The sequence below is a fragment of the Haliotis rubra genome, unplaced genomic scaffold, assembly GCF_003918875.1.
Source record: "Haliotis rubra isolate DU_JTF1 unplaced genomic scaffold, ASM391887v1 Scf725, whole genome shotgun sequence".
In the NCBI taxonomy this organism is placed as follows: Eukaryota; Metazoa; Mollusca; class Gastropoda; order Lepetellida; family Haliotidae; genus Haliotis; species Haliotis rubra.
In genome coordinates, this window is record NW_025767441.1 from 455,779 (window position 1) to 527,867 (window position 72,089).

A 72,089-nucleotide genomic window follows, 5' to 3' on the forward strand; every position below is an offset into this window, starting at 1 on the left:
GTACACACCATTCCTCATCAGCAGGGGTCGAGTCTCAGCGTCAGTGTATCGATCGGTGATGGGGAAGGTATCGTTGGCCTTGACCAGACTGTCGAGTGACGACAGGAGGAACTGAATCGAGTCGATGAACCTCAGGCCGTTTAAGCTGAAGGAGATGTATCTCTCCATGTTGTTGGGGATGCACGTCAGGTTGCCGTCGACTTTCGCGATGGCCTGCATGATCAAGTGAGAGTAAGTTGCCCTCTCAAGTTGTGGAAGACCACGGGGATGTTTATTGTCTTGGGGGTGATTCTAAGCTTGAGGTTACACGCGCTGTGAGCGGCGCCTCTATACTTACCGGTGACGTGGGAGTGATCTCTCACCGAATCACCATTCAGTGGTGAGCCACACACGTGGCAGTGAGTGCTGCAGGCGTGAGCTAGCCGGTCGGCTTGGGTCATACGCATGGGAGCGACTGTATACAGTGCATTCCTGATAGTTTTTTCTTCCTCCTGCAAACACTTTAGAAACTTTTCAGCCGCGTCGGAACCCCTATACACTACCGGAGCTTTCGTTTCCCCATCACATCGGACGACCACGTATCCAAACCCACAGGCCTCATGCTCCTGTGTTTTGTGTGTGAAGCTCTCGCCTGTGGGTAGAGCGTTGGGGGTACCCCCAACAGCCTCAACGGGTTTGACCAAGGCTTCGAAGTCGGCGTAGATGACATAAGGCACGGACATTTGGTTCTTGTGGTTGTCGAATTTTAGGATATTGTCACCTTCCTTAGGCATGTCAACTCGTATGGCCGTCTGCCCCACACCTTGGCAATCCTCCCGGTGGGATTCTAATAAATCAGCTCGGCTAAACCCGTGCAGGCATCATGCACAAAAGTGTTTTTTCCCAACGTCTTTCAACTGGTCGTGCAATAGACTGCTGAGATGTTTTATCCAAGTGTAGTGATATTTTTCACCTTGCTGGATCATGAATATATTGATAGCGCGGCGGTTCAACAGTTGGGGTCCCCCCAACACTGGGCTGACCCTGTGCACTATTGTTGTGTTGCCTTCGTGCCCTAAGACGTTTATGCCTATATCGTTCTGTTTTTCTACTTTGGTGATCTGGGATATAGGCATAACGATATAGGCATAAGCGTCTTAGGGCACGAAGGCAACACAACAATAGTGCACAGGGTCAGCCCAGTGTTGGGGGGACCCCAACTGTTGAACCACCGCGTTATGGGATATCCCATATCCCAGATCACCAAAGTAGAAAAACAGAACGATATAGGCATAAACGTCTTAGGGCACGAAGGCAACACAACAATAGTGCACAGGGTCAGCCCAGTGTTGGGGGGACCCCAACTGTTGAACCGCCGCGTTATCAATATATTCATGATCCAGCAAGGTGAAAAATATCACTACACGTGGATAAAACATCTCAGCAGGCTATTGCACGACCAGTCGAGACACGTTGGGAAAAAACACTTTTGTGTACGATGCCTGCACGGGTTTAGCCGAGCTGATTTATTAGAATCCCACCGGGAGGATTGCCAAGGTGTGGGGCAGACGGCCATACGAGTTGACATGCCTAAGGAAGGTGACAATATCCTAAAATTCGACAACCACAAGAACCAAATGTCCGTGCCTTATGTCATTTACGCCGACTTCGAAGCCTTGGTCAAACCCGTTGAGGCTGTTGGGGTACTTTAGCGCTCTACCCATTGGCGAGAGCTTCACACACAAAACACAGGAGCATGAGGCCTGTGGGTTTGGATACATGGTCGTCCGATGTGATGGGGAAACGAAAGCTCCGGTAGTGTATAGTGGTCCCGGACGCTTGGCTGAAAAAGTTTCTAAAGTGTTTGCGGGAGGAAGAAAAACTATCAGGAATGCACTGTATACAGTCGCTCCCATGCGTATGACCCAAGCCGACCGGCTGAAGCTTCACGCCTGTAGCACTCACTGCCACGTGTGTGGCTCACCACTGAATGGTGATTCGATGAGAGATCACCCCACGTCACCGTATAGAGGCTACCATTAGCGGCGGTAACCTCAAGCTTAGAATCACCCCAAGACAATAAACATCCCGTGGTCTTCCACAACTTGAGAGGGTGCGACTCTCACTTGATCATGCAGGCCATCGCGAAAGTCGACGGCAACCTGACGTGCATCCCCAACAACATGGAGATACATCTCCTTCAGCTTAAATCGGCCTGAGGTTCATCGACTGATTCAGTTCCTCCTGTCGTCACTCGACAGTCTGGTCAAGGCCAACGATACCTTCCCCATCACCGATCGATACACCACGCTGAAGACTCCTAATCTCTGCTGATGAGGAATGGTGTGTACCCTTTAATTATTAATACATGGATGGCTGGCCCAAGTTCGCCCGAGACCCGACTACCCCCATCAGAGAATTTTTACAGCAACCTGACCGACGACGACAATATCCCAAGACGATTACTTTCGGGACGTGATTAACGTATGGAATAAACTGGGCTAAAAGAATCTGGGTGACTATCACGACCTGTACTTGAGGACAGATGTACTACTGCTAGCCGACGTGTTTGAGACGTTTAGGCGGACGTGTTTCAAAGCGGTATCAACTCGACCCCTCATGGTACCACACCGGGTCAGGGTCTGTCGTATGATGCATTGTTGAAAAGCCCGGAGTTAAGTTGGATTTGCTCACCGATACGCGAAGGGCTGCTACCCGAGCAAGCCAACTAATCATATTCTCTACCTCGACGCCAATGGGTTGGGCCAAGAGCCGGTATCTACCCACAGGGGATTCGAATGGGCATCGCATGAGATTGATGTTATGAGAATGGCGGACGTTCGTAAAAAACTATATCCTCAAGGTTGACTTGGAATACCAAAGGCATTACAAACATCGCTGACAATAAGCTACCCTGGCCCCGAACGTATGAGGGGTTAACCCAGACTGGATGTCTGAGTACCAACATAACTTGTTAGATGGGCGGGTGGTGACGTTGAAAAACTCGCGTCCCAACTTAATGAATAAGACCAAGTACATCATTCACTATCGCGAACCTGCTACAGCTGTACCTAATTGGGTATGAGGTTGATCAAAATACACAGGTGCTTGTGTTCTACCAGAGCCCTTGGATGGAGCCATACATCAGAATGAACACAGACTCCAAAGCTTGCCACCAGTGACTTTGAGAAAACCTCTACAAGCTCATGAACAACTTGGTGTTTGGTAAGACTATGGAGAACCTGAGAAACGCGTGACCGCGGAAGCTGGTTCGGCCGAATGAGGAAGACAAGCTCGGGAGACTGATAGCCAGTCAGGCATTCAACCGAGCAATATATTCACCCACGACCTGGTTTGCCCTACATGAAGAAAAGCCACATCAAATTCAACCGGCCTGTTTACGTGGGGATGAGCATCCTCGATTTATCCAAACACCTGATGTCCGACTTTACTACAACGAACTGAAGAAACAGTACGACGACAGGTGTGAAGTGCTGTACACTGACACGGATTCCCTGCTGATGGAGATTCGAACCGAGGACGTGTACGAGGACATGAAAAAACGCCTCGATTTGTATGACACCAGTGACTACCCCAAGGACCATGCCATACACAGCACGGTAAATAGAAAGGTCCTAGGTGAGATGAAGGACGAGTGTGCTGGCACGCCCATAGCTGAGTACATAGGTTTGAGGCCTAAGATGTACTCCATCCTGAAGGCCGACAATGGTGAGATCCGGAAGGCGAAGGGTGTTAAGAAGTACGTGGTGAAACATCACATCAAACACTGGCACAGTAGTGTCACACGTGGCCGGGAAGTTAACTGGGGACTCAAAAGAAGTAGATATACTGGGGCGGGATCTAAGGGTGTGACAAAAGCTTTATTTGTGAAATAAAGCTTTGCAGAAGCTTTTGTTGGACTTGGTCCAGGACTATCATTATATCTACTACTCTGCATAATCCGGCATGGGACGAGAGGCGAATTGAACTCGTCCGTGAAGGGAGTGGTAGGTGCCGTTCGTAGGTGCCGTTTTTTTTAACATTGCAACATAAAGAAATATTCTGTCCAAAGAAAACAAACTTCTGTTTATTCAATGCAATAATGTAACACCTAAGAGTTTGGTTTTTATAATCATAACTCCACACGACCGAGACCAGCCTATTGTTTCTGTGCCGTGTTACTGTAGCCCCTGGCCACACTATAATGGAATCGTCTGACCTACTTATTTTCTTGGAAGTAGATAATTACCCAAAGTTTGAAATGGCAGACGAGCCAGTTTACATTTTGCGAAAGGTTGAAATTTGAAGTGATAGTGGAAAATACTTGACTGACTGTCGAATCTGAACCCTTCAGAATCGAAGAAAAGATCCTTTCTGATCGACCTACGACCTGTAACTCATCAAAGACTGTTGATTTTATGACCCGCGCGAGGTGTGGATCATGATTTCACGTTCGTGCCTCCACCCCGGCATGCGACGAAAGAGTGACAGTGTTGCTTTGTGTACATACGACTAACTTGGGATTCCTTGGGACATTGTTCTCATCATTTGGGACTGGATTGTGGCCAAGCTGTTTTCAACGTGTACGAACATAGCAGTGACAGCCTTGCAGGGAAGGTGGCAGAGAGCAGAAATCTCATGGTTCAATTTTTGACATTTTGAACGTTTTAACAGGACATGATGGAGTATGAGTGGCATAAATGTTGTGTTTCACCTGACCGTTATCTTGCGAATTTCCCATTCTAAACGGAAAAGATTTTGGTGTACAATTAGGGATAGATAGGGATGTATTTTTACAAGGTTTTCTGATTTATATGTTAGATATTGTTTGTTTATGTTTGGGGCTGTGTATTGTAATTTTGAATAGTTTTATAATAGAATGTAATAATTATGATAGTGAGGTTCCCTAATAATTGTGGAGGAGAAATCGTATAATTGTATTTTGCGAGTTTTAATAAATGTTTTATCAGCATTTCCATCACGTCTGTTGTGTTGATATAAGTCATGTTGGTGGCCAAGCTGAAGTAGTGCGGCAGTGATTGTATATCGTGTGCAGTGAAGCGCGTGAAAGCAGACGCATTTTCAATCCAAAATTGATACCGTCTGATTTTATTGATTGACCAATCAAATTCGAGCATTTCACGTAGCCATGGTAGAATTGACATTTTAACTTTCAAACAATGACATATAATGGAGGAAGAAATCTCAACTCTAGAACCTAAAGACATGTCCATTCCCTGACTGTACGGTATTAAAAAAGTCCATAGAAGGAATCCATACCATGGGAGATATATCGTAGTGCCCAAGAAACTCCATATATCAAACAATAACCAAGATTTCTCATCGCTATAAAAAAGGACATTCACAGAAAACAATTTAGCGAGTGGAATCCGTACCACCTGAATTCTTAAAATCTCCAAATATTGCTTGAACATTTGTTTTACTCTGATACGAGACTCAGTTTCAGTCATTTTGAGTACGTTCAGCCTTACTTCCGAGGTAAACATGAGGTTGTGACTCATACTGAGACTATAGACGCATCAATCGATACCAGTTTTCAGCAGATACGAGAATACCTAGAACGCTACACACACATGGGGTCAACGTCAAGAATAGAGGATGCGATTGCCTGAGGGTAGCTATCAGGTCAGGTTCATCTATACTATCCCAGTTGAGCCCATCGTCTTGGGGATAGCTAGAAAGCCTGTCTGAATGAGTGTCAGCTGGAAACAAGGCTGACCTGATAGCTACCCTCAGGCAATCACATCCTCTATTCTTGACGTTGACCATGGCATGTTTTTTTCCTATAGTGCGGGGGTAAGTCTAGGTATGACCTCGCCTCTGAGCGGCGTGGTTGGCTATGTCTGAATGAGACATTATCGATTTTATCAACACCCACCCGGACCCCATGTGTGTGTAGCGTTCTAGGTATTCTCGTATCTGCTGAAAACTGGTATCGATTGATGCGCCTATAGTTTCAGTATGAGTCATGACCTCATGTTTACCTCGGAAGTAAGGCTGAACGTACTCAGTGACCCCAGTGGGGGTTCCCCCCACATGTTTATCGAGTGACATTTGCACTGTGATTTGAAACTTTATACTTCCCAGATTGTTTAGTTCCTGATTGACTTTATCAGCGATTAGAGGCTTGATATTGGCGATGTCTATGTTCCTATCAACATGCATGCGCCAGCCTCTCAAATAGTTACCTACAGTGCGCTCAGGGCATGAACTCTAGGTCAATAGCTCTATTCTGCCGTAAAAGTTCTACAAGCTGTGGCTTCCTCATACAGGAATAACCAGCTAACCCCAAATCGCGTGCCTCAACTTTTAATTGTTTTACAGTGGGGAGCTGAACGCGAACGGGGTCGTTTAATAATGCGACTAACCCGGCTCTCCCCAGGTGGGAATAACCCGTCAACCCAAGCTCTTTTGCTCGGAGTTTTAGTTGTTTAACCGTAGGAGGGGCCTGTAGGCCTAGTAACCTCAACAAGGCTGGTTTCCGCATTTTAGAATAACCAATTAAACCTCTATGCTTGGCGACCTGCTTGAGCTAACGAATAGTAGACATAGTTGTGTACACACCTAAGTATATTAATCTTTAATTGGGCCGCCGACAAGGGAGGTAACTCCTCCAACCTTGATAAAAAAATAGTGAGGCGCCCATAAAATCCTTTAGTAAATATCCAGATAAACCTCATCGATTATACCCTCGACCCACCCGGAACATGCGCAGCATAGTAGGGTGTTTTGTATTACTTGCAACGAGTCGTCAACAAGTATATCTATCTCCCCATGCACATCTACTCGGCCACTATCAAAGTAATTCCAAGTGTGCCCAGCCCACGGCACATCAAACCCTACTTTCACCATGATTGTAGCGAGCACCCCTTATATAGTTAGCTAACAATCATGGCTTTGAGGACACTGATATCTATACTTTCCCCCTCATCCATCTGCCAGCTTCTCAGGCAACTTTCCCTTGGCTCAATTTCCACAAACATAGTTATACCTAGGTGTGTCCACAGCCTCTAATTGGGACCTTACACTGCTATCCTGAGGAGGTGTCTACTTTCTTTTCTGTAGTCTTTTTTCTTCTCATAGATGAGATGATGCCTGACTACGTTTGCTCCGTGAGCTTTGCATAGGCAGTAGTGCCCTTTCACCCCGATACCACACACAGAACACGTGTAGTTAGGGCTTCCCATGTGGAAACAACAGTACCCCTCAGTCCTGCAGTTTCTACCACAGGCTTCTGTCTTCCCCATAAGTATGTATTCGCATCGGTACGGAGGAGGTCTCATCTTTGGTATACCCATATGAGTACTTAGTACAATTGTTTTGCAACCAACGCAGTCGCTGCTAGACCAAGCGCGATAAAGAGTAATTCCCGGTCCATTTGCCCCGGGGATGGTGTGTAGTATTGGCGGTGTGCGGGTTTATGGAGTGGTTCTAGCTGTTTCACTGTTAGTAGGTAGTATTCTCTCGCTGCGTCGTTGACATCGTGGAATGTTTTAACGGCATGGTTCTCATGCCTGAGTTGTTCGTTAATGTAATCGATCCTCTGGACACGTTTTTTTGCGTACTCGGATTGCGCGGCTTGTAATCGTTCCACAGCCAGGTCATGGCGCTTCCGCTCTGCCTGAATCTCAGCCGTGTGTGACTCTCGTAGTTTCGAGAAGAGGAAATTACTCCCGGAAAATGCCAGGGCATTTACTAACGCCCTGCCGACCATCATGGCGATCGTAGCCATCCTATTATATATTAGCACATTTACTTCAAAATATTTTCCGGTAGGATCCCTTGTTTTACTAGGATGTCCTTGGTGGCCATCGCCATACCCAGGTTCATTATGAGCATACCCATATCCTGCAGGTTGAAATCTAGCTTGATAGTCGGTTGTTTAAGCACCATTTTGGTCAACCGAGCGTACCCTACAGCTAGACTGGCGACCACGGTGGCGTTGTATGCGTCGTTGACGAACGTTTTCCCCTCAGACATTATGTATATGATAAAAAATATATATTTTATAACATGATATGTGGGTTGACCTCTAATTGCGGGGGTTCCTCCCTGGGTCGTGTATATAACCATGAGATAGCCACGGCAGCAGTTGCGCCTGCAATCAACAGGAGTGGAGTCGGGCTCCACGTGATACTTTTATGTTGGTTACACCACCTTTTTTTACCGGCAGCTACTCTCTTAGGGTTCTTCTGCCTGGTGACTGTAGGAGGTTGGGACGTGGGGGTTTCCTCACTAGGGGTTTGGGGTTCCCCCATTTGCGTTTGGGGTTGGGGTGGGGTTTCCTCCCTGGGGGTCTCCTCCTGTGCAGTATCCATCTATACTATTATTATTATTTTTCCCCTCCTTAAATTGGCAATGCTTTGCCGTGATAATCGCCGCTGTCACCGGGGCTAAAACCATACCGTATTTGTGGTACAGCATGCAGCTGATAGAACGCAAGGCGTGTTCAATAAAAGGGTCTTTCTCAAGGTCCTCCTTGACCTTGGCGTTCCTGGGGAATGGGAAGGAAGTATGACGCAATACCAGTGTATATCTGGGTCATAGCCGATCCTATAGTCTTTGTCATCTTGGCCCCGAGTCTAGCCTCGTATCTCGCGTACAGCTTGTCGATTTCTTCGGTTGACATTTTGTGAAGTTTATCGGGAGTGTAATCCCCAAAGTAATGTTTGGCTTTGCCACCAACAGCCAACGCCACCAGTCTCTCTCGCTTATCATCGTCCCCTCGCTTATCATCGTCCCCTGGCACCAACAGTTGTTTGAGCAGTTCATCACACTCCATCTTATAATGTGATAAGTAAGTTTTAGTTTTAACAATATGATACCGATGCAGGCAAAACACAGCGAAATGAAGGTTAAGTTGCACACGACGAACACTTCAAAAAAAGTCATAGCTACTAAACGCTAAGTTTACTTAGCATTTGCTTAGCATTTGCTTAGCTTTGCTTAGCATTTACTTAGCATTGCTTAGCATTGCTAAGCTAAAACACGGTCTTTCCGTGTACGTTCTATTCATGTGTAGAGTAGGGCACATGATAACGATGTTGTCGAACACATCCGGGTAGTACCCCTCCAACATATCCAACACGAAAACGGTCTTCCCACAACCAGTCTGCCCGCACACTATGGCCCAGTGTGGGTCGCGGGGCAAATCAATAAATGACCTGCCACAATCAGTAGATGGCTTGCACGAATCTCCCATTGTCTATATTAAGTTGCGCTTCCATAATCACATACAGATATAATTTGCCAGCGGGTTGAGCCTTCTTGGTGATCTGGATTGTTATCCCCTCGCTGCCGTTGTCGATGCGACGACTGCTACCGAGCAGTTTATCGTCATCGGTGGATCGCATGTCCAACCACAGTGCGTACTTGGTGGTCAGGTATTCGCCGATCTGCACGTAGGATAGGTCAAGGTCTTTGGTTATGTATGGGTGTTGTTTGATGGCCGGTAGTTTTTTTATCTCATCCCACTGCTAGTATGCCCTCATACCATGACTGAACAGCTGGTTGGGCACGCCCTCGATGGTCACTTCCACCTTTCCAATCTCGGGGTTGAAAAACTTCTCGTCTGTTCGCCGGACCGCTCGTAAATCCTCCACGGGGATGACCAGGATACCTTTCATCGATCATCGCCCGGCATCGCTCAGGTTGATATTCCACACAGTGTCGCTCTTATTCCACACGACAGATCTATGCCTCAGTATGCGATCGTACAGGTAGCCACCTTCCCCGAGTACTGGCTTCGAACCTGCCTGGCCAGCTTCTGGCTAGTGACCATGTCGAACTCCAGAGAGATGTTGTCGATGCTGTAACTGGCCTCATCACCGTTCGGCGTCGCCGACTACTTTGCTGTAGTTAAGTTAAACGTGAGCTTTCGTCTGATTCGCCTATCACCCAGCCGCGGCCTGGTAAAGCGGCGTGTCCGTGAGGAGCAACTTCGAAGTCGAAGCGACACGCAGAACCTGTTCCGTGCAGCAGGCGATGGCTTTTTCACCGTCCGACATCTTGTCTAGCTGGTCTGCCGTGAAGCCGTATCCCATGCTTAACTGGGTCGATTTTGCTGATGCCCTGGTACACGTCATTGGCGCATTCTGAAAACCACTTTTCCAGAGGTTCCCAGCAGTGAAAGGCGTCGCTGTCATCGATGCTCAGCACCTTGTTACGCTGATCTTGATGGTGGTTTTCTTGATGATGGCCCGAGCTTCACGTTCCGCACTAGCTTCCGGCGTTTAATGCGTTGTCGGAGGTCAGCGATGAGGTTGGCGTCAGTCGAACCATGCCTGGTACGATGAGGTCATTCTCACCAAGGTTTGGGAATCTAACCAGCAGCGTTTGATTCTGGTCTGTCTTGCTGGGATTGTTGGTGATGGTCACCGACTGGCGCACGGCTCTGACGCCTAGAGGCTCTCTTGATCTTCGAAAAGGATCTAGCTTCCTACCATACCATAATATTAAATAATGGCTGAAGGCGGTCATGAGGACATCCCTATGGATGATGATATGTGGGATGATAGTGCCCAGGCATTCGGGGAAGATGAAACCTCGTTCACGCAAGGCAACGAACTCGTAAAGCAGGCCGTCAGCGAGGTTCTGATGGTTTGAAAGGATAAAATTATGTCGAGCCGTTGGGGCAGAGACTATTCAAGTTTTTAATGGCGATGGCAAGGGCAGCAGCAAGACTGAGGATCACCGGAGATCGATCTCATGAATAAAGCGCCGCGAGAACAGCTTGCCTTATCAACACTCGGCAGTCGTCATGGGGGTGACTTTATCCGCTGATGAATTAGGCTTCATAGATTATGGTGGCGCCGCGGCTTAAGCTTCCCCGAGGCGTTCAAGATCTGCAAGACGTCAGGGGCACCACATCGGATCAAGACATGACTGATAGCATTGAAAGCTGTTGGCCACCTACCATAACAAACCCTTACCCAGGTTCGAATTTACCGTTCGGGAACTGCAGGGGGCTGGACAAGGCCATGCAAACCATTTGCGGACATCTCGTGAACAACGGCCAAACTAGACGCGATAGGCGACCACATACCAGCCCATGAAAGGTCAAACTCGATGAAACGGAGGACGAGTCTCTGAAAGCCACCATCGAGGAACGAATCGTAATTTGGAAAGAGGAAAGGAAGACCGACGACGGCATCCTCCTTCCGAGACCAGCTTCGATCCCAGATCAGCCGTGCACGGGAAACCGTTGATCGAGTCCCCTACCAGGACACCATGCTGGCTGACAGGATCCGATCCTCTTTCGAGAGCAAGGGATCACCGTCGCCAGCATTCTGACTGCATTGGGCTTCATCATATCAACCCTGGTCGTGTCACTGAGTGGGGGTACCCCCACGCCTGCCAGCGGCAGTGGCACATCAACACTCACAGGTGGCGTCAAAGACTGGATAAAAAACCACCTGACAACACTCGGTAATCCTTGCTGTTGTCGAAAGCCATGTAACGGTCATCCCACTCGTTTGTTGTGAGGTGATGATACGACTTGTACCCCCATTCTTTCATCTTCTCGCTGGCATCCACGAGGGGCATGTTGTGAACGATGGTGATACCCAACCCGTGGTTTGGCCCCGGCAAACGCCAATCCGTCTTTGGGTTTAGTTCGAATTCGTTGCAAATACGTTCGTAGGCCTGTCTATCGTATTGGTTGTTTACTGCGTTCCATGCTTTGTCCTGTAGGGGCCCGGGGCACTGATCTCGTGAGGATCGCGTCTGATCTGGTAGTACGTGGGCATTGACACGACTGACTCAGCGGTCCCCAGGTGTGGAATTAATGCGTGGTATCACACGCCCATTGTAGCGCACCACATGGCGAAGTTGAGTTGATTCTGCCAGGAACTACGCCGCAGTTCTTGAACCAGCGTGGACTGCCTTGCCGTTAGTCACCAAAAGCTTATACGATTGAACATCATCTATAAACTGGGCCGAATGACAATACCATCAGCGATCACGATCTTGTCGGAAATCTATGTCCAGTTTGAGGGTAAAACACTCCAGGGGAGTAAAACATTTTAAAACTATTATATGACCATATATACTCTAACGTATGCATAACACTTCCAGGAATAACGAAGCGGCCGAGGCCGTTCAGCTGATACGCGTGATGCGATAACCGTCGGGTCCTTTCGAAGTGGCACTCTGCGATATCACCTACCATAGCGATGGACTAGCATCAACACCAGCAACAATAAGCTGTTGCGTCAGTGGGCTGGCAGCCAGATAACTGGCGGCTACTGGCGATGATGTGTAACAAGCTAGCGGCGAGGTCTTCAAGCTCCTGGGAGCGGAACTCAAGATGAGCGACTCAAGCGGCACAGTGGTGTTAATCAACAGCGGGAAGAAACTCCTTGAGGCACCGATTCGACCGTGGCGAGGACACTAGGTATGTAAAGCCTGACCGAGATAAAATAGCGACTACCGTCACAGGCACGAAGTTACCCAGACCTAATTACCGTGCTGAGAGCTGTGCGATCATCTACATTGAGGTGAGCACAATGGACAACATTCAAAGCGGGTCACCCTTCCCGATACTGAGAGCGTTACCGGTGAAAACGGTGAACGACGGTAGATCCGAGTCGTTTCACGCGAGCAGTATAAAGAGAGTTAACCCGGGGCAGCATCCGGAGCTGATAATATCGGTGTTTAGATATAAATCATAACCGGTGAATATGGGATACCACCTCAACGCATAGCAGCACATAAAATGGCCAGCGCACAAAGGCCCTGGGATGAGGTTGAAAAATGCCATCAAATGCGGAGATCCTCCGACCTCGAGGGACACCGCAGCGTTTCGACGACCGGAATAGATGGTAAATTGTCGCCTTGCAGCTGAAAACAACATTTACAAAGCGTGTTGGAGAGTCCCCTCGGTGTGGAGCCCTGGGTGATATGGTAGATACCTCAAAAGCGGGTCATCAACGCCCTAAGTCGCCCTAATCAATACCGTTGATAAATGGATAATATACCCATCGTTCGGGGCGGACTGTTGTTCCGACTTAGAAGATGTTGAGAGCACTACCGTCGCCCAAAACAAGCCATATACGCAGGTCTTCACGGCGATGCCAAGTGGGATGTTGTTGCGCGATAAAAGGCGACTGGTTTCTCAATATTAGGCTCGGCTCCCCCTACGTGTTCACGGATAACAAGAGACAACTACCTAAACAAAGTGCGAAGTGAACCAACGGAACCCTGCTCATGGCGTACGCTCAGGCTCAAGACGTAATAGCGTAGTCATCAGCCGAATCGCCAGTATGGCAGCCACATGCTATCCCGGTAACCGGGGAGTGCAAGGCGTGACATTTACCCGGTTGGTGTCTGAATTGCTGAAGTGGTCCAGCGTCCTAGCGAGCATACCGGGCAGCATCTCTGATCATCAAAGTCTACCTAGGGGAACCGCTCGCAGGATGAAGTCGAAATCGTTGAAGGCGTCAAGCTTCGGATTGGGCTAGCGGCACCAGTATCAGGTTTGCACTGTTTGCGATGCGGGTGGGTGTCGATTCCACACACCAGTCTGCAAGAAGGGGTCATCAGTGGCCATGGAAGACACGATATCACTAGCCAAGATCTTCCTACCCGACAACATACACTTCATGGGGTTGAAGTGCGCCCCGGAACTATTATCAGAAAAACAGTTGGAAACTATATCGTAATAGTATTATAGCAATGACCAATCAGCATCGGCCGAACGCCATGCTTAACGACCTAGGGGACACGAAGGGGTTCGATCAGCCTGGTGTGGAAGGTGGCTCATACGTCCTACACTTCAAAGACAACGTGTAAAGGCGGGTGGCAATGGTCGATTATCTACCCAAACCCACACTCGGGGGTCTAGGAGGTATAGAGGGATTCGATCAGCCTGGTAAGGACGGCACCTTGTACGTCCTACACTTGAAAGGCCGCGTGTATGGTCAGATTGTCCCTATCAGACTATAAAAGAAAACATAGATGGTTGATCAAACACTGACCCTCGCCGCACCTTATATCTCGAATAAAAGCAAAGATAGGTTTATCTCCGAAATTAGGATCAGCGGTATCTTGCTTTCATTGGCATTCTTCGACGAATAATATGGGTTTAGAGCTAATGCCGGGTAACCTTACGGGTAACATGGTAAAGTGGGGCTGGTTTGTTTGAACTTTGGCGATACCGGTTTCCAATGGGGTTTGATGAATGGCGAAACCAGGCTCCACACTCGCCATAGAAGCCTATCTTTCGGGCTACTTAGATACTGCTGGGGTTATGGTACCCTTTTAGAGGGTTCGCGAATAGGTTGGGGGACCCATATACAATAACCAACGTTGCCGTATCGATCATACGGCTGACTTTGCTGCGGGTTCTGTAAACATCTTAGGCAATGAAGTGGGGTAGGTGTGGAAACAGGGCGGTTATTAGCCTCTCACATATTTACATAACCGTTTTCCACAGGCCTTACAAAGCTTGCGATACACTATGCAAAAGAATTAAATAGCACACAATTAGAAAGGTATCTCATAATATATATAGGCACACAGAATGGGGCCATGCCAGTCGTAAGAGGTAAGCAGAAGACACTGGGAAACTGTGAGGCGAGGTTCCGCTTGAAGGCGGTTATCGCGACATAAACCACCAACTAGAACAAGACCCGCTGATAGGCGGGCAGCGTGTACAAGAAGTACTATAGGGCTTTCAATATTCGGACACGGACTGATACTGCCCTTATGGCAACCAGCATGGGGTTAGGAGCGAGTAGGTTGTGGGGTTTGTTGACCACCATAAGTAGCTGCAGTGCTGGGCATCGAAATGGCAGCTGGGGTGGCAGGGTTGGCAGGGGTTGGTGGGTAAAAGTTTGTGTCGCGAGACGCCATGGTGGCGTTGAAGCCGCGATGAGATCAGGGTTCTAGCTGGAAGCAAAGCTGAACACCATGAGACGATCATATTTCCACCACACTCACTGACAACAAGATCTCAGAGGAGGTTTCGTTTAATCCTCTCTGAACTCTCTAAAAATATAACAAAATGAAACAAGAGATTCGGTCAGTCTCGTAAAGAAAAGTACTGTTATCCGGTGAAGACGAGAAGAAAAAGTGCATAGAACAAAGGGAGTGAAAAAAAAGCCCGACGCAACTATTGCCTTCATTATGAACACCAAAAAGATATCGCCCTGCCATATTATGAAAGAGATTCACATTATTAAAGCTGTTGTTCATCGAGGGCCAGCAGCCAACATAGTGTCACATGCTAGTTCACGGTCATGAGCGATACGTGTGCCGGGAGATTAACTGAGGGACTCAAAAAGTAGTAGATATACTGGGGCGGGATCTAAGGGTCTGATAAAAGCTTTATTTGTGAAATAAAGCTTTGCAGAGGCTTTTGTTGGACTTGGTCCAGGACTATCATTATATCTACTACTTGCAGTGTCTTCTGCAGGACGAGGAAGTTCGCTTTTAAATCGGTTATGGTTCGGCTTCAAATGAAATTTAGAGACTATCAATTCGGTCTAACATTCATCTAATTTCCCAACACAGTACGTTTATCTCCTAATTATACCACGTTTAGCGATTCTTAAACAATAAACGAACTGATAATTATCTTCATAACTTTAAAACACGATTCAAACAGGTTGCTTTAACACAGATTTATATATGAATTTCTCATTTGTTTTAAGCAGTAAGATAATATACTGGCCTAGGATTATCAAATCAAAGTCATGAAAGCAGTATTTTGCAGGAGTAATTTGTTAAATATGATACGTTAATTGTTAACAGAAACCACACTTTAAAGAACGTTTTCACTCGTCCTTATTCAAAGGCATTATTTTGTATATTTCGGGATCTGCCTGATCGATAATTTCCCACCCGCGTGTTGTTGTTCTTGATATTGATCTCTGGAAGGTCTAGTGCAGATTCGATTGTTTACAAGCCACCGTCGCATGGCAGAAGTATTGCCGTGTGATATAACCAATACTGGAAAATCTAGTGATCTAGTGAAAATATCGGCGCTATACAAATGTATGTATGTATGTATGTATGTATGTATGTATGTGTGTGTGTGTGTGTGTGTGTGTGTGTGTGTGTGTGTGTGTGTGTGTGTGTGTGTGTGTGTGTGTGTGTGTGTGTGTGTGTGTGTGTGTGTGGTGTGTGTGTGGATGGATGGATGGATGGATGGATGGATGGATGGATGGATCGATGGATGGATGGATGGATGGATGTTTCTTCAATGAAAGCACAGTTGGGCGGAAGGATGCAAAATCGCAATGTCGGATTATAAGACCCATTTAATTGGGAAATTGCAACCAGATATTATTATAAAATACATCCACCAAGATGAAGGAAGGAAGAGTCTGAATGAACGAACGAACGAACGAACGAACGAACGAACGAATGAACGAATGAATGAATGAATGAATGAATGAATGAATGAATGAATGAATGAATGAACTGGATGTGTACAAAACAATGTCCATAAGATCTCTAAAAAACAAATGCTAATAACTTGATAATAGCTCTCCCTGCAGTTTCTTTTGCGTCTGTCATATGAGTGTCATGAAAGGGTCTGTCAACGACATGTGTATCAATGACTAGACACCACAACCGTCCCTACATCGTAACGTGCTACGGGGCGAATTTTTATATTTTCATTGACATCGCAAAACATCTTTCTGCCTCCCAGGTAGCAATATAGTGCCGTTCATTTCCCGTTTTAGAATTGTGAGGCATCTGATTGCAGAATCAATTCCGATCAACGCATCCAATTATCAGACCTTACATGGACAGTCTTTAGAAGGCTTTCAGAAAAACGTGTAGGTGCAAAGACTTTTGGGATTAAGCATTAGAGTTGCGAATTCGTTTCATTTTCTTCACTCCACTATTTCAGTGTAACGAATCACTTAACTTACTTTAAAGTGACTAGCAGTCCACAATTCAATGATATCCAAACTAGAAACAAAAATCCTTACAAGCTTTGTTTTGATTACAGAAAATATAACAAAATAAAAAAGGTATTATATTGTCGTTATTTTTGTGTGGAGATTTTAACATCCTCCTCGCTATTATTAGTAAGCTTTCCCACCATTAGTGATTGTAATGTAATCGCACGTTTAGGTTTAATTGCAATGTGCTTTGTAAAGATAAACATGGACTAAAACTTTGGCTTCTTATCACTGTGTTTGTACACTGAACTATATATATTGATGGATTTATTGAGATGGGGTTGAGCATGACGAAAGAGTTTCGATACTGAATGAAGTTTCAATTTGAAAGTGTTCATGGTAATTATGTTACCAGCTCAATTTGTATTGTATTTGTGTTTTCAATATATACAGTATACTTGAGATTATAGAACACACATGAATCTATAACCTGGATGACTGAAATGTAATCAAGTTTAAGGTTCCTTGAAAGAGGACATTAAGCGTACCAATCGCACAAAATTTGTTTGTTTGAAAATAGAACGGGCATCTTGGTCAACAAAGCCCGGGTACACACGTTTTGCGATCCAAACTCGTTTTGATAACGAAATCCTGTTTAGTGCATCAGTAATAGTTTCATCCAATGTTATGGAGACGCCTGTGACATTCATTATGGTCAAAGACGCATCTTTGAAACAGGTAATGAATTTTGATTAAGCATAATATGCTGCTTATGGTCAGTTCACGATATTAATGCCAATGGGCATTTTGAAATTTGGAATAAAGTAATCGTGATTGGGTGTGGTTAAACGCCGCCTTTAGCCCATATTACAGCAATATCACGGCGTGGGAAACCGGAAAAGATCTTCACTCATTGTATCAATGTGGGGAATCGAACCCGGGTCTTCAGAGAGGCGAGCGAACGCTTTAACCACCACGCTACACCACCGCCTCTTGGGAAATATTCATTAATTTCTCAAGCAATGTGGTTATATATGCATCAATTCTCTGAGGCCATTGTGTAATTTGTCTATTCTATCTTCAACCACAGACATTGAAGCGAAGTGTTGCCATGTACGTAATGCAAAATGCCTTTTATTTTTGACACTCGTTCAGACAAACATAGCTCAAGGTAAACCTGCCTATCAATCCAGCGTGGCCTACAATGGTCACCCATTCTATGCCGTTGATGGTGTAACGGGAGGAAATTTCCATAGAGATCGGTGTATTACTACACCTAATGGCAAGTCCTGGTGGATGGTCGACCTTCTCAATGTCTACAACATATCTACAATCACTATTTTCAAAAGAACAGATGATTGGTCAGGTATGTTCTGCATATTTGAATACATTGCAGTTGTACAATGTTTGCATTTGTAGAATTTAGTGTTGAAACATAAATGTAAACACAATCAACAAAACCATCATAAAATCATAAGAAATACCTGCCTACCATATCATAAGCATGTGTGAGTGATTTACTATTAATTAATGATCGGGTGTTCTTGAGATATGTGTGTACTCTGCCCTGTCACAATCACGCGCAAATTGTTCATCTGAAAATCTCGACCTTTTTATGTCTTGAGTTCCCGACATTGGGGTCGGTTCATTATTGGAAAGTTAAAGCGTCTGATGGGGCAGTTGAGGCTGATTCTCTTGCTGCTGTATCTGGTGAGTGAATCAGTGGTATTGATTATTTGACTATTATTGAACCATATTGGATCACTGAATGTTATTGAGCAAATATATTTAACAACTAAATGTATTCCGAGTCTGCTCAGGGGCGCTTATTGTGTGCAAATGAGACTATGTTAACACAATTCAGAAGGGAATTTCTACAGTAGCGAAGTGAAGTATGCATTCTAGAGAATTCGAACACTCTGATATCATGGTGTTCTAGGTCAGCTAGATCTTCTGAAGATAGAGGGCTTTCTCGGGCATCCTACCCTCTGTCCCGCATCCTCCCCGAAAGTCTGTGTCAACCAGATGGGCAGTTTCACTGGAACATCCAAGACTGTTGCTTGTGAACAGGAGGTTATGGCCAGATATGTGAATGTTTCTCTCGATGGCACGATGACGATGTGCGAGGTTCAAGTGTTTGGAGAAGGTAAGGTCTTTATTCAGACATTTACACTATGCATGAACGCCTCTTGGGGGAACTGGTGTATGTTAAGATTGACTAGGTACTGCAAAATCAAGACAAATTGGTTCAAAAGTAATTTTACGATGGCAGGGGCACAATGGAGAAGCCAAACAAACGTCAATTATCACCATGGAAATATGACATGGCGGTACGTGCTGGTGATTGTAATGATACCATTGATAATAATAAGGGGAAACGGGGTCCAGGGGTCTATATCCAGGGTGGGAAGAACCTTAATATTCATGCTATGTAATATGACAGAGGACCATCTTGTCCACAACAGAATATATCCCTTTCCTAATGTAGATTGGACTATGCTCGATAGACCAATGCCGTTCCAGACGCTTTAACATTACACTTGACTACAAGTCTATGGATAGTTATTAACGCAACTAGTGACACCTTCTATTGAATCTTAACAGACATAATGCAACACAACCTCAAAACTGGTCCGCAATGAATAACAGGTCCAAAATAACTGTCTACATATATCTTGATCAGTTCAACTGCTACCAGCAACCTCCACCTCCTTTACCTTCTGCAATGCTGACAATTTCCGCCTGAATTCCCGTCTTTGATTTGACAAGAATTGGTGCACATATCTTATTCAACATATAAGTCATATGAATACATGCCTGTGTTAGAATTCCCCACAGGGGCCATAATTCCTGTGCCTGGGCTGATGCCATACGTGTGGATCCTTGCTCATGTTGACATTCATTTGTTTGTATCGTTCCACAGGCTGAATAAACATCCTGCACTAATTCATTCCAACTTATTTACAGGCATTTGCTATAAAAATGATGTACAAATCCAAAAAGGTCGGAAGCAAGATAGTCCTTCACCCATGCAAAGCAGTTTGGCTTCGAGTCGCATGGAGTGCAGCAGCATCTGTTACAGACACAGCTGTACGTTCTTCAACTACAACAGAGTGACTGGGGAATGCCAGACAGGAAGTGGCCTGGCAACTTCCGCTTCATCCTACGCTGCAGCTGACTGGGACTTGGGCACAATCTGTTGAAGGGCGATTTCCCTGTAGAAATGTGGTTTTTCCACCTATCAAATCGTTCATGGTGATAATCGAAATCATAGACTTTTTTGATGTCATGGACAATTCTGTTTCTTGATGGATTGTGACATGGGAACTATTCCATAACGACGTTCATAACTGGAAGAAAATGAGAAATGATTTTCAGAGAAATGTGTTGTCCGGTCAAATATTTATCACTAACATTTGTAGCATCCATATTTAGAGACAGATTTCCAGCACAATATAGAAGATATGAAAACGATATAAGTATCTATACAGAAACGTCGCTATTGTATAATAACGAAGTTGATCATCCATAAAGGCTTGTCATTCCTAATTTAAGATCACTATAGCATTTATGTCCTGTCATTGTAATGATATGGAGTATTTCTTCATAGTCCTTGTACATGCTTCCTTTCGGTTTGTAAGCATATTTGTGCGCGTGCAAATCTGGTTGCGGAATATCTAAAACAGTTAAAGTTGTTATCAGTATTTGTCATAACATTTTCCATTGGGAAGAATAATCTAACCATTTGTGTACCCTGTTCAATGGCTTTATCCGGAATCTCTAATGCGTATTGATATGCAGCGCTAACGTACTTCAGTTGGAATTGTTTTGTGTTCAATATCCCCGGCATCTCTGCTTGCAGTGTTACATGTTGCCTCTCCTGGTAATTAGAAGAATGTTGTATACTGATGTTGATAAGATGCACACAACACATCCTGTAATTTGTTGCTATTGTGAACAGACACTCCTTTGCTTTGGTTACTTATTTCATGTTCATTGTCACTGTAGTCTTCACATGTAAAACGTTATTGTGCGCTTGTTATCAATGGTAAACAGATGGCATACCTGTCAAAAATAAATGTGTTGAACGTCGTTCACATTTTTTTTTTTGTGTGTGTGTGATTGTTTACATAACGGCTCTTATGCCCCCAGTTGTGCCTATTTCTGGAGAGCTTGTGGGCTTGTTTTGGTGATTGTACGTCCGCTTCCTACATTAGGAATTTTACTATCATAAATTGTCACGAGTATTAAAACAATATATATTTTTTATGCTCTTAAAAAAAAATGTAGGGAACTTTATTTTTAATTTTCGATTGAAAATATTGGGAGATATATCGGAGTCCATCAATGTTGATATGATAATAATGAGTGTTTTGAGAGTGCATCACCACTTCCACTTCCTTATATCGGGGAGGTGGGGTAGCCTAATGGTTAAAGCGTTTGCTCGTCACGCTGCCGACCCGGGTTCGATTCCCCACATGGGTACAATGTGTGAAGCCCATTTCTGATGTCCCCCGCCGTGATATTGCTGAAATATTGTTAAAAGTGGCGTCAAACTCTACTCACTCACTCACTCCACTTCCTTATGACCATAGTTTGTTTGAGTAATTGCTCTTGAAAGATGAATGGTTGTACTGAAGGCAGGAATGAGAGTCTGAAAAGATGATATATCGTGTATATACAATTAAAAAATGTAAGGGATATTCCATTTTGCGAGCATACCACTAGCCAATGCCAGTGCATATGAGAAAAGTAATATATATCCATACAGATGAAACATTTTCAAAGGAAAGGAATAAAACTGAATTTTGTTGCAATTTTAGATTTGTCAGTGATTAAATTATCAGCAGATTTTGAACCTTTGCTTTTTATTCCCTGCACCATGTCCCATACCTTCGACATTGGCGTGCATGAATTAATTCTGGAGACACATTTCCTCCAAGATTGACGTTTGTTTTGTTTGAAGGTACAACGTGCTTTTGCATTTAGTATTTTATTTTATGACAGAACAGTTAGGTGATGGCGGAAATAATTGTCTGCCCTTTTCCTCTGTGTTTTGTTCTGGGGAGGTAGGGAGGGGGTCATCAATTTTGCACACATGTACTTGGGGGGTCAGCAATTTTGTGCATAAAAACATTACAAAATTATGCTTAAAGTTAGGGGGCGGAAGGCGGTGTCATTGATTTTGTACATGACATGCAGGGCTCACTTACTATGAAAAGGCATAACCCCAGTGACATCTATCTACAAGCCAACATTAAAGAAACGTGGCAGTCTGTACTTCCGAATCAAAAAGATTATTGCACATCTGTCGTCATTCTGTAGCAGGGAGTATGTTGCCCCCAATTATGCTAAAAGAGAAACACTGTCTCAGCAGAAGTGATAATGCAGATTACGCATTCAGCCGGTCATTCTGTCAAGTCAAACCCAAGTCTAACCTTCTTAAGTCTATGGACGTTTCTTTCAAAACAGGTTTGAAAATAAAACTAAGCGAGAATTGACAAACAAAACATAACTTGGCTAGATGTATTTTATATTGGTTTGAAATAAAAATATTCTAGCATTTGTATTATTCAACACGAACGTTTTAGAAGGTTGTTGTACATTATTGCCGCTAACTCAGTGTAATGACCAGATGCCCCAACACATGTCACACCTAGATGTGACTTCAGGCTTAGCACGTTTCGTTTTTGTTGCTATTGTCAATCCTCACGAAATGGGAATCAGCTGACCACAATGCGAAGAGGTCACGCCTTCGCACTGACAAACATTAAGCATTTTTCAGATACATTAATCATGCTATCTCAAAACATTATAAATATGGACATTTATGCATAGATATTAACACTTTTTTATTAACCTATATGATTGCCATTCATTAAGTATGTATTACTAATCTATATCTATTTGCATCTTAAAGAGTTATTATTTATATTTAATTAGTGTATTTGATTAATGGTGGTAGTTGGTGGGAAACACATTATTTCTTATCTACTGATCTTCACGGATGGGTTGCCACGGAAAGTGATTAATTGTTCAGTGATACATGTACAGTAAGACTTAATTGCATGCACCGTTTCAATACACAATCCACATACTTACCTACACACTGTAGAGAGAGATAGTAATCACAACAAAGAACCACATAATGGTCTCTCGGAAAATGTTATATTAGACAGTTGAAACAGTCATCATCATCACATTTACATTCCACTTTGTTCAATTGCCTGTGAGACGCTACATGGTATCCTTCCGGGTACCCATTCACAGTCGGTTCAACAGAAGCAAACTTTGAGGTAACACCACATCTGGGACAGGACTTTATGGACAATAAGACGGGTTGTGGACTTTTCGAACTTCACGTTGCCTTTACGTTGAGACCGATGGTCAATCTTTAAAACGTCGCCGTATCAAATTACCCTTACAATATATCACGAAACTATACACAAAGAACTTAATTAAGAACTCCCTGTATTTTTGCAATAGGTTTTCAGCGCGTACATAAAACTTCTTGTGGTGACAACGATGGAAAAATATGAGTTTTTCTGACCCGTATGATCGTTCGACTCATAACAAAGTGACTGCATAACATTGTCACAAAAACATTTAGGAGGCAAATTTAAAACCCCAGATGTGGAGAAAATACAACAGTCGTTTTAACAATCAGGTGATCATTGGCACATGCGGTGACATCGCAAATACAATTCATTCTCTTTAATATTGCATTTTATTTACACGAAGTATATGATGAGAGGTCCGCGATATTTATATTGAATGTTAGCATCTGCGTTTTAAGGGGTGTGTTTGAACTGATTAGATACTTCTAAAGATCAAACATAGGTTGTCGTTTATGTGTCTATGATGGGGTAGACATGACAGTGTTCAATGTGCAATGCACACGTGGTGGTTTCAGAAAATATATGAACAACGCCGAAACTCTATTTACTCTTCTATGTCTCAAACTAAAAGCTGCTATGACCTTGATTACAAAAGAATTTCAATTACAAGGAAATATACCTTGTAGCACTTACACGAGCACCGATATGGGCGTGGTGTGTAGATGATTTGATCGGCTAATACCGCTCGACAACGTAGGCGTGTTAACGTTGCGAGTACAAGAACAACAATCGTGAAGTTTGAGATAAAATAGTTATACAACAAATTTGAAGACGTCGCTATAAGAACCAACGATGACTGGAACCATGTTTAGATTGATCATGACATAATGATCTGCGTTCTTTTACAACGACCCGTGAAAATGAGGGTTATAATTGATCTTCAGTAACCAATGCTTATCGTAAGAGGCGACTATCGGAATCAGGTGGTCAGGCTCGCTGACTTGGCTGACACATGTCATGTTATCCCAACTGCGTAGATCGATACTCATGATCGATACACTGAATTGTCTGTTCCAGACTCGATTATTTACAGACCGCAGTCATAGCTGAAATATTGCTGAGTGCAGCGTAAAACAACAAAACAAACCAAAATACCGTTGCTGATCGGTGAAATATTACCAAAGCCACCAAATCATACACAAGGACCACATGTTCAATTTTCGCTATGTAACCACGAGTTAACAGTTGACACATTGTTTCTGAAATTCTAGCTGCTTATAGGACTACAGTATTCCCTTTAACTTTGTACGGTTCAAATGCCAATAGCTGTGAAAACACAATGCCTTTTAGGCAATGGTCAAATTTACTTGTTATATTTGTCATTACACTTTCTTAGTACAGATCCTTGGGGGTGAGTAGCATTCGAGATTCCAAAACATGTTCCCGTCCTAGTCAGCCATCTAATCCACACAGCCACCGAGGCTTACACCAAAATGGTAGCCTAGACCTCATACTTTGTGTACCACGAGTGTCAATACCATAGCTTTAACAGCACGGTGTCTTTCAGAAAGTGGTCAAGCCTCAAATATAATACGCAATTTGCCCCCTTTCTAAAAGCAAATGTGTATTCTTCGTACGTTTTAGTATTAATTCTCTATTTCAACAAACCTATTTCCTAACATAAATTCATAAATCCCGTTTGATGCATTCATGTAAAACCTTATGAAAAGATTGTACTCTCAACTGAAGCCTAAACCTGCCTCTAATATTTGCCTGTTTATATACTAGTCACATAAAGAAACTGTGCATTGTCAAAATATTATCCAAGTTGATAAGTACGATAACAATGTCAAAGGTACATATAAACTTTAATGGAGGGATCATGAGACCATAACAAGTCGGGAGAATTTCAAATGAAAAGTCAGTCACAGTGACGTCACGAGTCCACAAGCGGGACAGGGGTCAAACGACCATGTCACAAGCTCAATAACGGGTATGTCCACCATCGGCATTGAGAACAGCAGTGCATCGACGACGCATAGAGCTCGAGCCTATCAAAGATGCAAGGAAGGCTTGTGGGATGTCACGCCAGATTTTCTCAAGTTCTGTTGCAAAGTCAAGGACGTTATTCTGGCGGATGAGGAAGACGGCGTAGACGTCGATCCATCTCGTCCCAAACATGCTCTATCGGGGAGAGATCCGGTGCATTTGAAGGCCAAGGCAGTAAGTCAACGTTGTGGTGTTGCAAGGAATCCATAGCAACCCTTGCCGTATGAGGGCGGGCATTGTTGCTGTTGGAATGTTAACCCGGGGCCATGACGTTGCAGAAAAGGAATTGCCACAGGTCGAAGAATCTGATCCCTGTAGCCCACACCAGTTAAGTTGCCCTGAACAATCACCAAAGGAGTTCTTTGACGTGCTGTTATTCCACCCCAAATCATCACGGAACCACCATCAAAGCGATTGCTCCCCAAGACACAGGCCTGTGCATAACGTTCTCCCACGCGTCTATAGGCACGTTGACGTCCATCACAATGGGAAATGTTAAACCTGGACCCATCTGTAAAAACAACATTTCTCCACCAAAACAAGGGTCTGCGGACATGATTTCGGCACCACATTCGGCGAGCTTGTCGATGACCTTGTGTCAGGATAGGCCGTATGGCGGGACGTCGTGGTCTGATCCCGTGATGACGTAAACGTTGTCGAACTGTGTTGGGGTGGATACGGCGAAATCCTGGGATGGTTCGGGCAGTCATCACTGCAGTCTGAAACCTGTGGCGAAGATCGGTCACCCTTATCCATATGTCCTGTCTTGGCGTTGTTACACGTGGACGTCCAGAACGTGGCCGATCGATGACGTCATTTGTGTTCTGGTAGCGTCTCATCAGTGCAGAAATGGTGTTCCGGTGGCAGTGGAAATGTGCAGCCACTTGTCGTTGAGACATTCCCCCACGGACCATCCCAATGGCCTCATGACGTTGTGCAGACGTGAGCCTTGGCATGCTATGCGTTTCAATAGCCGTTTAATTTTTGAACGATCGCAAGGGTAAGGGTTGAGCTTGCCAAAGTGACAGTATTGTGTGGCATTCATTTGCTCTGTTTCTCTTTCCCGGAATGCACGTGCAACAACGTATTGTCCGTCTCAAGGACGAACCCACTGACGTCACGGTACGTGCATGCATGTTGGATACATGTCACTTTAAATCCTTATGTGTCTACAAAGGTTTGATAAATTTAAATTTTAAATTTGTGTATGCACAGTTTCTTTATGTGCCTAGTATAGAAATGTGTGTTTAATCCCTTAACACATAACTAATTGCGTTCCTTCCCAAATATTTCTTACCTGTTGTGTTTAACACTTGGATGTGTTTCTAGTCCGGATGCCAGTTGCTGGTGATCTATAGCCCATTTTATGTTGTAATGTCCTAAATACTCTATGATTTTAGGTTACCTGCTAGTTTTATATCTCCAACTGTGATATACTAGTTGTATTACTGTCCTTTGGCGACAGATTTTAAAATATAAAATTATAAAGTTTTTACTGTTTTAATCACGATATGGCTGAAATATTGCCAAAGTGACTTTAAATTTTAACTCACTCACTCAAGTCTGAATGCAGAGTGACCCGTACACTCCCTGAGGCCTAGTTATGGTGTCCACCTCCGTGATATTCCAGGAATGTGCTACAAGTGGCGTAAAGCATTACCAACCACACGCACGCACTCTCACTCACTCACTCACTCACTCACTCACTCACTCACTCACTCACTCACTCACTCACTCACTCACTCACTCACTCACTCACTCACTCACTCACTCACTCACTCACTCACCCACTCACCCACTCACTCACTCACTCACCCACCGACCGACCCTCAAAGTTTTAGGGACCATGGTTGGCATGGCATCATCTATGAGATGGAAATGGACCATATCTGGGTCAAGTATATAGATCTGGTGCCAAGGTAATACAAATAATTATATGCTCTCTATTTGTTTAATGGTAAGTTTCTGCTGGAATGTAATTAACTGGCACGCCATCATCCAGACTGTAATGCACTATGGACGGTATCGAAAAGACGCGTCAACATCCTTTGTAGATCTATCTTATCTTGAACTGTTTCTGGGAGGTCGTCCAATGTTAAACAATGCGCCCCATTTGTTACAGGTCAAAGTCTGTGGTATGGGAGCAGAAGGACATGTGGGTTGCTACTCTCTGTCCGCTTCAGATATGTCCACAGTGCCTGCAAAACACATCCTTGCATGACATGAAAAACAACTCCCTCCTCCCCTCTACTAACTCACCCCCTCACTCACTCTGTACATGTTCTGCAGGCCCAGTCAGTGTCAGTAAAACTACAGTCAAATCCCGATGAGTCTAATGTCGGTGTCTCGAATATTATGCATAACTCGATGAGAAGTTGATTGCAAACTGATCCAATTAACAAACCAGCGCGGCTCACACCTTTCCGCCATTGACGGGTGAGTTCAAAAGGCAGATTGGTGATTTTACGGAAATCACTGTCTGTGCTAATCAGACTGGAACTCATATTAGTGATATGGAAATCATTTGATAAACAAATGCTTAGGCGGCGGAATTAGGACTGGATCATCTTTTTTTCTACCCTCATAGACATACCTATGTCTCGAATACATTGATAGGTCGAATTTATTACTTGGTCCCCAGCGATTCGACTCATCGGGATTTGACTGTAGTTCTCTCTTCGAGTGCAGTAAGGGACGCTAGTGCATTAAAATCAAAACGAACATGGTTATAAATATGTGGAATTGATTTGTGTACTATGAAATGAAGGCATACTTTATTTTATAATTCGCTATGTTGCTGCCATCAGTATGTGTATTTGCATTGCAAAAACAGTTATACTGACCAGCAATAAAAACGCAACTCAAAATTCATGAAAATTATACTTTTTCAGCATGAGTTTGGATTTGATACTTTAACACAATTGTTTGATTTCTTGAATTACGTTTCTTTTGCTGGTCAGTATACATAATCACACATAGGAGGTGCATACAGTAAACCCCGTGAAAGAGAAATAGATACGTGTGCACACATAAAGAATATAGGAAACTAATTCAAGAAAATATTTTTTAAAACTGTTTTCCCCACTTAAATGACATCCTGCAACGGTCAAGCGTTATCTAGCGATGGTTGTTAAAGAGAATATAACAATCTGACAAGCCACTTTTTAAACAGGGACACAGTTTGACCGATTAGTCGTGCAAGGGTCCTCAAGTCTTGCGATCGAATTGAATATTAAACCCCCTCTGATACACCCGCCCCCAACCCGAGTAAGATCAACAGATTTGAGTAATTTTTCCGACTTACAAAATATAATGGTTAATACACTGTACGTAATTTCTCTATGATTTTCACCAGAAGTTATGCAATGTGACCTGTAGTTGCGTAAGTTAGACCTTTATGACAAACAACAAGCTGACAATATAATCTGATGTCTAGACGGAGTAATAAACGCAGCTTGTGTCCACACCCACAAAGCTATTACGCTTTCAACAAATGTCTTTTCTCATAATACTACTTTCCATTGATGTCTGTTATATCCGGAATCTTTCCATTGTAGACTTAAATTGTTCAGTGTTGTCCGTCAACTTTCGAAGAATTCTCTATGGTTCATCAATATCCTATTTTGGTATCTTATGTAACAGTCAGCTTTAATCCATGTGGAGGTAATATTAAATCAAGTTGGCTCCAGATGAACCAGTGATAGATATAATGAGCATCAGTCAACGCCGTAAGATGACATGCATTCAACTCAGGCACCGCGTCTGACAATACGAAGAGTGTAGTGAGTTACTTGGGGCCTGTTCTTTCCATTTCATCTCGTCACGATATGGCTGAAATATTGCCGATGTGACGATAAATATTAACACACTCACTCACTTTCCATTTCAACGGGGACAATTGGATTTATCTCTTTCTTTGACAGCTATTATTGTCAAATGACAATGACGTTTTTTCAGATACTTTACGACTTCTTATTTCCAACATTGAACCCTCTGCATACCCTGTCTTCATTTGAAAAATATAATTCATGATGTTTGAATGATGAAACGATGAACGTGGCTGCGGTTAGAAAGACTGATTTAGATAAATAATATGATTTTTAGTGAAGGTATTTCTGATCCCCAACAACCATGGGACCAAAGGGGGTCCCGTAATCTCTAAAGACCACACCAATTCACTTTTTGTTTATGTTTCGACAGCAACTGATCTAAATAATATTCAATCAGTTCTCAGTCACCCTAGGGGGCGGTGGGGTAGCCTAATGGTTAAAACGTTCGCTCGTCACGCCGAAAACCCGGGTTCGATTCCCCACATGGGTACAATGTGTAAATCCCATTTCTGATGTTCCCCGCCGCGATATTGCTAGAAGATTACTAAAAGCGGCGTAAAAGTAAACTCACTTATTTTACAAGTCTGTGAGATTTAGGAGACAAAAAAACATTTATTAAGACTTTTTAGCTATAACCACAGTGAGCATCTAGTCACATTTTTTGCTAGGCCGATAGAAGGTAAGGTGGGGTAAACTGGTGTGTAACGCCGCGTTCATGAATATTTCAAACCTTGTACTAGTCAGCCCTAATGTCGGCTGTATAGCGCTAGCCTACTGGTTGATTGGTTGGTTGGTTTGTTGTTGAACTCCGCACTCAGCAATAGTCCAGCTATATGGCGGCGGTCTGTAAATAATCAAGTCTGGACCAGATAATCCAGTGACCAACAGCATGAGCATCATTCTATGCAATTGGGATATGATGACATGTGTCAACCAAGTCAGCGAGCCTGACCACCCGATTCCGTTAGTCGCCTTTTACGACAAGCATATGTTGCCTAAGACCAAATTTAACCCTGATCTTCACAGGTAGCTATGCCATGAATCAGATTTCCTAACGTGGACACCTGCGTACTGATCCTGGGCCGACGAGTGAGTGTTGGCTTTATCCCCTTAATGCCGAGCGCGAGCACAAGTGCTATCTTGAATTTTTGTTTGGAATAGAGCGGCCGTCGATCAAACCAACGACTCGGCTCTCCGGGAAGAGAATCTATCCACTAGACTAGCTGTTGGGGTTCAAATAACAAACACCGGATGTGTAGGCTCTTTCCTGCAACATGTCCATCCGGGTTATGTGATAAACGGTGATAACAGTTCGAAGCTCCCATATTGTATGCCAACCAATGATAAATAACGATGTCCTTCCGCGTGATAAACGGTGATAACAGTTCGAAGCTCCCATATTGTATGCAAACCAATGATAAATAACGATGTCCTTCCGCGTGATAAACGGTGATAACAGTTCGAAGCTCCCATATTGTATGTCAACCAATAAGAAATAACGATGTCCTTCCGGGTGATAAACGGTGATAACAGTTCGAAGCTCCCATTTTGCATGTCAACCAATAAGAAATAACGATGTCCTTCTGGGTTGTGTCATAAAAGGTAATAACAGTTCGAAGCATCAGGGGTTATCCATACACATATTAAACAAACTGTTTCACGGTTAGGTGTTATAAGACTCACGTCAACCTGAAAATGCTTCTTTGGTCAGAGTTTGATCTGCACAGTTACTCTCAAGGGAACCAAGGGCAACCAATAAACAGGACATAAATGACCGTGCTGTTTCCCACGAGAACCAACTGAGTCGTAGATTGAGTTGAACATGATCAATGCAGTTACGCTATGTTGCCTGATGTCGATATTATCAAGTGTTTTCGGATTTGTATTTGTGTCATTATTTTGACAAAATCCATTTCCTTACGATCTAATTGGTAAACTTGTGCTAACTGACAAATAATTTCTTGTTCCCCTTGGTTTAGTTCTCAAGTCAGCTTGAGAGTGCTCGTTAAGTATACTAGATCAATGTGTAAAATCACATTCTTTTAATGACGCTTTCATCGATTAACAATGCCAATCATTGTCAGTACCGTCAATGAAGAAGTTAACGAGACGGATCAGATGCAGTTATTTGAAAATGCGTTAAATGGCTGTATCGACATTAACGCGATTGTATATGATGCTATATAATTGCAGGTAACTTCTCCATTGTTGGTAATAGCAAACCTTCGTCAACAACTTAAATATGAGCCTAACTATCTTGACTACAACTTTAAAATCATTATGAATGCTGTGGAAACACATGTCAAAACATAATCATCAGAAGATGACAAATCCCCCGGTCCCAACAGGTATGAAAAAACAAATCATCTGACAGTTACTTAAAGTCCAAATCGTTTCCATGGTAACCATGACAAATATAAATGCCCAAAATCCGCAATAGCAAGAGGAACCATTTTGGGATCTGCTTGATATATCTGCTAAGTTCTGTTGCTAGATATTGAGTGGTTTATGTGTTATGCTCCGGAAACGAAATCCACCTCTTTTTGAGACTAAGTAAAAATCGTTTACATGGAAATCGTGAAAAATAAAAATGCCAAAATCTGTAAACAGCGAAAGGCACCACTTTAGGTTCTGTTTCATATATTAACCAATTTTTGTTGAAACATATTGAACGGTTTCTGAGTTATGCTCCGTAAATGAAATGATTACGGACAGACGGACGGACGGACGGACGGACGGACAGACGGACGAGGCGTAGACTATATCCCTTCCCCCGCCAAAAGAGAAGATGAACCCGTAGGATGTCTTTGAGCGTGGGTTAAGTCTGTGCGTGATGTTGTCATTGGCAGAATGCATAAACTCAAAAAGAGGAAACAGAATTGGCATAAACCCATTCCAAGGCCTCAAATAACATATCCATTTTATATAAACATCATCGCATAAATTGTTGGATTAAAGAGCTTGCTATACGTGACATATCAAATAATGACACATATAAGGCCAATATGTTTTTGCTGGTCTGATATAAGGTCAGGTGGGGTAAACTGGTGTATAACGCCGCGTTCATGGATATTACAAAGCTTGTGCTAGTCAGCCTAAATGCCGGTTGTATAATGCTAGCCTACAGGTTGATTGGTTGGTTGGTTTGTTGTTGAACTCCGCACTCAGCAATAGTCCAGCTATATGGCGGTGGTCTGTAAATAACCAAGTCTGGACCAGACAAACCAGTGACCAACATCATGAGCATCAATCTACGCAATTGGGATACGATGACATGTGTCAACCATGTCAACGAGCCTGACCATCCGATCCCGTTAGTCGCCTCTTACGACAAGCATGGGTTACTGAAGATCAATTTTAACCCCGATCTTCACAGACGACGACATTTGCCAAACCATTCAACGGTGCTATCAATGTTAATCTCTCTGTCTCTCTCTTTCTCTCTCTCTCTGTCTCTCTCTCTCTTTCTCTCTCTCTCTCTCTCTCTCTCTCTCTCTCTCTCTCTCTCTCTCTCTCTCTCCCCTCTCTCTCTCTCTCTTTCTCTCTCTCTCTCTCTCTCTCTCTCTCTCTCTCTCTCTCTCTCTCTCTCTCTCTCTCTCTCTCTCTCTCTCTCTCTCTCTCTCTCTCTCTCTCTCTCTCTCTCTCTCTCTCTCTCTCTCTCTCTCTCTCTCTGTGTATGTGTGTGTGTGTGTGTGTTTACCTACCTGTATCTATCTTCCGAGGTTCAAGTCAATGTGTCAAAAATGGAAGCAAATGTTATTTGATATTTACAGAGAAGCCAATATGTGGAATGTTCTCATTCATAACATTTTGTGGAATTTGGGGGTAAAACATTTCGTCAAGAAATAGGCATCCCCATGGGCACCGATTGTGCTTCCGTTCTTGCGGATCTGTTTCATACATATGAATCAGAATTTCTGCTTGAGTTGGCAAAATCCAAACAAGGTCATTTGGCCAAGACGTGTAACTTAACCTATACGAGGTACCTCCTATGTTACACGACATAACAAAATGGAAATAGGATTAGCAAACAGGCCATATGGCCTATGTCAATGCTTCTCCGCATATAGTTCGTTATGTCTTGATATAATTCTATGGAGCAGACATTAGGACATAAATGAATGAATCAAAACAAAATACAAATAAAGAAAAGAAAATAAAGAACAAGATACCAAGTGCATTTTATGTTTATAGGTTGTTACTTGAATTCTGTAAAGCGGTTAGTTTCAGTTATGTAATTCTGAACCGATTTTATAAGGTTTTCATTGTCTAAAGGAGATGAATCGTCATTGCCGTGAAGTATAATATATACGCTGAGGTGGTTAAGGACAAAGTATTTGTCAAGTCTAAACTGGGAATAGCGGGGACATGACAGAAAAAAATGGATAGCATCTTCTCTGTTATGGCCACATAAACAAGTGGGATCATCAATCAGGAATCTGTCAAATAAGTGTGCTTTTAAATAACTACAACCTAGCCTAATTCTGGATAGGATCACTTGGTATTGTCGCTGGCCATAACTAGCAATGTATGTAAAATTTGAAGAAATCTAAATGTCTGTGGAAATCAATTGTTTAAACCTAGATAGGGAATCTTCTAATATTGATATCAAGTGCATTCCATGCTTTAACAGCAGAAGGCAGGAAAGATTATACTGGGATAAGCGCCCTGCATTTGTCTGAAAGTCGTTGGAGTTACGAAGGTTGTATCCTGTTATGCTGGAGATACTAGGTGGGACCCATAAAGATAGGTATTTAGGAGTCAGCCCATTGACCATTTTGTAATATATACATAATTTATGGTAATGTCGTCTGTCAGACAGTGAGCAATAACCCGTTTCCCTATAAAGCTTTTCGTGACTGGTTCCTCGTACTGCTCCACATATTGTTCGAAGAGCATCCAAGTGTAGGTTTTCTAGCATTTTTACTTGTTCTTTGTTACAATTATCCCAAATGTTATCGCAGTAGTCAAATATGGGTAAGATAAAAGATTTGTACATAATTTCAAGCGTTCTTCGATTTAACCTGTATTTTAGACTACGCAAGCAATTAATTAGTGGACTCACTTTACGGACGAGATAATCAATATGTTTGTGCCATTTTCCATCTTCCTGAAAAACCAGCCCTAGGTGTTTATGATCACTTACTTCAGGTATAAGAACATCATTCATTCGAAGAGGTAATTTAGGACTAGAATTAATTTTAGTCGAAAATAGCATGGCTTCAGTTTTGGTAGGACTAGATTTCACTTGCCATTTATCAGCCCAGTCTGTTATACGTTCTAAGTCACTATTCAGTATAGAGGTTGAGAATTCAGGGTCTTCAATAATTTCATATATAGGAAGTATCATCAGCAAAAGTTTAATATTACTCGTTATCCCGTGAGTCAAGTGATTCATATGAACGAGAAATAACAGAGGTCCTAAAACTGAGCCATGAGGAACTCCAGCTAGAACAGGTTTATAATTTGACATGTAGCCATTAATTACTACAGCTTGTTTCCTATTACTAAGGTAGCTCCCAAACCAATCCAAAAGATTACCGCTTATCCCTGTTGACTTTAATTTTACTAGTAAACCCTAGTGCCAAACACGATCAAATGCTTTGCTAATATCACAGAATATAGCACGTACTTCCTTTCCATCATCCAAGGCTTTGGAAATCACATGGTATAATTCAGTTAACTGATAAACAGTTGAATCTTCAGGTTTGAATCCCGATTGTGAGGTGGTTATAATATCATCATCCAAGAAAAAATTATAAACATGCTTAAATACACATTTTTCAAATACCTTAGAAAGAGAACATGTCAAGGCAACTGGTCTATAATTATTGCAATCATGAACGCTACCCTTTTTATAGATTGGAACAACAACAGATTGTTTCCATTGACAAGGAAAACAGGCAAGACGTAGGGATAAATTGAACAACGTAGTAATGGGAGCGCATAGAGATACAGCTAATTTGTTTTAAAGCATGTTACCAATATTATCTGGACCTTTAGCTTTGGTAGTATTTAAGTTTAATAAAATGTCATGCACTTCTTTTTCGGACAAGAGCAACTCATTAAGTTTATTTGCAGGCTCATGTAAACTGCAAGTTTCCCTGTCAGGTTCTTCAACTTGGGCTTGTTGAGTAAAGTAATCATTAAATGCATCAGCAATATCACTGGGGTGTTCAAGAACCTTTCCATTAGTCAAGATAGGCGGAGACTGTGTATTTGAATTTGTATTGTGCTGTATATATTTTTTCACTAAGCGCCACCATGATTTAGAGCCACATTCAGACTTAATACTATCATCTAATTTCATATCATACGCGCGTTTAGCTTTCCTAACTTCGGAGTTGACTTTGTTTCGTGATACTCTGAAGTGCTCCCAATCTACCGGTAAATTTATTCTTATTCTTACCAGAGCTTTGTGAATGGGGGCCCAGGGAACGATGACGCACAATCAGCCATGGAGTTGAGTTTCACAATCCGATCCATGTAGGCGTTTTACAACAGATGTTGCTTGGGAACTAACAAGGGTCTTCGCGAGTGACAATAATGTCAGTTGCTACTGATGCTATGGGCCTCGTCACCAAGGTAACAAATACACCCTTTACATCTGTACTTGTAGGCATCATATTCACAGAGCGAAACGGATCCCGCTCACAAAGAAGTGTGTTGCATTGTACAAGACCAAAACACTGATATCGCAATACAATGAATGCATCATGAAAAATGAATGATCTCACGCAGTTAAAACGTATCATTATCGTACTTTTACATCTGCTAATTAGGATATGGATTGCCATTAATGAATCAGTCTTACTGTTGATTCTACAGAATAAATTTTGTTATACAAACAGCAAGGGATCCATTTACTACTTCCAACGAAATTGATTTCATCAGATAAATTAACACGTCATGAACTGTAAATCTCTACAGAAGCAAACACATCTTCGCAAACTACATCTGTTGAATCAGGTGGAACACAGGAAGGAGGATGGGCTTCATCATCTGGGACGACTCACAACAGACACAGACATGACGTCCTTCACAAGTCTGATGTATATCAACGTGTTGTTTCTTCTTGTTGAATACTTGAAGGTAACAGGTAAGCATACACTATGTTTTTCGCTCAAGTTCAAAAGTGTAACGCTAATCAGAAATACATGGGTCTTTACAGCGACAACGTGATCTATGTATGAACATCTAATTTGAAATGTTTTGTTGTTGTTGATAGAGGTACTAAATCTGGTTACTTACATCCTGCCCAGCTATTTTCATGATTCGGATACGATGGCATACATCATCCAAGTCTGCCAATCAAATAAGATCAGATAATGAAATTATGTATACGATAACTGAGCACTAAACAAATTATTAACAGTACATTTCACATCATAAACCAAAGGTAAATACTCAGGTATCTCTTTGGTGTATTGGAATGGGAATTGTTCATCATCACGAAAAATTACCCATCTGTCCTAAAACTAGATATACAAATTTGTACTGTGGTAAAAAAAGTGCATTGGTGACGCTGTCATCAACATTCTAATTGAAAAGAAAACCGCAAAACGTTTTGGTTAATCAAAAGACAGAGATCTTGACCCCCGCACAAATTGCTCTATGTCACAAGCACATGTTTATGGATCAAATACTGAAAACTGGGTTCGCCTGAAGGTGAGCGTATTCATCGTCAAACAGAAACCATGTGTTAATCTGAGCACACGTGGGAACATTTAGAACTAACTTATACAGGGAATACGAACAGATACCAATTTATTCCCTGACACGTCAAAGTTACAAATAACCTTAACATATCTGCCATATGGCTTTTGAAAGTTTTACGGAGGCCATGGGAACTGTGACCCAGGTCAACCAACGTTTGATTCAGACTTTCCTTTCGATAGCTATTGGTCACTGTAAATCTAAATATGAAACAGAAAATGCGGTTCCATTGGTCGCTTGTATTGCTAGCTCGGGTTGTTATGACGGAGTCGAAAATATTTAAACAATGTCAGATCATACCAAATGTTCAAGTTTATCTTGGCCGAATTCCATCGTTTTGCCAATCCGTTTTGAGTACCCATGCTGCCCAGATGCCACATACTATGGTTATTTGGTTTGTTCTTTAACGGCGCACTCAACAATACTCCACCTATGTGGCGGCGGTCTGTAAATAACCGAGTCTGAACCTAACAAGCTAGTGATCAACACCATGAGCATCGACCTACGCAACTGGGATACGATGACATTTGTCAACGAAGTCAGTAAGCCTGACCACCCGACACCTTTAGTGGCCTTTTACGACAAGCATTAGATCAATTCTAACCCGGATGTTCACGGGTATGCCACATACCAACATATGCCTAACATATTTTTGCTGAGGACGTCCATCATTTTGCATATTGATTGATACGATGACATTTGATTTCATTCTTAACATATTGTTCAGACGTTTTTAAAAAGGAGATGTAACAATATGTAATGTTTGCATAAATTCCTCGTGGATCGAAAACTGATTGCCTAAGTTTGTCATGTTGGATACAATGGATAGTGGTGTACAGTGTTGAAAAATCAACTGTTTCGAAATGACTGAAACTGAGTCTCGTATCAGAGTAAAACAAATGTTCAAGCAATATTTGGAGATTGTAAGAATTCAGGTGGTACGGATTCCACTCGCTAAATTGTTTTCTGTGAATGTCCTTTTTCATAGCGATGAGAAATCTTGGTTATTGTTTGATATACGGAGTTTCTTGGGCACTACGATATATCTCCCATGGTATGGATTCCTTCTATGGAATTTGTTAATACCGTACAGTCAGGGAATGGACATGTCTTTAGGTTCTAGAGTTGAGATTTCTTCCTCCATTATATGTCATTGTTTGAAAGTTAAAATGTCAATTCTACCATGGCTACGTGAAATGCTCGAATTTGATTGGTCAATCAATAAAATCAGACGGTATCAATTTTGGATTGAAAATGCGTCTGCTTTCACGGCGCTTCACTGCGCACGTATACAATCACTGCCGCACTACGTCAGCTTGGCCACAAACATGACTAATATTAACACAACAGACGTGATGGAAATGCTGATAAAACATTTATTAAAACTCGAAAAATACAATTATACGATTTCTCCTCCACAATTATTAGGGAACCTCATTATCATAATTATTACCTTCTATTATAAAAATATTCAAAATTACAATACACAGCCCCAAACATAAACAAACAATATCTAACATATAAATCAGAAAACCTTGTAAAAATACATCCCTATCTATCCCTATTTGTGCAGCAAAAATGTGTTTCCGTTTAGAATGGGAAATTCGCAAGATAACGGTCAGGCGAAACACAACACTTATGCCACTCATACTCCATCATGTCCTGTTGCATCGTTCAAAATGTCAAAAATTGAACTATGAGAATTCCACTCTCTGCCACCTTACCCGCAAGGCTGTCACTGCTATGTTCGTAAAATTTGAAAACAGCTTGGCCACAATCCAGTCCAAATGATGAGAACAATGTTCCAAGGAATCCCAAGTTAGTCGCATGTACACAAAGCAGCATTGTCACTCTTTCGTCGCATGCCGGGGTGGAGGCACGTACGTGAAATCATGATCGACACTCGCCGGTCATAAAAATCAACAGTCTTTGATGAGTTACAGGTCGTAGGTCGATCAGAAAAGGATCTTTTCTTCGATTCTGAAGGGTTCAGATTCGACAGTCAGTCAAGTATTTTCCACTATCACTTCAAATTTCAACCTTTCGCAAAATGTAAACTGGCTCGTCCGCCATTTCAAACTGTTGCGTAACTATCTACTTCCAAGAAAATAAGTAGGTCAGACGATTCCATTATAGTGTGGCCAGGGGCTACAGTAACACGGCACAAAAAACAATAGGCTGGTTTCGGTCGTGTGGAGTTATGATTATAAAAACCAAGCTCTTAGCTATATAGGTGTTACATCATTGCATTGAATAAACAGTAGTTTGTTTTCTTTGGACAGGATATTTTTTTATGTTGCAATTTTTTTTAAAACGGCACCTACGAACGGCACCTACCACTCACTTCACGGATGAGTTCAAGTCGCCTCTCGTCCCATGCCGGATTACGCAGTGTCTTCTGCAGGACGAGGAAGTTCGCTTTTAAATCGGTTATGGTTCGGCTTCAAATGAAATTTAGAGACTATCAATTCGGTCTAACGTTCATCTAATTTCCCAACACAGTACGTTTATCTCCTAATTATACCACGTTTAGTGATTCTCAAACAATAAACGAACTGATAATTTTCTTTCATAACTTTTAAACACAATTAAAACAGGTTGCTTTAACACAGATTTATATATGAATTTCCCATTTGTTTTAAGCAGTAAGATAATCTTACTGGCCTGGGATTATCAAATCAAAGTCCTTAAAGCAGTATTTTGCTGGAGTAATTTGTTAAATATGATACGTTAATGGTTAACAGAAACCACACTTTAAAGAGCGTTTTGACTCGTCCTTATTCAAAGGCATTATCTTTTATATTTCGGGATCTGCCTAATCGATAATTTCTCACCCACGTGTTGTTGGTCTTGATATTGATCTCTGGAAGGTCTAGTGCAGATTCGATTGTTTACAAGCCACCGTCGCATGGCAGAAGTATTGCCGTGTGATATAACCAATCTGGAAAATCTAGTGATCGAGGGAAAAACAAGGCGCCTTTGAGCAGCTGAGCTGTGTGTGTGTGTGTGTGTGTGTGTGTGTGTGTGTGTGTGTGTGTGTGTGTGTGTGTGTGTGTGTGTGTGTGTGTGTGTGTGTGTGTGTGTGTGTGTGTGTGTGTGTGTGTGTGTGTGTGTGTGTGTGTGTGTGTGTGTGTGTGTGTGTTGTAGGGCACGCTTACCCTTTTTGTATCGTGAGACGCAGTGTCCCAGAGTATTTGCAACAGAGATTTAACCGGGACTGGTTAATCTTTAGCTTTGTGATTTGCCTCCTTAACTTGTGGTTCTGCAACAAGCTCGTATGAAATCGTGTTCATATAAGAAAGTGAAACTGTTTGTGGTTCCTGAAAATAAAAGTTAGGGACAAAAAATCTGGGAATGTTAATTTGTTATATTTTTTGTGTCGCAAATTTCAGGTTAATTGGAGATTTTTTCTGATCAAGAAATAGACCATAGGTCTGAAAGGGAAATTATGTGCTGCAAAATGTTGTGCTGGTTTCCCATGGCCCAGTGGTCGTAAATTCGGGTAAGAGATTTGCCATGTGTATGATCCGTGTTTGACCAGCATCAAGTTATCCATGGAATATTTCAATGAAAGCACAGTTGGGCGGAAGGATGCTGAATCGCAATGTCGGATTATAAGACCCATTTAATTGGGAAATTGCAACCAGATATTATGATAAAATACATCCACCAAAATGAAGGAAGGAAGGAAGGCACGAATGAACGAACGAACGAATGAATGAATGAATGAATGTCATAAAACAATGTCCGTAAGATCTCTAAAGAAACAAATGCTAATAACTTGAAATAGCTTAACTTGCAGTTTCATTGTGTCTGTGTATAGGGTCATGAAGGGTCTGTCAACGACATGTGTCAATGACTAGACACACAACCGTCCTACATCGTAACGTGCTGGCAATTTTTTTATATTTTCATTGACATCGCCAAAACATCTTTCTACCTCAGGTAGCAATATAGTGCCGTTCATTTCCCGTTTTAGAATTGTGAGGCATCTGATTGCAGGGAATCCATTACCATCCCGATCCAGCATCCAGTATCAGACCTTACATGGACAGTCTTTAAAGGCTTTCAGAAAAACGTGGGTGCATGAACTTTTTGGGATTAAGCATTAGAGTTGCAATCCGTTTCATTTCTTCACTCCTTATTTCAGTGTAAAAAGCGAATCGCAACACTTTAAAAGTGACTAACTTGATCACAATTCAATGATATCCAAACTAGAAACCAAATCATACAAACTTTCTGTTTAATTACAGAAAATATAACAAAATAAAAAAGGTATTATATTGTCGTTATTTTTGTGTGGAGATTTTAACATCCTCCTTGCTATTATTAGTAAGCTTTCCCACCATTAGTGATATAGATAATATGACTATTGAACTGAAAATTCAGTCAAAAAATGTATTGTAATGTAATCGCAAGTTTAGGTTTAATTGCAATGTGCTTTGTAAAGATAAACATGGACTAAAACTTTGGCTTCTTATCACTGTGTTTGTACACTGAACTATTTATATTGATGGATTTATTGAGATGGGGTTGAGCATGACGAAACAGTTTCGATTCTGAATGAAGTTTCAATTTGAAAGTTTTCATTGTAATTATGTTACCAGCTCAATTTGTATTGTATTTGTGTTTTCAATATATACAGTATACTTGAGATTAGAGAACACACATGAATCTATAACCTGGATGACTGAAATGTAATCAAGTTTAAGGTTCCTTGAAAGAGGACATTAAGCGTACCAATCGCACAAAATTTGTTTGTTTGAAAATAGAAACTGGCATCTTGGTCAACAAAGCCAGGGTACACACGTTTTGCGATCCAAACTCGTTTTGATAACGAAATCCTGTTTGGTGCATCAGTAATAGTTTCATCCAATGTTATGGAGACGCCTGTAACATTCATTATGGTCAAGGACGCATCTTTGAAACAGGTAATATATTTTGATTAAGCATAATATGCTACTTATGGTCAGTTCACGATTTAAATGCCAATGGGCATTTTGAAATTTGGAATAAAGTAATCGTGATTGGGTGTGGTTAAACGCCGCCTTTAGCCCATATTACAGCAATATCACGGCGTTGGAAACCGGAAATGAACTTCACTCATTGTATCAATGTGGGGAATCGAACCCGGGTCTTCAGAGAGGCGAGCGAATGCTTTAACCACCAGGCTACACCACCGCCTCCATTTTGGGAAATATTCATTAATTTCTCAAGTAATGTGGTTATATATGCATGAATTCTCTGAAGCCATTGTGTAATTTGTCTATTCTATCTTCAACCACAGACATTGAAGCGAAGTGTTGCCATGTACGCAATGCAAAATGCCTTTATTTTTGACAGCACCCGTTCAGACAAACATAGCTCAAGGTAAACCTGCCTATCAATCCAGCGTGGCCCACAATGGTCACCCATTCTATGCCGTTGATGGTGTAACGGGAGGAAATTTCCATAGAGATCGCTGTATGCATACACCTTATGGCAAGTCCTGGTGGATGGTCGACCTTCTCAATGTCTACAACATATCTACAATCACTATTTTCAAAAGAACAGATGTTCAGGTATGTTCTGCATATTTGAATACATTGCAGTTGTACAATGTTTGCATTTGTAGAATTTAGTGTTGAAACATAAATGTAAACACAATCAACAAAACCATCATAAAATCATAAGAAATACCTGCCTACCATATCATAAGCATGTGTGAGTGATTTACTATTAATTAATGATCGGGTGTTCTTGAGATATGTGTGTACTCTGCCCTGTCACAATCACGCGCAAATTGTTCATCTGAAAATCTCGACCTTTATGTCTTGAGTTCCCGACATTGGGGTCGGTACATTATTGGAAAGTTAAAGAGTCTTATGGGGCAGTTGAGGCTGATTCTCTTGCTGCTGTATCTGGTAAGTGAATCAGTGGTATTGACTTTTTGACTATTATTGAACCATATTGGATCACTGAATTTTATTGAGCAAATATATTTAACAACTAAATGTATTCCGAGTCTGCTCAGGGGCGCTTATTGTGTGCAAATGAGACTATGTTAACACAATTCAGAAGGAATTTCGACATTATTGCAAGTGAAGCATGCATTCTAGAGAATTCGAACACTCCGATATCATGGTGTTCTAGGTCGGATAGATCTTCTGAAGATAGAGGGCTTTCTCGGGCATCCTACCCTCTGTCCCGCATCCTCCCCGAAAGTCTGTGTCAACCAGATGGGCAGTTTCACTGGAACATCCAAGACTGTTGCTTGTGAACAGGAGGTTATGGCGAGATATGTGAATGTTTCTTTCGATGGCATGATGATGATGTGCGAGGTTCAAGTATTTGGAGAAGGTAAGGTCTTTATTCAGACATTTACACTATGCATGGACGCCACTTGGGATAACTGGTGTATGTTAAGATTGACTAGGTACCCAAATCAAGACAAATTGGTTCAAAGTAATTTTACGATGGCGGGGCACAATGGAGAAGCCAAACAAACGTCAATTATCACCATGGAAATATGACATGGCGGTATGTGCTGGTGATTGTAATGATACCATTGATAATAATATTCATCTAGCTTCAATGGTGGTCAAGCCACGTAAACAGACCTGGGCCCCGCTTCACAAAGCTCTTCAAAACTTTCCTCGTAGCATTCCTACCTCCTATACTGTAACATTCACTTACGATAGTCGTAGTGCTACGAGAGCTTTGTGAAACGGGGTCCAGGGGTCTATACCCAGGGTGGGATGAACCTTAATACTCATGCTATGTAATATGACAGAGGCCCATCTTGACCACAACAGCATATATCCCTTTCCTAATGTAGATCGGACTATGCTCGATAGACCAATGCCGTTCCAGACGCTTTAACATTACACTTGACTACAAGTCTATGGATAGTTATTAACGCAACTAGTGACACCTTCTATTGAATCTTAACAGACATAATGCAAGACAACCTCAAAACTGGTCCACAATGAATAACAGGTCCAAAATAACATGCTGACAATTCCCGCCTGAATTCCCGTCTTTGATTTGACAAGAATTGGTGCACATATTTTATTCAACATATAAGTCATATGAATACACGCCTGTGTTAGAATTCCCCACAGGAGCCATAACCCCTGTGCCTGGGCTGATGCCATACGTGTGGATCCTTGCTCATGTTGACATTCATTTGTTTGTATCGTTCAACAGGCTGAATACACATCCTGCACTAATTCATTCCAACTTATTTACAGGCATTTGCTATAAAAATGTACAAATCCAAAAAAGATCGGAAGCAACCAAGTCCTTCAACCATGCAAAGCAGTTTGGCTTCGAGTCGCATGGAGTGCAGCAACATCTGTTACAGACACAGCTGTACGTTCTTCAACTACAACAGAGTGACTGGGGAATGCCAGACAGGAAGTGGCCTGGCAACTTCCGCTTCATTCTACGCTGCTGACTGGGACTTGGGCACAATCTGTTGAAGGGCGGTTTTCCTGTAGAAATGTGGTTTTTCCACCTATCCAATCGTTCATGGTGATAATCGAAATCATAGACTTTTTTTATGTCATGGACGATTCTGTTTCTTGATGGATTGTGACATGGGAACTATTCCATAACGACGTTCATAACTGGAAGAAAATGAGAAATGATTTTCAGAGAAATGTGTTGTCCGGTCAAATATTTACCACTAACATTTGTAGCATCCATATTTAGAGACAGATTTCCAGCACAATATAGAAGATATGAAAACGATATAAGTATCTATACAGAAACGTCGCTATTGTATAATAACGAAGTTGATCATCCATAAAGGCTTGTCATTCCTAATGTAAGATCACTATAGCATTTATGTCCTGTCATTGTAATGATATGGAGTATTTCTTCATAGTCCTTGTACATGCTTCCGTTCGGTTTGTAAGCATATTTGTGCGCGTGCAAATCTGGTTGCGGAATATCTAAAACAGTTAACGTTGTTATCAGTATTTGTCATAAGATTTTCCATTGGGAAGAATAATCTGACCATTTGTGTACCCTGTTCAATGGCTTTATCCGGAATCTCAAATGCGTATTGATATGCAGCGCTAACGTACTTCAGTTGGAATTGTTTTGGGTTCAATATTCCCGGCATCTCTGCTTGCAGTGTTACATGTTGCCTCTCCTGGTAATTAGAAGAATGTTGTATACTGATGTTGATAAGATGCACACAACACATCCTGTAATGTGTTGCTATTGTGAACAGACACTCCTTTGCTTTGGTTACTTATTTCATGTTCATTGTCAGTGTAGTCTTCGCATGTAAAATATTATTGTGCGCTTGTTATCAATGGTAAACAGATGGCATACCTGTCAAAAATAAATGTGTTGAACGTCGTTCAAATTTATTTTATTTTTTTGTGTGTTTGTTTACATAACGGCTCTTATGCCCCCAGTTGTGCCTATTTCTGGAGAGCTTGTGGGCTTGTTTTGGTAATTGTACGTCCGCTTCCTACATTAGGAATTTTACTATCATAAATTGTCACGAGTATTAAAACAATATATATTTTTTATGCTCTTAAAAAAATGTAGGGAACATTATTTTTAATTTTCGATTGAAAATATTGGGAGATATATCGGAGTCGATCAATGTTTATATGATAATAATGAGTGTTTTGAGAGTGCATCACCACTTCCACTTCCTTATATCGGGGAGGTGGGGTAGCCTAATGGTTAAAGCGTTTGCTCGTCACGCTGAAGACCCGGGTTCGATTCCCCACATGGGTACAATGTGTGAAGCCAGTTTCTGGTGTCCCCCGCCGTGATATTGCTGAAATATTGTTAAAAGCGGCGTCAAACTCCACTCACTCACTCACTCCACTTCCTTAAAAAATGTAAGGGATATTCCATTTTGCGAGCATACCACTAGCCAATGCCAGTGCATATGAGAAAAGTAATATATATCCATACAGATGAAACACTTCCAAAGGAAAGGAATAAAACTGAATTTTGTTGCAATGTTAGATTTGTCAGTGATTAAATTATCAGCAGATTTTGAACCTTTGCTTTTTATTCCCTGCACCATGTCCCATACCTTCGACATTCGCGTGCATGAATTAATTCTGGAGACACATTTCCTCCAAGATTGACGTTTGTTTTGTTTGAAGGTACAACGTGCTTTTGCATTTAGTATTTTTTTTTTATGACAGAACAGTTAGGTGATGGCGGAAATAATTGTCTGCCCTTTTCCTCTGTGTTTTGTTCTGGGGAGGTAGGGAGGGGGTCATCAATTTTGCACACATGTACTTGGGGGGTCAGCAATTTTGTGCATAAAAACATTACAAAATTATGCTTAAAGTTAGGGGGGGGGGCGGAATGCGGTGTCATTGATTTTGTACATGACATGCAGGGGCTCACTTACTTTGAAAAGGCATAACCCCAGTAACATCTATCTACAAGCCAACTTTAAAGAAACGTGGCAGTCTGTACTTCCGGACACCAACTAAGTTTCTTTAGACCCCCGGGACTACATAAAACTTGAAACATGCATGAAAAAAAGTATTTCTTTCAGTTTGTACTATAAGATTTGAATCAAAAAGATTATTGCACATCTGTCGTCATTCTGTAGCAGGGAGTATGTTGCCCCCAATTATGCAAAAAGAGAAACACTATCTCAGCAGAAGTGATAATGCAGATTACGCATTCAGCCGGTCATTCTGTCAAGTCAAACCCAAGTCTAACCTTCTTAAGTCTATGGACGTTTCTTTCGAAACATGTTTGGAAATAAAACTAAGCGAGAATTGACAAACAAAACATAACTTGGCTAGATGTATTTTATATTGGTTTGAAATAAAAATATTCTAGCATTGGTATAATGCAACACGAACGTTTTTTGAAGGTTGTTGTACATTATTGCCGCTAACAAAGTGTAATGACCAGATGCCCCAACACATGTCACACCTAGATGTGACTTCAGGCTTAGCACGTTTCGTTTTTGTTGCTATTGTCAATCCTCACGAAGTGGGAACCCGCTGACCACAATGCAAAGAGGTCACGCCTTCGCACTGACAAACATTAAGCATTTTTCAGATACATTAATCATGCTATCTCAAAACATTATGCATATGGACATTTATGCATAGATATATGATTACCATTCATTAAGTATGTATTACTTATATATATATCTATTTGCATCTTAAAGAGTTATTATTTATATTTAATTAGTGTATTTGATTAATGGTGGTAGGTGGTGGGAAACACATGATTTCTTATCTACTGATCTTCACGGATGGGGTGCCACGGAAAGTGATTAATTGTTCAGTGATACATGTACAGTAAGACTTAATCGCATGCACCGTTTTAATACACAATCCACATACTTACCTACACACTGTAGAGAGAGATAGTAATCACAACAAAGCACCACATAATGGTCTCCCGGAAAATGTTGTATTAGACAGTTGAAACAGTCACATTTACATTCCACTTTGTTCAATTGTCTTATCGACTACTTCTGGTGAGACAATGTCCGAATAATATACAATTATTTCCAAAGGTCAGATACTGTGTAGCCAAGATATGTATAAATTCATTGCAAGTATTTATATGACTAATCTCCATTCTTAATAATCAGTACAACTGTTTTGTGCATTGTCTTGTCAGTCAACCAGTACCACTGTCACTATCATTAATTATTTTTGTTTAAGTTAAGACATTTATGACCTTTATCGTTTATCCCTTTGACCCTGTCTGTTATCACACTAATAAGCCTTAGTCAAAGACAATGATATTGTCTCTTTATCTGTCCATTGTTGTCCCTTCGTCTGTCCATTTTGTCCAGTGGATAAATATGGAATCGTTTCCATTCTCAGCTCTTGGGGAGTGTAAACACATGCTGTGAGACGCTACATGGTATCCTTCCGGGTACCCATTCACAGTCGGTTCAACAGAAGCAAACTTTTAGGTAACACCACACCTGGGACAGGACTTTATGGGACAATAAGACGGGTTGTGGATCTATTCGAACTTTACGTTGCCTTTACGTTCTGACCGATGGCCAATCTATAAAACGTCGCCGTATCAAATTACCCTTACACTATATCACGAAACTATACACAAAGAACTTAATTAAGAACTCCCTGTATTTTTGCAATAGGTTTTCAGCGCGTACATAAAACTTCTTGTGGTGACCACGATGGAAAAATATGAGTTTTTCTGACCCGTACGATCGTTTGACTCATAAAAAAGACAAAATGATTAGAATTTATGCTGATTCTATGATGATAATTGCTCATTTAAAAACATACACTGATTTTTATACAAAACCAAGGCTGTACAAGTATGTCCCTGGAATGTTTATCGTTGAATTTATTGGTGAATGTGAACATTCAAATTTCATTTTGCGTGTCTTACACGATTCAAGGTCAATACCCAGTGTAACCTCCATGTTACTGTATGACAGCCAGCACTCTCATACCCCTGTCAGCCTCCTGATCATCTGAAGGGGCAGTGTACGCCATTCCTCGTGTAAAGCAGCTTCCATCTGGGCCAGGTTCTGTATAGAAGGATCCCTTTGTTGCACACGACGACCAATCATGTCCCAGATATGCTCCAAAGGTTTAAGATTGGGACTCATTTACTCGTGAGATATGTCAGGGGGTGCTTAACGAAGTTATTTGTCTACACAACTAAACCTGCGCACAACTCTTATTCTCTTAAAGAAATACGAATTAACCTTTAAATTCTACTGCTAACTTTCAGCTTGAAAATATATCTCCTTCCAACCTGCATTCTTCTCCTCTTTGGCAAATAGTGAAACCATCGGTAGATTTTACACAAGGAAAACTAAGAAATCAGAAACCAGCCATACACTTCTCATACTTATAAATCTATCTTCACAGATGGATATAGGAATCGTGGCGTAGTTGCTAGTGCCACTGTTATTGGATCCAAAACAAGTTCTTACCAGAAAACAGATTTTGACAGCCGAAGCAAACACAATTTCATCTGATGCTAAATATGTAAACAGTTTAAATATAAACACTTCAAAAACATTTTCGATTCTGTTTCTTGCCTTCAGGCCATTAAACAGTTTTAGTTGCCAGGGAGGAGTAGAATGCATAATAATGAATAATTCGTATTTCTTTAAACATCCCCATTGAAATGAAAGTCTCGAATTAAAAAGTGATCTTGCCACTGACCAATATGACATCCTCTTTTGTTTGTTGCTGAGCCATGTTCGAAACACCGTTAACACGATGACCGATTCTGCTGGTGCGGCATCATTTAACACATCTGTGACACCACTGTTGAACCTTTACAGCGATTATAAACCTTTTTAGAAGTTTCATCAGTGATCTAATGGACTGACTGACTGAATTTGGTTTTACGCCGCTTTTAGCAATATTCCAGCAACATCACGGCGGGGGACACCAGAAATTGGCTTCACACATTGTACCCATGTGGGGATTCGAACCCGGGTCTTCGGCGTGACGAGCCAACGCTTTAACCTCTAGGCTACTCCACCGCCCCTGATCTAATGGACAATAGTGGGACACCCAAGTTGGTATCAATAAGTAACATACAATAAAAGCAACTACCAGTTACACCTGCTTCAGTTCAGATTTCGAAAGGTCATCATGAGACGAAGTAGTATTGGCCACTCGAGATAGACTGATGAGCCTTTACTGAAAGGTGAAGGTCCTCTGTTTTGTATTCCTTATCATGAAAGAATCACAGTGAAAATGTACTGCTCTACTGTATTGATCTTTCAGGAACAGTGCAGAAGGCAGAAGTATTATACGTCCCCACGATTCCCAGAATAGTGGCCCAAGTTTGGTTGCTGGGGACCTATAACCCATTTTATTTGTTATTATTCTCTGTAGTTATATAGTCATGGAAGGGAATGAGGCAAAATATGAAAGCTCAAGTATTCCTTTAGTTATTTCCACATTTTCACCCTCAGTGCAATATAAAGCACGACAAGAAACCCGGAAAAGAGTACAGGAACACTTGCGCTTTCGCGTGTTCCTTTATTCGTTTCCATGAGTATACGTATATCTATATTTTTGATAACATGCTAGGTTTAAGTCAAAATCTCCAATACTCTAGTAATTTCACTTCACATTAATCAGAGCTATTTTCAATCTAGATTTATTTAATGTTTAAATTAGAAATTGCTCTCATTACGGCATGGCTCGTATATTACTGATGTGACATTAAATATGACGTTGGGTACGTCGGTGTCTAGATTTATATCAGCACGACACTCGCACTCGCATTTTGACTTGTCATAGATTGTTTTGTCCAGGCTGGAATGTTTAATTACCACCGTCATATATAACAGCAATGAGACGATAGACAGTAGGGAATCAATTTTACAGAAACGGTAAAATTCGACGTAAGATAGCTCCTCCTTCCCCATGGTACAAATTAATGCTGCTAGTTCTAAATGTTGCATCGAATGCTACAGGAACGTCCCCTTTGTGTTCGTGAAGAAGGTACCATGAAAGTGTCACACAGAGAATCAAATACTGACTTCTCCAGGGTCTTCGGAAGGGAGTTCAGCACCATGTCTGTCTAAAGTACTGTTGGAAATGCTAGAAAAATGCTTTTTGATTTATATATAAAATTCAGAGGTATTACAGTTACTTAAATAACAAATATCACTTTAAGAAACATCTACCTAATGTAGACCGAGGGAATAAATTTTGAGACATGCCCTAAAATGTGTTTTTACTGATGAAAATACCCAAAACTTAGAAAAATAACGGGTAGTGGGACGTTATTTGATACAAGCTTTAACTGCCTGTGTTACGTCATCAGCATGCATGGTATCGACAGGTGAAATTGACACCTGAGCACACGCTCGGGGGAGGGGTCATCTCAATAGATGTTTTCTTCAAAATGTTGAATATGTGTACGTATAGTATACGTATTGGTTATATATGGGATCATTTGTGTATGTGTGTTTGTTTTGAAATAAACATACGAATTACTGTACATTGGAAAGAATCCTATCACTTGTGTTATCTTATCGATTGATTGTAGAAATGTGCAACGTTTTAATAAATGTTTTGCATGTCAACAGTATATTTCATTGCAAAAATATGGATGTAATTCGGTCAGTTTAATCTAGTTGTGAACATTGGCCAAAGATTGAACGAAGTAACTGGTGTAGATTCTTTAGAATATATATTATTCTTCTCATAAAGATTGTAGACCTCCCGTCTAAGTACTCCCTTGTCAAAGTTGTCAAGGATGGTTTTACGTCCCGGTTTTGCTTTTGAGACGGCCCCTGTCTTGTCTGATTTGTTTTGTAAGACATACCAACAGCTCTACAAGTTCTGTTTAACCCCTTTCTAAACTAATGAAAGGTTACCTCTGTCTTTTTCAAGCACAAAAAACTTATAAACCTTTGCAACAATTGACTGCAAATATTTGGCCATAGTGGACGCTGTGATAAAGATGTGCATGCATGACGGGAAACATATTTATCAAGACTTAACATTTATATTAATATTTCTTCAATAAGTAAAGAAACACAAACATTCAACATTTATTTGTTAAACAAAAACGTTGATTCATATTTTTACACCACCTGTATTATTAGCATAAATGTAAAGACTATTTCAGATTTCTGTTGTTGAACTCTGAAAAAATCCTAAGTTGTTGTTTTGGTACCATATTCTGTCCTGCAAACTGTAGGCGAGTTGGTACACTATAGGCGAGTTGATATATTGACAACACAGTACGTTTATCACCTTTATCAAAGTATTAAGGCTAAAAAGCATTTTTCTAGCATTTCCGACAGTACTTTAGCATACTGTTTTCCTTATAAGCTTGCTACATGAGGTCAAGTGACATTACTTGCCTTTATCCAGTCCGGGTTATAGATTGTCCCTTGCATAGATGGGTAAGAGACGATCTTACTGCAAGGGTCAGTGTACATTGCATCTTACGACATCAGGGAACGATGACGCGCTATCAGCCATGGTGTCGAGTTTCAGAATACAATCCATTTAGCTGCGTTTACATGCACATGTAGCTGGGGAATTAACATGGGCTTTTGCGGATGAAATATAAAAAACAAGACATGGTCATCAATATCCCCCGCCACGGTGTTTTGTCCCTATTTGGTTCCTGTATTTCAACACCACCACGACATTCATGTCCTGATAACACATACCACATTTGGTTTCCCTATCTATATAACGGTTACTGATAAAATCTGTTCTTGACATTGGCACTAAGTCAAGAATCGCATGACAAAGGCCATAACGCTGTAAAAAAATTGTAACACAGTTTCCGTTTTCGAACTCCATCAAGGCAGTTATGTCCTGAAAAGACATACCAAATTTGGTTTCCCTATCCATAATGGTTTTTGAGAAAATCTGTCCCCATAATCTCGAAGTTATAACCCCCTCCCACTTCGTGGTGGGGGATAATATTGGTAAGTACTGATGATATTCATCTCCTGTACTTGTTGGCATCTTATTTACAGAGCGAAACGGTTCCAGCTCAAGAAGGACTCACGCATTGAAGACATGAGAATGAAAGGTTCTCACTCAGTAGAAAAATATAATTGTCGCACTTCACCCCGTACTAATTAGGATATGAATTGCTATTGATGAAGAATCAAGTCTTACAATTATGTCTATAGTTTAAAACATTTAGCAAACAGCAAGGGATACATTTTTATTCTTCCAACGTAATTGATTTTTTCAGGTAAGTTGAAACTCCCTGAACTGTAAATCTCTGAAGATGCAAAATGCATCTGCTGAATCATGTAAGGAGGATGGGCTTCGTCATCAGGGACGACTAACAAAAGACACAGAGTGTCCTCTCACAAATCCGATGTACACCGTCGTGTTGTTTCTTCTTGTTCAATACTTGAAGGTAACAAGTAAGCAATTCCTGTTTTACAGTCAAGTTGAATAAGAAATTGGTTTGATCAGCAAAAAGACCTCTGTAACAACGTCTATTTTGACGAATGGTTTATTGATAATAGATACATTCAGTCTAGCTATTTACATCCACGTGGTTGTATACTATCGTTATAAAGTGTACACTGAAGGCATGGACAAGAAAAGGACAAAGCTTTCCATACTCATCAGAAAGACTCCCTTGGACGATTAGGACTATATCACAAGCACTTCTTCAGACATCACTATCAAATAATGAAAACCGTGGTTCGTGTATAGATGTTCGTGTATGGCAAAAAACATTCCCGTGTGAGGCAACAAATACTCGTTTGTAGCTTGTGAGTGAGTGAGTTAATATTTAACGTCACATCGGCAATATCTCAGCCATATCGTGACGAAAACAATTTATACAATAAAGATGAAAACATTCTTTTTGAAGGGACCTTTCATTCTCATGATGTTTCAATGCATGAGTCCTTCGTGAGCTGGAACCGTTTCGCTCTGTGATTAGGATGCCAACAAGTACAGGAGATGCATACCATCAGTACCTACCAATATTACTCCCTTCCGAGACCCTGGAGAAGTCAGTTTTTGATTCTTTGTGTGACACTCTCATGGTACCTTCTTCACGAACACAAAGGGGATGTTCCTGTAGCATTCGATGCTACATTTAGAACTAGCAGTATTAATTTGTACCATGGGGAAAGAGGAGCAAGATTACTTGTGGACACTTCATATCTGTACACCTTTTCTCTATCATATTTATACGCGAAGGCCGAGTTCGGGTTAAGGGAGTTGGGACAGTTTCAGGGCTAGATAATGTAACCGAAATGATTTTTTATTTGAGTTTTACCGTTTCTGTAAAATTGATTCCCTACTGTCTAACGCCTCATTGCTGTTATATATGACGGTGGTTATTAAACATTCCAGCCTGGACAAGACAATCCATGGCAAGTCAAAATGAGTATCGATCCTCGCAATAGGGATACGGTGACACACAGTCATCAACTTGAATGAGCCTTGTCAGCCGAGCATTTACTACAAGTGAGGTTGCTGGGTACATGCATTCTCACCCAGAATCCATATAGATGACTTTGGCGAAACCCAAGCGTACGAGTGTGGTGCTCATATTAATCTTGAAACCGATATACCCAGCGTCATATTTAATGTCACATCGGTAATATATGAGCTATATCGTAAAGAGAACAATATATACTTTAATAAATAAATAAATTTAGATGGAAAATACCTCTCGTCAATGTAAAGTGAAATTACTAGAGTATTTATAAATAAAGATATAAAACAGAGAATAAAGGGTTGAACTTACGCCGCATTTAGCACTATTCCAGCAACATTACGGCGGTGGACACCAGGAATGTGCTATTGATCATTTAGTACGATTTGAATCCTTTGTTAAAAATTCCAAAGTTTCTAAACAACACGTAGTCTCATTTCTCTTTGAATTTGAGAAAGCCTACGATACAACTTAGAACCACTGCATTTTAAAGGGTTTAAATGAGTTTGGTTTGAGAGGTTGTTTACCTCATTTCATATAACAGTTTTTAATAGACAGATGATTGCAAGTCGGAGTCGGTTCAACCCTCATTACAGTCAGGATCAGAGTGTTTCACGAGGCATGTTATTTTGCGTTAAAATAAACTGTCCTTCAACGGTTTTTACTGAATAAGTATAAAACCATTATTTTTGGAGCTAACATTGACCTGGAAAATATATCCTCTTTCCGCCTGCTTTCTTATCCACTGTGGCAAATAGTAAGGCCGAAAGACGACTTAAAATAGGTCACATTTTAAAAATTAAAAACAGTCGAATAACATTATAGGCAAGACTTTTATCAGTTAAGAAGTAAATATGATACATACAAATCCTTATTTACAGATGGATCCAAGGAAAGTTAAAAGGTATTTTGTAAACATCCACTTTTCAGTTCAATAATGATCTTTCTTCTGGATATCCAGCCATGTTTCTGGTAACGCAATGGCCGATGTTGCTGCCAAGGTAGTACACGACAAATAATAATAGTCCATTTATATTGCACATTTATCCATGCACATTGCATGCTCAAACCGCTGACATATTACCCCTGGTCAACGAGTACAGAACATTCCCTTTGGAGAATACAACCGGTCGCCTGTCAGGCGCTCAAGGACTACCATCGTATCATACCAGGTACCCAATTTTACTGCTGGGTGGACAGAGGCAAGTTTGAACAATCACACCATCCTAAGGTGAGACCAAATGTATCACATATGCTTCATTGTGGGGCAGGACGGAAGTCCTAGAAACTTTCAGGAGTCAAGCTGCCAAACACGGTCACCCATCCGAGGATTATCTCCGAAATTTGTGACACCACTTCTTCCTCCATACCCTGATTACAAAACCGTCATTAAATCTTACACCCGAGACCCAATTCAGAAGAACTGTGTCACCCAATACAAGTATGTTTCAATAAATTACATCATAAATAGCCAAAATTGGCTAAACCTACTTGAGTGGCCTGCCCAGATTTTGAAGAGGTCGTCATGCTCATGAATACCTGTTGAAAGGTGCTCACATCAAGGATCCTCCGTTTTGCATCCTTTATGATGAAAGAATCAAAGTCAAGCATGTCCTACTTGACTATTGAGGGGTTTTTCCATTAAAATGGACAAATATGGACGGATCTTTTTAACAAACTTAATCCCTATCTAATCCTAACTTTTTCAAGGAAATTGATTTAACTGATACATTTTGAATTTCTATTGTAACTAATATATGAGTTTTAATTTGTTAGAATGAATAAATAGCTTTAACTGAAGTGGCAATACTTTCATTGGGGGTTGAAGTAGCGTACATGTATTGTCCTACTGAGAGGGTATGTAAGTCCCACCTCTTTCAAGATATTTTTCATACTACATGGTTTTAATCGTAGAATATATGTTCATTTACTACTTGGCTCAATTGGAGTATAATCGCCAACGACTGAATGGATGGCGTAAATTCAGCTAGGATCCATACAGGCAGTAAAAGTACTGTAAGTCAGCATGGTCACTAGTATGGTGGTCTACCTTCAGTTGCTAGCGATCATTAGCCCGTTTTTATATTGTATTGCTCTTCATAGTGATATCCCTTTTAAGCTATTTATAAACCTCTAACTTTAACTTTTAACTCACTCACTCACTGAATGTCGTTGGTCCAGCCATACCGTCCATGGTGTAGTTATCTCTCTTTACAACAGAAGTCACTAAACTTAAGTTTGACCCTGTAAAATAAATGTATTAACAGAGTGGAACATAGCTTATGTCATATGTTGTATTTGTGGTATGCATTTGTGTGAAATGATAACCGATATTTCTATGCCAAACCATTGGTTTAGTTTTACAAGTTACAGAGCTATACAACTATGTGATGAGGCAATGCTCATGGACGGTGAAGTGATGTTGCAGAAAGGATTCAACCATGCAAAAGCCCGTAAACGCGATCGCTGGAGCGGTGACGGAAAGCTATGAAATATGGATGCGGGGATACCGAGAGATGAAACGACGTGATGTTGTGATGCCATGCATCATCAGAGCGATGAAACGATGAAGGGTGGTGCGAATGTCATTTTTGTGCCTTTTGAAATAATCATCATTATGGTCAGTTGGTAATTTCACGGAGAGTAAAGATCACAGACATGCTTTTGCAGAGGAGTATACTCCTAATGAATCAAAATTAAAGCGTTGTAAATTGAGTGTATGATTTCATACAGTTTGGGCGTCACTAAATAATAAATAGGGAACAACTGAACCAATATGTTGCACATTGAAGCCAGATAGGAAAATGTACATTTTTATCCAAACATATCCTGTTCTTGTCAAACATACAGAGGTTAAAGCCAAAGAAAATATAAATAATGTAACTTTTCTTGAATTTACCTGAATTACATGATTGACGTATAAATCATTTCATTTGCGGTAACCGATTTCAATGTTCATTTCACCGATGTCTCATAGTCATCTGAGTTTTAATTCGTACATTTTTATCAGCAAATATCAGAGCGATGGCAAATTAAAAAAACATCTCTGAAATGTTTTAATTATATTTTTCGTATTTCTATGTCATCCCATCTTTTGTTCAAATGACACTATTAGGTTTATTCCAACGTGTCAGATCACGAAAATCGCAGAAAATATCACATAGTTTATGGATTATCACCAGTCCTGATTTCAAACCTTATGACGCTTTGTTTTCGATACTGAATCACAACTCGTGTTGCATTCCAGTACACGTATGTAAAACAAACATTCTGCACAAAATATTACTATTTTAATAACTCCAAAGTTTACACTTTCGTGAAATCTAATAACACTTTCCTAGTAAGTGCAAAGGTCACCGGATGCGATGTCACAGACAGGGGTTGTAAACTAAAACTCATTCGTTATTATTCGTTATGTCAGTAAATTGGAGATATTCCGTCTATCAAACCCAAATTTAACACAAATGGCTATTTAGTGTGAATAATCGAAGTTCATGTGATATTTGTTTTTCTGTTTTTGACCATTTGTTTATAACTAAGTATACCGAAAGTTGCTAATTGTTAGAAACTATTGACCGTCAGTGTTTTCTCTTCAGCAATGAACATTGATCAAATTATAAAAAGTGATTACATTATGACGAAAATATCAGACTGAGGTACCACGTAAAGTGTCTAAACTCAACAATGGCCGTTGTTTGTGCCTGCGGGCCGAGAAACCTGGCAAATACAGTTTTAATTCCCGTATTTTTTTCGTTTTAAAATACATAAACTACTTAAAGTCTATATATTTAGAAATTTGGACATTCAGGCATTCTTTACATAATTCAAATGACACGGAAATCTACTTAGGAAAGAATTATTGCCAGACTTATTTGGGGGTGGCATGACGCTTCTGGGTTCGACACAGCATTGAGACGATTAATGACCTTCAGCATGGAAATACTGTTTGCTTTTCGGAGACGTATGAGCATAACAATACTTACAATTTGAGTCCGACTTTACTTATTGGTCCGCGAAGATCCTGTTTTGAAATTGGTCTTCAGCAACCCATGTTCCTTGTAAGAGGCGATTAACGGGATCGGGTGGTCAGGCTTGCTGACTTGGTTGACATGTCATCGTATCCTTACTGTGTAAATCCATGCTTATGATGTTGATCACTGGATTGTCTGGTCCAGACTGGATTATTTACAGCCCACGGCCATATAGCTGGAATATTGCTGAGTGCGGCGTTAAACAACAAACAAACAAATGAAAGAGGACATGATGAGACAGTTTCCAATTAAATGTTACAATTGTGTAACCGTTTGCCTGCATTATGCTTTGGATTGCTAAGTGTTCACATTACGGTATTTACATACAGGGCAAAGTTGCAGATTTGCACCTGCCCCAGACCATCTGCAAATGTGTGTGGTGTAAATATACACACGTGAGTAAACGCGTTCACACAACAGCTATACACACACACATGTAAATCGGGTCCTTCGTTATGGTATCTGGTGATGACTGGCGTGGTGCCGTCATGGTGTAATTTGGGCCTGTGTTATGTTATCTGGTGATTACTGGTGCGGTGGGTCATGGTGTAATCGGGTCCTACATTATGTTACCTGGTGATGACTGGCGCGGTGGGGTCATGGTTTCATCGGGTCCAACGTTATGGTATCTGGTGATGACTAGCGAGGTGGGGTCATGGTGTAATGGGGTCCTACGTTTTGTTATCTGGTGATGAGTGAGTGAGTTTAGTTTTACTCGACAATCCAGTGATCAACAGCATCGATCTGTGCAATTGGGAACCGATGACATGTGTCAACCAAGCCAGCGAGCCTGACCACCCGATCCCGTTAGTCGCCTCTTACGACAAGCGTGGGTTACTGAAGGCACATTCTAACCCGGACCTTCACGGGTCTTATCTGGTGATGACTGGCGTGATGAGGTCATGGTGTAATCAGCCCACCATCAATCGAGATCAAGGATATTTCATTCCATCTGCTTATGATGCACTCCTCCACCAAATCCAATCAGCTGTATAAACATATCCTCCTTGTTAAACCACCCCCTTTCATTTGTACATCTCTGGCTTCTTGAGAACAAAACAAGTCAAAATTTACTCTTGCAATGGAAATTCCATTGTTTTATACCTATTTATAATAAAAACTATTACCCTGAATATGGAATATATCCAGTTATGAATATTGTTCCCCCGCAACCCATGCTTTGCAGCAGGAGGAGAGTCAATGGAGCCGTTTGTCAGGCTCAGTGATGTAGTTGCTTGTAGTTCAAACTGTGTGGACCGATGGCCATTCATGTTATCAACAAGACAAGTACAACTGAATAAATTTCGGAATATTTTATATTATGTAAATCAATTTCCAGTCTCTTAAAATGTTCCTCTGGTACAGCTCACTGAAATATTCTTTTGCAGAAGATTGTCACTCTTGCATCTTTTCACTACTGCTGCAACAAGTGCCACGGAGAATCTGTGCATGTAGAAGTCCTCTGACTCGGGCTCATACATGTGCCTTGTTTTCGAACCCCGGTAATGGTGCATCGTAGCCACGTCCTCCTCAACTACCAGAGTCTGGTAGCCTGGTTTATACACCTCCACATAGTGAATAAACATTTCTTCAACTACATCAGGTATTACCAGGCTTTTGGGACAAATCCCCTTAGCGCTTGTCTTCATTCTTTTAGTGTACAGTAAGGGGTGTATGTCATACATCTCAGCGAGACGTTTGGAGGGGAAGTCTTTTGTCGTCTTATTTTTGAAGACCGGGAAGTAGACGTTCTTGAAGAGAAGAGCACCAGTTCGCTTGTCGCCCGATGTTTTATTGAGAAGGTCATCTGCAAGATGGACAAGGTCTCCGTGCTTCCTTGGAACAATGATCTCATCAACATCATAGAATAGGACATATTTTGCAGACTTCATCTGAGACAAAAGACATTCGTGATATGTACCTAATTGTGTCCAGTGAGAAGTTGATTTTATGTGCCTCTCGATTGGGCTTCCGGGAAGGTTGAAGCTAAAATTTCTAATTTCTACAATACCCTCGGCCTCATATTTCTGGAGCATGTTAACAACATCTTGCGTCTGACTGTCAAGGTAGAAGACAAATTTGTCCACTCCAAACATTCGGTTGAGTTCAATATTCCAAACAAGTTGTGGCACATTATTGTAGTTGTGTTCAAAAGCTTTGATACATCGGGTCAGTGAGTTCTTCTGCTGCTTGGGACGCCACACTGTGATGTTGTTTCTTGGAGATATGTTTCCCTGCTGATGAACCGAGAGGAAGGATGGTCTGCCAAGAACCTTTGGTACAGGACAAATCACATAGCCATTTCGGTATCTGAAACATAGAGCACACAGGACTCTATACATGATTGAATTCTCCGCAAAGACATAGAATAGATGAATAGAAGTGCAGTCATTTCTAAACCTGTTTGAATATCTAGAAGAACCCACAACAAGAAAAAAAACCACAAGAATATTGCTCGACATTAAGGAAGCCTTCACTGCTTGAAAAGTTAAGAGATCACTCCCGTCATACATTCTGAATATTCAGAGATCTAAATATGCACCAGACGAGTTACATTCATGCCGTAATATTTGTATTAAGGTTTAGAATTGTTGAATCCTATGATTTTTATGCCAGATGATAGGGATTCATGCTCATCGAATGGCTTGTTTCCATGTTTTTTGGTGATGCTGAAGTATAAAAAATAAATTATTTTTTTAATAAATAAAGTAGTGTACCGTAATTTCTCAATATGAAAAAATAAGTGATACAAATAGCAGGATTATTTACACTTATAAGAATAAGATGAAAAGGGATCGAAATCAATCATAAATGTACAACATCAGTTCGTACGGCCTATGATACACTCAACACAACATATACACACATGCGTAAATTATATTTTATCACAACATCAATATTGATCTTTATGTGAATATTAATACGAGAATACCAGGTGGACAACAAGCTTTATATACGTTTTGTTTCTTTCAAACATTTGGTGTATTGTTTCGTTGGAACATTTGGTGTAGCAGCGCGGCGGTTAACAAACCTACCATGCCGCTTAAAGAATACGATCTGGTCGACACGGGATAGCTGCCGGAATGCACTAGTGTCTGAGGACGAATGTAATTTTTCGAAAGGTTTAAATCTAAACATGAACAAAACTAAGTATGTTTCGTTTGAACAAGAGATTAAATTACTGTAAACTTACAAATGGAAGAAAATAAGTCCTATGGTCATGTTTGAATAACAGTCAGTCTGTTTTATACATGAACACAAAAATGACAGTCGTGTTATAATGATCGTGTTATTAGACGTGTTTGACATAGTTTAAAAGCTCGTGCTTTGTTTCTGAATATTTAATCAATTGTATCGACAATTTAATGTAGTGAGTATGAAATTGTCTATTTCAAGATTTATCTCAATATTTTGTGCAGATAGATTGTTGAAGAAACTGGACCGAATGTTACAAGTCTGTCTAAAACCACTGACTGTTTTGAGATATTGTTCGGGAATATAGTTTCAATGACAATTAATAGACTGACATTTGTATTATATTCTGATGATACGATTTAAAGCCAATATATTACCTAGTTGGGAATATTATATAGATTGTCTATAACTTTCTGATATAAGCCTTTTATCAACAGCAAATTGATAGTGATAGCGACAGGGTTTCATAAAACACCAGGGCTGTGAAGGGGTCTAAAGATAAAGCGTGCGACTGTACTAGTCACAGTTGGGAAATTATAAACATAGAATCAGTTATAATTATGTAATAACTCCAATATCAAAAATAGACTTCACAGAGTTCCCGGGTTTTCGGCGGAACGAACGGACACCTTTAATCACTAAGCTACCCTACGTCCTCCCCTAAAACAAACAGTGTAACACAAGTATAGTTTGAAAAAAAGTTGAAATGCTGACTTTTCGTCTCTAGTAGGAAACCTTCAGCATGTTTACCCATGTGATGAATGGAACCCTGGACTTTACTTCAAGACCACCCTACAAAGTATAGAAAGGAAACACAAAGTATTATTTGGGGAGTAAAACTGTCTTGTATCAGAACATTTTGCTCTTGAGGTTTCATTTCACAAATCAGGGTGGCTGTATTTTGCAATATCGCTAATCCACATTCCATACTATTACTTCGTGTAATTCCTACCAATAAAACTCTTTCTAGCTGAGATCAATTTGTGGAATTTTTCCAGTGATATAAAAAACGCCTTTGCAGCTTGCTTCTTTCTGCTGTGTGTCAAGTTAGGGTTACTTGCAATTCCTAAATTGCTCTGCCTTGCCTTAAAAGGTTCCTAGACCGCCTCCGTGGTATAGTGGTTAGAGCGTCCGTCCGGAGAGCGGAAGGTCGCGGGTTCGATCCCCGACCGCGTCATACCAAAAGACGTTAAACTTAGGTCTGGCGCTCGGCATTAATGGGTACAACAAGGACTGGTCGGCTCAGTGTATATGCTGATGCTCGCTTTGGTTTTGTATTGTTCCTGCTTGCATGGTATCTCAGTGGGCTCAGATTCAGTCTGGGCTAGTACAAGCAGCAGCACATACACATACACACGCATGCACGTCGTCATATGAGCGAAATATTCCCAAGCACGACGTTAAACACAATTTCACCTCACCTCACCTAAAAGGTTCCTTGGCAAGAACTATTGCATGAGACGAATCACTGGAAACTAGGTGCCTCAGTGTATATGCTGATGCTCGCTTTGGTTTTGTATTGTTTCTGTTGCTCATCTCAGATTCAAACATCTACGTGATGTGTGTTATTAATGCACTTATTTTGCAAAGAGTACTTTGCGTGATTCCAATACAAGTGAGTAAATATTGATTTACACCGTTTTTTAGAAATATTCTAGCAATATCACGTCGGGGACACCAGATGTTCAATACGAATGTTTATAAACACATTGCAAGACATATAGCGTGTTTACACAACAAACAACACATTCAATATTCTGAGCATGTGGTGGTGTGTGATCGTGCGGGGAGATTAACGAATGAAACGCACACGCTTTGTTTTGGACTGACTGACTGACTGAGTTTGGTTTTACGCCGCTTTTAGCAATATTCCAGCAACATCACGACGGGGGACACCAGAAATTGTTTCTGGAAATTACAACTAGGAACAACGTTATAAGTCGCTAAGATTTTTCAAAACACATTCATCTCGCTTTACAACGCCGGGATAAAAGTAAACGCCACATTTAAAATATTCTCACAAACATGTACATACCGGTCTTGTAGAAGGCTTGGTATCGCTTCAGCAAAATTGTATTTTGCAAAACCAATCACGTGAGAAAAGATTCCGTTGGGATACTCCAAGATGCAGGAATAGTAATTCTTCAGATCTCCAGGTATCATGGCAATGACACGAACAACTGGAATTTCATCTCTGTCGTCATAGTAACCAGAATATACAAACGTGACATTGTCACTGACCCATTGGAACCCCCCAAAACGCCTGTCAGCTTCATCCTTCTTTCCAACTTCATGTGTGTTTACTTCGGTCTTTTTAGGACCATATTTGGGTTCAGGCACATTCTTCTTTGCCCCTTCCGGTGGATTTAAAGGTCCCTTTGAACGTTCACTAATGCTGTTTCTGTCAACATCGTCCACTGCGATGCTGTGGTACGAAATACCCTGACGTAAGTCTGCATCTCGTTTCTGAAACTCTGACAAAGATCCATGAAATTTACGTGGCAAAAGATATTCATTTTGCAATAGGATAGGTATATATAGAAGGACTCCTATCAAAATGATGAAAGAAAATATATAAGTCATTTTCACAAAACGCAGAGCCATAACTCCGATATCTGGCTCTCTTCAACATCGATGAAAGTGGAAAAGGCTGTGAGCGTATATTATGACGGGTAGGTATATGGAGAAAGGAATCCCAGCTTGTGCCAGTCATAGGCGTGTCTCTTACAGCACGTCACGCAAGAGAATACATACCATACAATTCCAAATGTAAGTCCGCTGCTAGCAAACAGTTTATACATTATTAACCATTGCATTCAAACAACGAATACCGAGCCTGCGACCAACGTTTCCAAATCCGTGAGTGTGCTTGTAATTAGGATATTGATGTTTCTGAATATTCTGTTTGGATGAATATTCGTAAACTGTACAAAAGAATTTGCCTCAGAAAAAAGCTTGAGGAAATCCTTATGCTTCTCTCACAGAACTGGGCTTCTTAGTGACCCAGACAAATATACACATAGAAAAAATATAGCCACACCCCATAATTTTCATAGTATCAAAATATTTTAAACAGGAACAGAGAAAACTGACACGTGACTAGGGCCAAAACGTTACATACTACACGGAAGAGCGTTTTAGATACTTTATGACTGAAATATTGAAATTGATCTAGTGGAAATCATTGGAATTAAACGGGCACACAGACTATCAGTCAAATTAGGAACTCGACCAATTATTGCCAAGTTTACATCATTTAAATATAGAAACGCCATCTATCTGTCAGGTAAGTCATTGCTAAAGAGGAACACTCAATTCAAAGTGAGAGAGGACTTTACTGAGAGGACACAGTGGACCAGATCCATATTATTTCCTTTTATGAAGAAGGCCTGGGATGAGAAAGAAATTACATATATAAACTATGAAAACGTTATCATCAATGGTGATAAATACGCTTAGACATTGCAATGTAAATGTATAGTGCACTTTTAAGTGGATACAATTGTCATTAGTAGACAGGAATTGTTTAAATGCTACAGTAGGTGACTTGGAGAGGGAACAGTCAGGAATATATTGTTTACGTAAATCTATGTAAGATGGACAGACAAATAAAAATTGAACTTCGTTTTCAATAGATACTTTACACAATGGACAAGTTCTTATATAACTGTTGATGGACATACGTCTTTCTTCATTAATCATTAAGTTTGATAGGCCTAGTCTAAGACAATGTACCAGGACAATCGGGACACAACACCAAAGGAGTACAAGTGGACATAAGATGGGGTCCTAAATCTCAGATTGAGAATGTCAATGGCCATTTCGTACATACCACAGTTAAACTCACACATTTTGCACACGGAATGTACATGGCCTGTTGTCTGATTTTATCTGTCTCAAATATTTTGTCTTGGAAACCTCAGAAGAAATAAGCTCCAATATTTTTTTATCTGAGGTTTTGTTCTCAGTTTTTAGTCTGATAATAGGTTTTTCCTCATGATCTGCGTGTAAGACATGGGGTAAAATTTGTAATTGTATTTGAATGTAATTAATTACAAAAAAATCTATGTAATTGCAAATTTGTACAAAATGAATTTGTAAAATTTAATTAATTAATATTTCAATGCTTCTTCTTATAATCAATGCATCAGGCAACCTTTGCAATTGTTTTATAGATGCTTGATATACCAAGCAGGTGTTAAGTTAAAGAGATTTGAATATCTAGCCTTTGTAACTATCACTATTTGCGTAGGGAATCAGTAACTGACTGAATGTAGGTTAGTATTTGATATTTAACTGTACTATTAGTCAAGTTCCTATCAAAATGGCCTATTTCTCATAGGATAGGATATTCAAATTCTTACTGAACTCTAGTCCTATTTTTATAATCATGAAATGTAATAAGCAATAAATATAAGTTGACAAATCCGTTAGTATGTTAATGTGGATTATGTCAGATACAGTATACCTAAGGTAACAGTGGTGGACAAAGTGTTTTTTGCAACAAGTGATGATAGAGGTGTGTATTTCATAATAAGCCCAAAGAAGCCAAAAAAACAAATCTGATCCGTGTATCCCCACTGGGAAAATGGTGTGTTGTTTTTCAGATTATGTTGGATTATAGCCATCCCGAACGTTCAACAACATATAATATCTTTGATAAAAATGGCATTGATATTTAAACAAATTATTGGAGATAACTTATTGGAGATGGGGAAGAAATTAAACTTTTATTTAATGAAGACTTTATGCCCTTAATAGAAATCTAAATGATTTCATCCAAGATGACAGTGCTGATTATTATCTGCTCTTACCAGAAGATTGTACGTCCGATTCATTCAACCGCTCACGTCATACATGTGATGCAACTGTGAACAAACATGGTTTGTCTGTTAGACATCCGTAAACCTTTAGGAAAATGTATATTGCCAATGAACGAATACAAAGCGATGTCCCAAGTAGTTGGAATTTTATTTCCCCATTCTGGAACAAGTGTTGTTGAATTATTGATCTTGAGGTATATCTTCGAACTGAAAAGTGTCAACATTACTTTCTCCGATACCAGGATACAGCTTTAAAACAAGTTGCACTGCAGATTAACTGCACTTACTTCAGTCCAAGAAGATGATTGAAGATTTTCAGGATGCTTTTCTTTTTCTCTTTTTTTCTTATCAGTGGATGCCACTCTATCCGTCGGAAAGTTAAGTGACATAATTGAATTTTGTGCGTGTAATTAAGAAGGAATAACTGTGATAACTGTACACACTCTCCTGTTACTGATGATCTGTTATTAGGAACAATTACGTCACAAGAAATAGTAGATGTTATAACGGGCCTGAAAAATTGTAAATCACCTGGATAAGATTGACTACACGTTGAAGCCCTCACAATATCTGAAACCACTATAACTATATATTTATTGCCGCTTTTAAATAACATTTTGAACTCAGGAACTTTCCCAGATTCGTGGAACATAGGAATGATCCTTACTATCTCTTAATCTGGAAATAGTAGAGATCCAAATAACTATCGAGGAATATCTTTATTGAAAATAATTGGAAATGTTTTCACAGTTATAATAAAAAAACATGAAGCTGAAGCGGGATTCCGCACCGACAATACAACTGTCGAAATCATATTTACTCTCCAAGCACTGATAACTAAATATCTGATGAAACATAAAGGACGATTCTACTGTGCTTTTGTAGACTTCCAAAAGGTGTTGTATTTTCCTTTTAAGAAAGGGTGACATGGAAAGATTTATCATATTTTAGAAAGTCTCTACGTAAAGGTTAAAGCATGCGTTAAAACCGACCAAGGTAAGACGGAATGTTTCTTAACTTCGTCAGGTGTTAGACAAGGGTGTGTATTGAGCCCAGTAATCCTCACCTTTTTATATCATCGAAGTAGTTACTGATATTTATACATGTTGCAAACACGGTATTTGTTAGACGAAATATTGACGATATTACGATGCTTCTCTTTGCAGATGATGTTAACATGTTCTCATGTACGGTTGTAAGATTGTAACAACAGTCAGATGTACTAGTACTACAAGGATTCTGCGGATGTTGGGGCTTAAAGTTCACTTAAATAAGAGAATTGTTTTCAGAAATGGCGGTGGGTTAAGACAAACTGAAAAATAGTTTTATGCTAACTCACGACTGGAATGTGTTACTTGTTATAAATATTTGTTGTGGTCAATGGCTTGTAATTAAAAACTTGGCTACACAGGCATCTAAGACAGGAGGTGTCATATATATATATATATGTGTGTGTTTAAAAGAAATAGCTTTATCTCTTGACCAATTGCTTGTACTGTTTCTGTTTGTACAATAACCCTGATAATATTGTACGGTACAGAAATGTGGGGAGGTAAATAGTATGAATGTATTGACAAAGTTACAAACGTCTTATTTTAAGAAATTTCTTACTGTTGGAAAATATGCGTCTAATAAGTAATGCTTGGTGAAGTTGGTAGATGTAATATGTTTGTAGCCAGTAGAATAAGAATGGTAAAATGTTGGATCAAGTTTATAAGAATGAATTCCTCCCGTTATCCACGACATACATGGGTGTCAGATGTAAGAATGTGGTCATTTAACTCTGGATTTTCTATTGTATGGATATCTCAAGTTGTGGGCAATGAATCTGTTTTATTGTTCAAATGAAAAGTAGACAGACTGATGTGTATAAAAAAGAATGGCATAACTCAATATCCACTTCAAAATACTTATTTAATTATTCTAATGTTTTTCTTCATGTTTTGGAGATTGGACATAAATGAAAGTATGTTCATGAGTATCATGACAAAAATTCAAATCATTTTCACTCAATTCGGCTAATTTAGAGCGTTATAAAGACAGTTTGGCAACCTCATGTTGCTACGGTAGAACAGTGTTAAAGAGCAGAAAGAGTCTTGCACAGCAACACCACCTATTTCAACATAGACATATTAAGCGGTTATGGGTTAGGTTTCAGAAAAAGAAAGATGGCGGATTGATTTTTCATTCAATTTTCCAAATCAGCATCTATGAATGGTCTTTTTTACACTATAAGTACTTATTTCACCATGGTATGTTTAAGGGAAATTTAACTTATTAATAAATTTGATGTACATGGTGGGATCGTATATTGGTATTGTATAACAATTCACTGAGATTGTTTGTGGCTTTGCCCTGGGCGGAGGTTGAAGTACTGTTAAATTATTCTGCCCCAGAGAGGGTATCGTAAGACCGTTCTTTCAAAGAATGTTATTCCTACCACAGTTTTAATCGCAGTATATTTGTGGATTTCAATCGTTGGATACACTTGCATGCACTCACCAGCAACTAGAAGGATGGTGTAAATCTGTGTGTTGAATCGTGCAGGAAGCAGAATTATTATACGTCCCCACGGTCCCCATTATCCGCGTTTACTACATGCACATGTTGCTGCGGAAATAACACGGGTTTCCATGGGTGTAATAAAACAAATACTGTGAGTAGGTACTGATGCTATGCGCCTCGTCACCAGGGTAACAAGTACCCCTTTACGTCTGTAGTTGTTGGCATCCTATTCACAGTGCGAAACAAACAGCTCACAAAGAACTTAATGCATAATATTGAGCATTGTATAAAAACAAAACACTGATATCTCAATGCATTGAATGCATAATGAAAAATGAATGATCCTTATGCAGTTAAAACGTAACATTATCTTTAACATCTGCTAATTAAGACATGAACTGACTTTGAAACATTCATTCAACTAGCAAGGGGTCCATTGGCTACTTCCTACGGAAGCAAACACATCTTCGCAAACTGCATCTGCTGAATCAGGTGGAACACAGGAAGGAGGATGGGCTTCGTCATCTGGGACGACTCACAATAGACGCAGACATGACGTCCTTCACAGATATGATGTACATCGTCGTGTTGTTTCTTCTTGTTGAATACTTGAAGGTAACAGGTAAGCAGTTCCTGTTTTTTTAGTCAAGTTGAATAGTGTAACGATAATCAGAAATTAACGGTTTTATCAGCAAGAATGGTTTATTGATAACAGATACATCCAGTCCAACTGTAGAGATCTAACTAGGTAATTGGATACTATCGTTATAAATGTAAAGGGTACACATAAGGAACAGTCACCGAAATAATTATGGAAAAGAAAAAGACAAAACTTTCCTTAATCATAAGATAGAGCCCCTTGGACGATTTGGAGTGAGTGAGTGACTTTAGTTTTACGCCGCACTCAGCAATGTTCCAGCTATATGGCGGCGGTCTGTAAATAATCGAGTCTGGGACCAGACAGTTCAGTGACCAACATCATGAGCATCGATCTACGCAAGTGGGAACCGATGACATGTGTCAACCAAGGAAGCGAGCCTGACCACCCGATCCGGTTAGTCACCTCTTACATGGGTTACTGAAGATCAATTCTAGTCCGGATCTTCATGCTTGGGCGATTTAGACTATACCACAAGCACTTCATTAAGGAGTACTATCAAATAATGAAAACAATGGTTCGTGTATAGATGTTCGCGTATGGCAATATACTTCCCTGCGTTAGGCAACAAATACTCGTTTGAAGCTTGTGTAAGTGGCGAGTGCTGCCAGAAAGGAAGAACAAGCTTACCCTTTTCGCGAACAATTTGGATTGTCAGTATACTTTACGCTCAAAGGTTTTGCTTCAAGAGATAACTGATAATTAATAATGTTTAGCTTTGACCATTTCATCCCGAATTCCAAAGCCAAAATTACATCCTCAGCTTGAAAGACACTAACTTGAATGAAATGGTGTTCCTATAAAACATGAACTGTATTTATGGTTCCTGAAATTAAAAATACAACTAGGGACAATTTGGAATATCAATTGTCGTCTAAAGTAATTTCATAATTATATTAACGGTATTTAAAGTTCGATCTTTTCCTGCAATCTAAATAGACTATACCATCTGATTAGGAAATTAGGTGCTTCAAGTACTGGTGCCCCATGCCACGGCACAATGAATCTCAGATTCACCCTTGCCTGTTAGTTGCTTCAGTTTACTTTACCGATTTTTCTTCCTACGTCGAATGGTAGTCCGGTAGCCGCGAATTCCAGCACAAGATGCGATATGATGATTATTGCGTTTGGGCAGCCTCGTAGTAGCTGTTGAATTATAGCACTTCAATCGGGAAATGCCGATTCGCAATTGTGTTTGGGCAATTTTAAACTTGAGAGTGGCTTTAGTAAGGCATGTCCCCATAAACAACGTAGTCTACCAACAGAAACACACACACACACACACACACACACACACACACACACACACCGCCCTAATCCCTCAATATATGCAAATAACTCTAGGCTTTATTCGACCCGTGAAGATCCGGGGTAGAATAGGTCTTCAACAACCCATGTGCTTGCCATAAAAGGCGACTATCTTGTCGTAGAGGCGACTAACGGGATCGAATAGTTTCGCTGACTTGGTTGACCCATGTCATCGGTTCCCAATTGCGCAGATCGATGCTCATGCTGTTGATCACTGGATTGTCTGGTCCAGACTCGATTGACAGACCGCCGCCATATAGCTGGAATATTGCTGAGTGCGGCGTAAAACTAAACTCACTCACTCCACTCACTCACACACAACCAGTGGCATATGGCATATCGTACGTACTGGCGATTTCGTTATTTCATTGACATCCCCCAAAACACTGTTTCTGTCACTGATGGCCGTATAATTACACATATGAAATTTTTATGGATGAAGAATTAATGTTGCAATCCATAAAACGTTTAATTTCTTCAAGGCCTATTTCAGCGAATGTCATCATCTAATAAAGACATTCGATATCACAAGATAACGGCATCTAAAATAGTGACACAATCACTCCACGTTATTGTGCTCATACAATTTGGGACTGTTGTCACTCCTAATGCCGAAAAGTAAGGTATAATAATTCTTAATAGTTTCGGGCAATATTTTGGAGAAACATTCATCATGGCCCGAAGACACACCTTTGAAACTCTAAACACAGCTATTACAGCTGATACATATTCACTGAGCTAAATATATTGTTGATGATCTATCCACTTCATGAATCCAAATGTCACAGGCCCTTTAAAAATATGGGATTAAGGGAAAGAGTGTGTGAATGGGTGAGTGAATCTGGTTTGAGGTCTTTCCAGCAACATGACCAAAGCTTGGCTTCACACGTACCCATTCAGGAAGTGGTATTCGGGTGATATTTGTGATATTCAAACACATATGAATACACTGCCTGCAGCAATTGAATACTTTTAGCTTATCACATCTCCACCAATAGAAACTGAAGCGAAATGTAGCCATGTAATTTCGTATAATTACCTATTATGATTTACAGAGTCCGTTCAGACAAATATAGCTCAGGGGAAACCGGCCAGCCAGTCCAGCGTAGCCTACAATGGTCACCCATTCTTTGCTGTTGATGGTGTAACAGGAGGTAATCTCCATAGAGACGGTTGTGTGCATACACCTCATGGCAAGTCCTGGTGGATGGCCGACCTTCTTCACGTCTACAATATATCTACGATCACTATTTTCAGGAGAACAGATTATTTGGGAGGTACGTTCTGCATATTCGCATACAGTGCAGTTGTAGAACCCTTGGCATTTGTAGAATTTAGTATTGAAACATAAATGTAAACCAATCAACAAAACCATTATAACATCATAAGAAATACCTGCCTGCCATATCATAAGGTGTGGGTGATTTACTCTTGAATAATGACGAGATCAGGTGTTCTGTTCACAAACACACGATCAACTGTTCATCTGAAGAACCCGCCTTTAACGCTATTTGAGTGAAAGTCATTTTATGAGCCAATTAGAAAAATGGGTCAACCAGAAATCCGATTTATCCATTGAACTTAATAAGAAAGATATACTTCAGGGCTGTCTTCTACTCAATTTTGGGCCAAACTTTTTTTTAATAATCGTATGCAAACAATTTATTTTAAAAAGTATGTCATAAAAAAACTAATAAACTTTAAAAATGATTCAAGAGGAACTAGCTTTTATTACTTCATGAAATACACAGCAAATATGTACTGTCATCTTAACCAATTTACTAAATTTTGGTCAACTTGTCACCTTTTGTTTATATACATGTGGACAGTTTTGATTATATATAAATATGCAACTGTGTATAAACAAAAATAAAGAAGTTATTT

General features: G+C 40.6%; 1 protein-coding gene across 1 annotated transcript; it reads left to right on the top strand.

Annotated features, from left to right (window-relative positions):
• Positions 1-18,010: 18,010 nt before the first annotated feature.
• LOC124259504 lies at positions 18,011-45,141 on the top strand. The gene is made up of 3 exons (XM_046693633.1): positions 18,011-18,222; positions 18,796-19,002; positions 44,022-45,141. Exons 1-3 carry the CDS (start codon positions 18,153-18,155, stop codon positions 44,225-44,227), a joined length of 483 nt encoding a protein of 160 aa, XP_046549589.1. The 5' UTR covers positions 18,011-18,152; the 3' UTR covers positions 44,228-45,141.
• The last annotated feature ends 26,948 nt before the right edge of the window (positions 45,142-72,089 follow it).

Coding starts and splice junctions, on each gene's coding strand:
- LOC124259504 (XM_046693633.1), top strand. CDS start 18,153: ATGGTCGACCTTCTCAATGTCTACAACATATCTACAATCACTATTTTC. Junction 18,223..18,795: donor AAGAACAGATGATTGGTCAG/GTATGTTCTGCA, acceptor ATGGTGTTCTAG/GTCAGCTAGATCTTCTGAAG. Junction 19,003..44,021: donor GGTTCAAGTGTTTGGAGAAG/GTAAGGTCTTTA, acceptor ACTTATTTACAG/GCATTTGCTATAAAAATGTA.